We start from the raw sequence: 72,089 nt of genomic DNA on the forward strand, positions 1-72,089 counted from the left end.
ATCGACAACACGGAAGACAACCGTGACAGTCATTGATGAGGATGATGACCATGATAGTCGTTGAGGGGAATGATGACCACTGTCGACAGATATAATGATCTACATTGGCGCAATGATCACAGTCTACGAGGTGATGCCCATGATGACAGTAATCGACATGGATGACACACGCTCTCTCTCTATCTCTCTCCCTCCCTCCCTCAGTCTCTCTCTCTTGCTCTCTCTCGCTCTCTCAGTATCTCTTCCCCCTCTCTCTTGCTCTCTCTCGCTCTCTCCCTATCTCTTCCATCTCTCTCTTGCTCTCTCTCACTATCTCTTCCCTCTCTCTCGCTCTCTCACTATCTCTCCCTCTGTCTCTTGCTCTCTATCGCTCTCTCACAATCTCTCCCTCTCTCTTTGCTCTCTATCGCTCTCTCACTATCTCTACCATTTCTCTTGCTCTCTGTCTCTCGCTCTCTCACTATCTCTCCCCTCTCTCTCTCTTGCTCTCTCTCTCGCTCTCTCACTATCTCTCCTCTCTCTCTCTTGCTCTCTCTTGCTATATCTCTCACTCTCTCTCCCCCCTCTCTCTTGGTCTCTCTCACTATCTCTCCCCCCTCTCTCTTGCTATCTCTCACACTATCTCTCCCCTCTCTCTCTTGCTCTCTCTCACTATCTCTCCCCCCTCTCTCTTGCTTTCTCTCTCACTATCTCTCCCCTATCTCTCTTGCTCTCTCTCACTATCTCTCCCCCCTCTCTCTTGCTATCTCTCTCACTATCTCTCCCCGGCTCTCTCTTGCTATCTCTCACACTATCTCTCCCCTATCTCTCTTGCTCTCTCTCACTATCTCTCCCTCGGCTCTCTCTTGCTATCTCTCACACTATCTCTCTCCTCTCTCTCCCACCTCTCTCTCTTGCTCTCTCTCTCTCTCTCTCTCTCTCTCCCCCTCTCTCTCTTGCTCTCTCTCTCACTATCTCTCAGCTCTCTTCCCCCCCCCTCTCTTGCTCTCTCTCTCACTTTCTCTCCCCTTCTCTCTCTTGCTATCTCTCACACTATCTCTCTTTTCTCTCTCCCACCTCTCTCTTGCTCTCTCTCTAACTATCTCTCAGCTCTCTTCCCACCTCTCTCTTGCTCTCTCTCTCTCTCTCACTTTCTCTCCCCCTCTCTCTCTTGCTATCTCTCACACTATCTCTCTTTTCTCTCTCCCACCTCTCTCTCTTTCTCTCTCTCACTATCTCCCCCCTCTCTCTCTTGCTCTCTCTCTCACTCTCTCTCCCCCCTCTCTCTTGCTCTCTCTCTCACTATCTCTCCCCCCTCTCTCTTGCTCTCTCTCTCACTATCTCTCCCCCTCTCTCTCTTGCTCTCTCTCTCACTATCTCTCCCCCCTCTCTCTTGCTCTCACTCTCACTATCTCTCCCCCCTCTCCCCTGCCCTCTCCCTCCCACTCTCCCCCCCCCTCTCCCTCTCCCTATCTCTCCCCCCCCCCTCTCTCTTCCTCTCTCCCTCCCTATCTCTCCCCCCCTCTCTCTCATGTTCTCTCTCTCACTATCTCTCCCCGCTCTCTCTCTTGATCTCTCTCTCTCACTATCTCTCCCCTCTCTCCCCTCTCTCTCTCACTATCTCTCTCCCTCTGTCTCTTGCTCTCTCTCTCTCACTATCTCTTCCCTCTCTCTCCCCCGTCTCTCTCTTGCTGTCTCTCTTTCACTATCTCTCACCTCTCCCCCATCTCTTTCTTGCTCTCTCTCTCTCTCTCACTCTCTCTCCCCCTCTCTTGCTCTCTCTCTCTCACTATCTCTCCCCTCTCTCCCCCTCCTCTCTCTCACTATCTTTCCCCTCTCTCCCCCCTTCTCTCTTGCTCTCTTTCTCTCTCATTTTTTCTCTATCACTCTTGCTCTTTCTCTCTATGTCTCTCTTGCCTTCTCTCTCTTTGTGTGTGTGCATCTGCGTCTATTTCGCTTGCTTTCCCTATTTATCTCTATCTTTCTCTCTTTGGCTCTCTCTATCTCTTTCTCTCTTTCTTTGTCTATTTCATCCAATCCTTTCTTATTCTGTTATCTTTTTATTTTTTTCACGTATAAATGACAAATTGACAATGATGAAGATTTTGGATAGATGACGATTGGGATGAATGTCCAGCCCCATCCCCTCCGTCCAACAGTGGCATCCAGCATTTGTCCTACAAGCCTACCTATCTTCTGATGTGGTTATCACACATGGGTTTTCACCCTCAAGTAAAACCTTGATTTATAGCTCATTCATTTAATACCCTAGAAATTGCTCGGTGGCTTGTCACAAAAGCTCAATAAGTACTCACACCCAAGCTTGTGGGATTACTTAAATGGTGACCTCCTTCCACGTTATTGTGTGAACCCTATTCAGGGTCATTTTTCATTGGCTGGCAACTAATTTACTCAACAGCTATCATACTCTCCATTTACTCAACAGCTAGGATGCACTTATCTAGAAGGTTCTTGCTAAATGGTTATTTATGAAGCAATCTCTATAGTATGTGCTCAGTAGGAATCATCTTTGGTGTGTTTGCTTTGTGGAGCATTATATGGACTCAAGTAGAGTCTAGATACCTGGATTTCTAGTTTAACCATGATCTCACTGAATACAGCTTTATTTCTTGTATAGTTGATACCTGTGATGTGATAGATAACATATGGGGCATTGTCATATTTTTTGTACATGTTGGTGACATTATTCTAATTAGCAATAATGATGAGGCCGAGACTTTGTGCAACCTTGCTACATCCTTGGGATCAAGTTTTTTATCACAAGAAAAATAGATGTCCATCTAAAAAGAAGTATGATGTTGATCTTCTCAAGGAGAGAAGATTTATTTTTAACAGAAGGTGATAGTTATTCTCTCTTATATCTGGGCCAATGCCATTCTGTCTAGTAATTCTTTATCGACTACTTATGTAATTCTTTATCTGCTATTATCCAAGAGGATTTTGAGGTTTCCAAAATTAAGGAAAGCAATCGAACTACTCACTTCACTTCGTAAACTACAACTCACTTAGTTCACCTCTCCTTCTCAATTCCAATCATTCAATGACTACAAATATAAATGCAGCCATTAGGTGGGGTTAACTTTCTTTCGTACTACTCACGACATGAATTCAAACCATTTGACTTCGTAATCTTTTTACCGGACATAGATCATTTTCCAAACTAATAATAGATAGGGTGAGCCAGGGTCCCACCCCCCACTCCCTCTACAAACCAAAATATCTGTTGATAGAGGCTTGGCCTAGATTTTAGTATGATGCATCACCAAAGACACCAACAAATATAAGTAATTTTTTTTCAAATTACTTATAATTACTCCGGAAACATTATTGATGGGGACACAGATTTCTGCTATTATATCTAGGAGCCTTGTCAAGTCCATGGACTGGGGTCCTAAAAGTAATTCCATATACAAGTCAGTCCCTAGCAAGGGACTCATCTACGTGAGACATTGTCATATTTAGATAAAAGCATATTGGGAATTTAGGTATGTACCGGATGTTGGATTCAGAGTTTGTGATCGAGATTAAAACTTAAGGCTTCCAATATCAGAAGAGTGAAAATTGAATAGTAATGGATTTGAAAAAAAAATGATCAAATCACTTGGGTGTGAAGTTGATCTGTGCTTTATTAGTTACTGGAGTAATAAATGTTGAGATCTTCATGTCTCTGTCCTCTACACATATCCTTCCTATCTCAACATGTCCAATCTACTCCATCTTGATGAATCCATTATCATCCCACCATCATCATTACACCCCGCAGGTCGCATGGGAAGCGGGGACAAGCCAAGGGAGAGTGAGAAGAAGGGTAGGCATATGAAAAATTATATATTGGGTAAATTTTGTTAAGGTTTTTTTCCCTAATTGACACTTAACGGGATTTTTTCATAAAAAAAACATTGCAAAATTTATGTTGCAACATCCGAACTATCATTTCGTGTGATCTCCTAGGCCAATGTACTAATCTAGTAAGAAAACTTCACCGCCCTAATAACCTTTAATTTTCTTCCAAATTAATTCTCTGAAATCGATGAATATGCATCTGAATATTAAGAAGCCAATGAAGATGAGAAGAAACAATGAAACAAAGTCAAGTAAATTTATTTATCTTTTCTTTCAGTTATGATTTAATTCGTAATGCTCCTGCTCGTAAACTCGTGCTTTTTACGAATTTTTAACGATGAGGTGTGACTTTAGGAGCAGTCTAAGTGGTGGAAGGTCCACAGAGTCAAAGGTTCTGATTAAAATAAGAATTGAAAGAAACAATTCGGTATCTTCATCGACTGAAGGAGAGTGAAGAGCTCTCCCATCCCACATGAAAGCCTCTTCAAGCGGGTGCGTTGAATGTCCCACAATCAGAATCAAACATGTATTTATTTATCAGAAGCTAATCAAACAAAGTTGGATATACGACAAAGCGGTGCCTCCAGATGTACGGTGTAAATTAACTTGTCAGAAATAATTTAAAACCAATTAATAAGTTGAATTTCCAGCCTATGGGTTGTGAAGTTACACCTCATGCTCTAGAAAATATAAGGTAGTCTATTGACTCACTCGTGGAACCTTTCTGTCATTGTTCATTATGTATATATAGTCCCTCATCTGCTTGACTCTTAGGACAAGTTAGGGTTTGTTTAATTGTCCAATATTGATCTGTCATCAGAGTTAGTATTGATGTATTAGAAAATCATCCAAGAACTCTTTTTCAATCATATCCATTAACTTATTCCACTACGTTGTCCAAGGACTTCATCGCATCTCCTTCTTTAGATTTCTCCTCCTATACCGAGGTGGACGATCCTGTTTTGATCATTCAATCCTCTTCATGATCTTCTTTTAGCACCCAAGTTAAGAGGCTTCAGAATCCCATGAGTAGGAACTTGTAGATCATAGTCAAAGTATAACCTTCTATCCACAATGTCTTTGTGTCTCAAATTTAAGAGCCATTTACACAACCATGACATGAATTTACCTGATCAACAATTTGGTATAATATCATCATGGGATTCACATGGATCGATTGAGTAAGTTATTTTTGCTAAGTAGTACCTACTATTTGTCCTTAGTGTCTCGACAATAATGGCTACGTGGTCAACTGTACTCATCCTATGAGTGACGTTGATAGTGGTTTTCTATCTTGATACTTTGGTGGATTTCATCATAAGCATGGATTTAGTTATAAGGAATATATTATCTTTGTGAAAACTAAACGATATATGAAATGTGTGATTGGCTTCTTGATCGTGTATATTTGCATCAAGGGACAAAGGGGATTGGAAGTTGACCACGAGCTATTGAACTTATGCTTGTGGGATTGTTGACACTTAGTATTTGCAAAAGAAAAAAGGTGTTCTCGCTCTGGTGCTAAAGACAAATATAGATTAATGGTCGATATTACATGTTAGATGGTTTTATGTCAATGGTACCCATTCCTATACACTATGAAAATTAGGCTGTTACCTTTATTGCACTCAACTATACATTTCACAAGCTTGCGAAGACCATTGAGATTGATGGTCATGTTCATGACAATGAATAATAGTCCACAATATGGCTTCTTCATGTTAGTTGGCAAATTATTTTGCAAATGGCCTCTTTAAAGTATCATATGACATATTTTGTGGCAAGCTGAGCACGTTTGACTTATATTCTCTTGTTAGATGTGGAGTGTTTAACTGGCTTATTAGGCTAGTATCTATCTTTCTTGGGTTTATATAGGAACATGTAGTCCCTAATTTGTTTCTTAATCAAATATTGTCTCCTTAATTCACAAAATCCATTTATCTCTAATCCAGTTCTAAATTTATTATATAATTCTCCTTTTAAGCATTTATTCGAGAATCATACTTATAAAATAATATATAGTTTATTGGGAGAAATATTTAATACATTTTTGGAATAAACTATCGATTTGTAAGTCGGGATATCAACAACCTCTTTGAAATTCAGTCTCTTTTTTATATTCCAAAGTATCTAGTTACTCGATGATAATCATTGGAAATATAAATCAAATTAAAGTTATCCATTATTAAATATGATGTGGCAAGAATCTATTTGAAACATAGAGTTTAAAATTTATATCTATACACTTAATACAACATAGCATCATTACTTCTCTCTTAGACCATGTTTCTTATCCAGAGTTGATAATACACATTTTTATAGCTTATTATGACCAAATTTACATGTGTATTTGCATTAAATTGACTATATATGTGCGTGTTATCACGCCTAAACTGATTAAATTTGTTTGATGTAGGATGACTAGGACTGACACGGGTAGGATAGACTAACTTGATTGATGGATAAAACAGACCACAAATAAACATGATTGATTTCGAACATTTAAATCCGGTGAAAATGTTGATCGTGCAGCCCTTTCCTTGGTCGAGGGCAGGAGGACTGTCTTACAACCACTAAGGTGTAAACAAAGCTCCAAATCCAATATCTCGAATGGTCGATCACGAGAAGATTCAAACCTATTCAACTACGTCCGATAGTTGTGGAAAAACAGATGAGAAACATTGAACGAGAAACACTAACACCAAAGAGGGAAGAATGTACCTTTGGCACAAGAGTAGTGTGAAGAGGCAATGTAGGAAATTCTTGATGCATCGTTGACGGGGGCGAGTGACGTGCGCTTCGACAGGGTGTCGTAGATCCAACTGTGCATTCAGTTGGCAGGGGGTCAAGGGGAGAGTCGCCCCCTTGCGAGGTTCGGGGCAGCGCCCCGAAACCTATATGATAGGCGCGATGACGTGTGGCTGCACTGGCGACCTTGGGGTAGGCGGCTGCACGTGATGGCCAAGCGGCGGGCGATGGTGCTAGCGGTTGCAAGTGGCGGTAGAGCAAGCAGGAGGCGGCGCTCGATGCGTGGGCAAGCGGCTGTGTGCGCGGAGGGCACAGGTGGGCGGCCGTGCACGCTGATGGATATTATGTGGCCGTCAAGCCAATCACACTACCATGTTTATTTAAGTTCATTGAATAAAATACTTACGTTCATTATTATTCCGTGTGATGTTTATAATGAAGTCCATGAATATGTGCAATGACTTAGTGAATTATGATGAGATCATAATACAATGATCACTAGTTTTTAAACATGTATTCTAAATATTCCTATTCGATGGATGATCAAGGCAGACATCGAATTATCCAGATAGAATAGCCCTAGCTGATCGTACTGATACGATAATTAGACCTGATCCTGTAGCTATTAGTGTGGCGACACTAAGGACATATAGTGGGTGTTCTTTGGAGAAAGAGTTCACTGAATTGATCCGTACGAATCCCTGAATGGTATTATACCTAAACGTCAATTAGGTTGATTCAAGTCACGGTTGTATAAGTGATCCACTGACCTGAGACACCAAGGACATCTTGTGCGTGGACGACTACATTTTGACAATGACTTACGAGCCTCTAATCATGCGATTCAAATAAGTTATAGATCGGATAAAGTAAGAAGCTTACGGAGATGATTGAGTGGTCAAGATGGGGTCATCCGCCCTTGGTATAAGAGAAGATTGACTCGAGGAAGACGATGCAGAAAAATCCCTTGCCAGGGTAGTGAGGATATTGGAGAAGGCCTTCTCCAATGATCCCCATTACGCATCAGTACTAATTGAATGATGGATTAGGGTTTGACGATAAACCATACCCTAAGTCATTTGAGAGTCTCGCGCGGATGATGGATTATACAAATACAGTAACCGATGACGGTAAAGGTTCCATGAGAGAGTTCGAGACTACTCGGTATCTTCTAGAGCACGAGGTGTAGCTTGGCACCCCACGAGCTGGAAACTTAACCTATCGATTGGGTTAAATCGATCCTTAATTAATTAATCTATATGTTGATATAGTTAATTAATAAGGCTGGTCAATATATATTATTGGACCATTAAAGTTATTAACTAGAACGATACATGGGCCTAGAGGGTCACACGCACAAGGTCATAAGGGCATTGGTGGATATATTTTAATTTGGAGGGTTTTTGAGAAAAACCTTAAGTGAAATATAAAGAGGGAAAGGGGTCTCATTTTAAGCATCCATGCAAGCCTGATTTGAGAGCCCTTCCTTTCTCCACCCTCTTCTCCACTCATCCAAGGAATAATGTCTTCATGGCAAAGAGATCTTCAAGATTTTCAAGAAGAGTTGAAGAAGAAGCGTGGAGATCCAAGCGCCGAGTGATTGCGTGGATACTTCTAAAGGCCAAACGTGTGAACGGCTTCAGAATGATCTCGGAGCGGCAAAGTCAAGGGTGGAACGAGTTCCCCAAAAGGTATTTTCAATGGTTTGTTTTAAAGATCGATTGTGAATTGATTGGCATGCTTCTGCATCCATGGAACGTGTTTTACATGGCTGAACCAAGGCATCGAACCCATCACGTGCGGCGAGCGGCTGTGCGCACGGTGGGCGCGGGCGGGCGGCTGTGCGCGCGGCGACGCTGGCAGGGATAGGCAGGCGGCCCTGCGCACAGCGGTCGCGGGCGGACATGTGTGCTTTGGGGTGGGGCTGATAGCTATGGGCAGAAAAGTTGTCTCTCGACGGCGGCATCGGCGACAAGAGGCGGCGGCGGTAGCAGAAAGGGGACTAGGGCACCTTCTCTTAGAAGAAGAAAAAACTTCAATTCCAAAAAGAAAAATCACCAAGTAGTCCATTACAGCATTGGCCTATGTATAGACCTTGGAGGAAAGAGAAAACATAAGATAACTGTAAAATTCATATCTAATTTTAAATGACGCTCGGATCCTGGTTCTGAAGTTGACGTTGGTGACGTGTCATGACATGGGACGTCTAATGTAGTAGTGGTGTCACGTCCGGTGATAGTGCGTGGTCGTGTGTGCCATCATTGTTTATAGAATGATTTTTAATTTTCTAAAATTTTAAGTATTTTAATGATTTTTATGACATCATATTTTGAAAGAACATAACTTTCTGAGTCGGAATATAATTTTTTTTCTGAATTTGTTTTTGGCATTATATTTGAAGGGATATCATTGTTAAAATTCAAAAAATATATTTCTAACCTTTTATTAATCACTATTTATTTTGGAATTATATAATGGTTCTGACTTTTTGCGGACTTCCAAACTCATTGGAGAGAGAGAAAATGGAGGAGAGAGAAAAATTAGAAGATTGAGAATGATCCAAATTCAAATCACAATATCTGATGGTCTAGAATGATTTTTGGGCTGAATTGTTTTGCGGAGCTTCCTTTTTTTGCCTCTTTCTATCAATATGGTTGGATCTATAAGTATAGCCTTGAATTTTTGTAAAAATTATCTTTAAGCTCACTTCCTCTTGGAGAGGGAGATTGAAAGAAAGGGAACTTTTGAAGGTTCATCAAGAGCGTTCTTGGTGTATTGAGTGCTTGGGGAAGATCTGCAGAGAAGTGGTGAGGCCGATCTGCATCAGAAAAATGCCTTGATCTTGGCAAAACATGGGGATCTAATTTAGTCTCTTGCACTACATTGGTGTATCTCCTTCACATCCCTTTATTTAAATCTACATCCTTATTTTCATCATATCATCCTTATCACCATATTTCTTCATATGACTCTACCACAACCATCTCCAATTCTGATCTTGACCTTGTCACTTTGTCTCATATAAAAATCCTAAATTATCTGGTCCATCATCATATTATTCGTCTCAAAACCACCTATTGGTTCTTACATCACATCCATTTGTTAGAGCATAATCATTTATTCTTGCACCATTCTATTTCACCATCATCTATCCACATCCACTTAAAATCATTCACCCATTTCATCATCCTATCTTCTTATTCCTCTTTTACACCCATCATCACTTCGCGTCTTCATCTATCTCAACCTCTCATTTTCATTTGATCTATCCACACCCTCCTACTTATTCCTCATATTATTATTTGTATCATCCCTATTAAATAATTATTATCGTCCTCTTACCACCTCATATTCTTCGCATCACAATCACCTATTTTATATGAATCTCCTCTCATTCCTCTTGAAACATCATTTAAAGAGTATTTAAACCCTAATATCAGTTCCTTGTGGAGACGCCCATTCCTGATCACTAACTAGTAAAATTATTTTATGAGTAATGGTTTTCAAATACACAACAACATAAGTTTACCCAGATTTTGAGTTCATCGAGAGTGTCCATGAATTTTGGGTATTTTATAGTGATTATATTAATACTAGTATATTTTTTCATGTTTTTTGTTTAGTTCTAACATGCAAAAAAAATTGAGCCGTTATAAGAACATGACACAAACTCTTGATAAATTATATTCAAAGATGGCATGAGCTTAGTGCTTAGAATATGAGTGGTGCGGATAGAAAAAAGTATGTCATTACATAATAATAATGTGATATTTTTGCGTTCAACTTTATAATAAAATTTAAAATAATGATTAAGACTAAAATTTTTAATACATAGTCAGAATTTTAAGTTGAAAAATTATAGAACAAGTGTTCATAAAACCAACCCTAATAACTGTATCTAGGAACTTTTTGGGTTAGTTTATTTCCTCTTTTGCGTTGCAATCTTATTTTTCTCAATAAGCTTGGGCTTCTGTTGCTGACATAAATACATCCCTTTCCATGTCTTCCGATACAACCCATAAGGGGTTACCGGTTCTTTGTACATAAACCCATGTGAGGGCTTTGCGATGTTTCAGTAGTTCTTCTGCTTCCATGATGAATTCCCCTCGTTGTGCCTCATAAAAAGAACTAGCAGGTTGGTGAATCAGAACCCTGATTCTATAGTATCCATTATGAATGCATGGATTCTCTATCTTAAATGCTTGATTCAAGGTAAGTAAAAAGAACCTCTTCCGAATGGAATTGACTTTTCTTTTCCGTACGCGAAACAACAGTACAAAGAGACTAGTTAAAAATACAATTGATCCGATACAGATCAGATCGCTGAATTATCCATTTACCACCCTTCCTTTCGTAGAAGTAAAAATACTATAATGGTTATGTTGCTTTATATGTTTCTTATTTATCTCATCTTTAATTGAGCAATCCCAATGTTCAAAGGAATGTCATGTGAGGAGATGTAAGCATGCATTATCCCAAAAAATTACCCAGGTTACAGCCACTAGATGGATCAAATGCATGCCCTGATTCTGCTAGTATATTTTCCGTAAAACATATATGCTTATTATTTCACATAGTTGTCTATCTGGCCTTCTCAACCTGGCAAGTTTTCCCAGGGCCAGTTTTCCCCATTAGCCCTCGGAAGGGCACCCCACAACTTTTTTGCTTTTAATACCCATTACTAAAACACTCTGCTAAAAAATCTCAAAATTTTAATTTCCTTTTAGAAATGAAATAAAATCAACTCGGTCAAATCACAAACAGATAAACTCCGTTTTCTCAACCTGTTGTCAGCATCAGAATCACAAACTTCCCTCTCTTTCCCACCTTTCTCCATCCAGAAAAAAATGTTAAACATTTAACATTATAGAGAGACAAATACGACCCACAATAAGGCAAGAAATTGTATGCAATATAATAGGAATGCAATATCTGTACACATCAGCAGAAGCGACGTCAGCAAATTCTCCCTCCCTAGACCGAGATTCCTTCTCCGTTTGATGAACGACTTAGGTCGATATTCCTCCTGGACTTTGGTTTAATTGAATTGATTAAGCCGTCGTCAAGCAACGAGGAGCAGCCAAGAACGACGGCGCCGCCGGCTGGCACTTCCGCAACGGCGGCGGCGCCGCCGGTGGCGGCGGCGCCGCTTTCTTCTTCACCAGCTGCATGGACAGCCTCCCATTCTGGCGGGTGGCGCGGAGGAATTCTGTCCGTTCGATCTTCACCTCGGTGAGGATCAGACGGCCGTCCTTCTTCACCGCCCTCAGAAACGATGACGACAACGACGACGACGACGACGACGGCGGAGAGGAGAGCCACGTCAGCGGCGGCGGAAACGGTCGGCGCTCCGCCGCCTTTTTCCTCGGCGGCGCCGCCAAACTCCTCGCCACGATCTTCCTCTCGTCTTCCTCTCCCATATTCGCTTCGCAACCGCTCTCGAAGCCTAGATTCTCCGTACAAACCGCCAGGCTGGCGGCGGCGGCGGCGGCGGCGTCAAAGCCGTCATCCTCCGGCGGCGGTGGCGCCGCCTCTCCACCGCCACCCCCTGGGCTACGTGGCACATTCCCAGCCACATCTTCCTTCCCCCAACTCCGCCTTCCCCACAAGCTCTGTACCGTCCTCTTCAACCCCATCTTCTCTCTCTCTCTCTCTTTTTCTTTCTCTTTCTCTCTCTCTCTCTCTTTCTCTTTCTCTTTTTCTTTCTCTTTCTCTTTTTCTCTCTTCGTCGAGCTCGAGCTGGCAACTCTCTAAACCTCGCCATGGTATTTATAGTGAAAGGAGGAGGTCTTCTAAAAGGCGAGTTTGTACGTACTAGGCATGAGTTTCCGAGCCGGAGGAGAGAGAAAGGGAGTGACGACGTGGACAGATTTCCACCGTTGGATTCAAGGGCTAGGCTGCGGATGTCTGCCAGCTGGCAGATATTTGAAGTTTGGGGGCGTCATTGGTGACGTTAGTTTAAGTTGCGCCGCGGGTAAGCAGACCGTAGTGGACTTTTCCCGCCTTTGGGGATTGTTTAATTTCCCCGAGAAGGGGCGGCGGTGGCGGCCAGCGGGGGAAGAATTGGCGCGATCTGGAGAAAATCGGAAGAGAGGATCGAGGTAGAACGCGATCCAGGTAGTTTTTGATATTCGGATTTGATTCGGCTTTTGTTTGATGTATTTTTCTCGGTGTATGATCGATTATGGCGTCGTTGAAATTACTGGTGAAGAGGTGAGGGTATGGTTGAGTGGATGAGGTTTATCCTCCATTAACCGCCTAGCTGTTTGCAATGCGAGAGAAGATTTGAGTTCTGTCACTTGTGTCGCCTTCTGGAATGCCTCGGAAGAGGCAGAGATGCTTACGGATGATGATGCTTCGCGGAATGTGGATAAGGATAATCGGGAAAAATATTTCTGTGGATTCTTCGGGATCTTTATCCAGTCAGTTTTGTAAAGGAGCGAGCAGTAAATTTCCCGCGAATTATTCAGAAAAGTTGTCTTTCAGCGTCACCGGAAGCCTGGTTTATAAATTCATTAGACAGGTTAAGTGCAAAAGTTCTAATTTTTGGGTTTTCGGGGTACTCGCTCCTGCTTGTTTACGCCCAGATACTCGGCGTCTGAAACGGACTGGCTTGAGAATATTATAATTCATGGATATTTTGTGGTGGCGGAAATCTGCATATTACTGTCATGATCTCAATCATCATGGACTTCTTATTATTTAATTATTTTTCTCCCATTTTTCTGTACATAGATTCCTGATAGCCGGTACAGTGAACATAGCTCGGGGGGATTCATTAGAATGCTGAATAAAAAAATATTTTGTATTTTTGACATTTCCTGTCTAAGACTGTCGATTTTCACAGGATTAAATTAGAAAGGGGCCTCTACGATCCACCGGTCGGCCGTTCATCAGATAAACTCTGAGTTTTAAAGCTTTCTTGTAATTCTTATTATTTATGCCTCAGACCCTAGTCTACGACAAAGATCAGTGTTCAATCTTAGCTCCTACAAACAAAATAGCTAAACGTTTATTGTTCATATGCTGCATACAGATAAATTGTTCATATGAATTCTGGTCTGCGCCGTGCATGTACAGGAGCATCTTCTATCCTTAATACCGATGTTTAAACTGTCGATGGAAGCAGCTTTGCTCGCATTTTTAAGCCTGCTGAGAATAGGAAGAAGCTCAAAATGAGCAGCGGGCAGAGAAAAAAAAAAGGGTCTCCCTCGATTATTTAGTGAAAAATTAAGTTGGCCGAATGGACCATCTATTATTAGGCCCAGCTGTTGCAGATTCCGGGGCTGAATCTGCAATTCCCTCTAGAACAGTTTGATAATCCCTTGGGCCTTGGGTAGAAAATTAAACAGTCATAGGAGGAACCACAGCATAACTATGCAGATTCGATAAGGCCAGAAGAAATTTTAATCAGATCAGAGTTTTTGAGAATCCAAGGAAGGCGACGAGTTCAGTTGTTTTTAGCTAGGATGATGGTTTTCGTCCGATGATGATGGTCTTGCTGAACAAAAATCCAAGCGTGCCATTGTTGACAAGGACAACGAAAAAGAATCCGCTGCTTTGCAGCAAAGACTGTTCTACTGAAGCCAAGAACTTGGTTTTGAAGCCGGTGTTAAGAGTTGTTTCATTTTTTGTTCTTCATCGGAAATTTAAATGGTGGAGATTCCACCATCGATAACTCGATGCCACCGCACCCACGGCAGAGTCACGTAAGACTCATCCTTTCCCTCTATTCGTTTCCTTTTCCCCCCTCGATGGATCTATATCTGATTTTCCTGATAGAGTCTTAGACCTGCAACTAGAAGTATTCAGTCCGGCTTCATTTTGTAAGTCGATTTTTATTTATTTTCTTTTTCACCGTTAATTTTCTTTATTTTGCTATTTTTAGTTTTATTATTCAATCGATGTATCCATTTTAATCGAAGTTTTTGACTTGTAAGTGAGAAAAGGGGAAAGTTCTTAGTTTGTTTTTTCCACTCTCGTTCCCAACCTGCTTCAATTCTTCAGAAGTTCAAGCCTTAAAAGCTTGCCACGCAAGGAAGAGCAAGCGCGCATCATCTCCAACAAGCTCCTGATTTGGCAGCTATGCGGTTGCTCCACCAGTGCTTAATTTACAAGTAACAGACCCATCAGGTCGGTTCTTAGATTTATATCCATTTATTATTGGAAAGCTTTCATTTAGATTATTTTCAAAAGTTCTTAGCCTTCTCATTCTGGAAAAAATTCTAGTTTCTACAACTGGATGGCTTGACCGTTGGTAATAATGGGCCCAAGTGAGCCTACTGCTTTAAACTTCAGAACCACAACCCCTTCTGCTTGAAACCCACAACCCACAACCCTTTCTCTAGGCCCATGTATTATTCTAGTTAACAACTTTAGTAACTTAATAACAATTATTAGCTGACTTTCTTAATTAACTATATCAACATATAAATTAATTAAATAAAAATCAATTTGACCCAATTGATAGATTAAATTTCTAACCTGTGGGTGCCAAGCTACACTTTGTGTTCTAGAAGATACCGACTAATGTCCAAACTCTCTCATGAAACCTTTACCGTCTTCAATTACCAAATATGCATAATCCTTCATCCGCTCAAGACTTACAAATAACTTGGGGTAAGGTTGATCGTTTAACCCTAGTTCGTCTTTTGATTTGTACTAATGTGTAACATGGATCATTGAAGAATGCTTTCTCTAATATCTTCACTACCGTAGCTAGGGATTTAGTTGCATCATCTTCCTTAAGTCAATCTTCTATTATAACACCATTCAGAGATTCTTCAGATCAATTCAGTGAACACTTACTATTTGTCCTCAATGTCACTATACTAATAGCCACATGATCAACCATACTTATCGTATAAGTATGATCAAATTGTGATAATTTGCTTGGATAACTTGATATCCATCTCGACTATCTATCAAATAAGAATATTTAGAATATATGTCTAAAGACTAGTGATCAATTTATTTAGATTTCATCGCACATATTCATCGACTTTATTATAACATCACACTAGAATAATAATGAACTAATGTTTATTCAATGAACTTAAATAAAACTTGGTGGTGTGATTTGGTATGAAGGCCACATAATATCCATCAATTGGAATGCACAAATTGAAAGTGCTCTTGCAACACACCTTAGATAAAAAATAACTTCAAATTGATCATTTTTGAAAGTAACTTGATTTATAATTGGTTAAATACTTTTTAAGAGTTCATATAAATAAAGTCAATGAACTTTCACTTAAAGAGTCCAGATCATCCATCCTTTGTGTCTCTACTTTAATAACGATAAAATGAACCATATTTATCATAAAAGTATGATTAAATAATAATACTATTTTGGTATCTATCATGATATCCTTTGAGCATGAATATGTCAGATATATGTTTTAAGGACTCATGATCGTTCAACTATGATCTCACGATAATTTACTAAGTGATTGCATATATTAAAGGATTTTATGATAAATATCATAAAAGAATAATAACAAATAAATGCTTAATTAAATGAACTTAAACATAACACATAAATGTAATGCCCTAATGGTGACATAATATTTTGTCACGCATTTCAGTTCTCGCATGAGTGTTTTGCATTGTGCATGCACATGTAACCATGTGTACATGAGTATATGTGTTGTGAGGTGTACGGAAAATAATACATATATGGAGATTTAATTTGGGATATGATTCTGGGTCAATGGATAACTGCATTACTTTCTGTAGATGGCCATCATTCAGTATCATTTTGGAAGGTCATGTCATCCATCAAAATTCCCAAATCAAGTGGATCACTAAGACCATGGGATCTTGATGATGACAACTGTATTCCACTAACATTAATTAAATTTCATAATTATAACCCATCAATTTGCAAACCCACTTGTTATAGTGATCTTAAAAATATTAAAAGGCATGTATCATATAATGACACAACTTTTGGATGACCAACATAATGGACAAAAACTCCCTCCTGTAGGAAGACTTATTTTGACTTCTAGTGAACAAGGTCTAGAAAAAATAAGCTAGGGTAATCCCCGTGCATAATAATTTCTTTGGTTTCCAAATCTGACATATCTACTAGTTCAAGCACAAATTATTTATCAAAGTCTAGGAGAGCAAATACTGGGGTGGTGTGATAACACCCTGAATTCGGTCTTTATTTCATGCTATTAGCACAATTTTATGCATTTAAAGAGCTTAAAATGGGGTTGTTATCATATATTTACATAAATTTAATGTTCCCAAGTGATTTCTGATCTTTCCCTAATTTTCTGTTAATTTTATGAATTTTCTGGGATTTATTTGAGCTTGAAATAATTATTTTTAAATGAAAATGGAAGGTTTAAAATTTAATTTCGAGCTTAATTATTATGGGGATGAAGTACTGGATTTTCTGGAATTTTATGAAATTTTCTAGGATTTATTTAAGATTTAATTGGATTTTTTGAGATTTATTTAAGTGAGAATTGAATTTTTAAAGGGGAAAAAGATATATTTATAATGATAAAATGAGTTTTAAATTATTTTTTTGCAATTATGCCCTCAAAAACAGCTCTCGGTCGTGTATGCAGGCGTAAAGATATTATTTAAACAGTTAGAGGGTTTTATTGCAATTATTTAATATTTGTTTTAATGTTTTTAGGAGAAACCAGAGGAGAGAGAGTGCGCAAGGAGCATATATACAATTACCTGTGGACGGCGTCAGGCAGAAATTCCAGTTTTTAAGGACTTTATTACAAAAGTGCTAGGGAGGTTTTCGACCAATCGACGTGGCCTCATCGTGGCCGTCGGATGAGAATCCGACGGCGCTTGATGAGGATCAGTGCCGAGCGGTAAGTTCACCGCCTGCACGGCACATACAACGCGCACGCACGGGCGATGACGTGGCTTTTGCTGATTGGACACCTTGTTAGGAATGCATTACTAAATGTGTTTCTATTTGTACGATCTCTATTTATCTTAATAGTTTTTTTATTTCATTTTCGACAGGGGGGTATGTGGTTGTCGCAGAATCAAGCCGCCATTTGAAACTCAAACTTCGTCAGCCAATAAAAAGGTGACACGTCATTGCTTGTTATAAGATAAAATAATTAAAGAAATGAATTCAAATCCAATGGTTAACATTGGTTTAAATTCATTTATTAATAACTTTTGATCTTGAAGTCCGATTAAGATGATTTTTTTATGGATTAGCTTGTCCTGATCCCCTCTTTCTATCTGTATGGTTGGATTATTTAGATCTTGCCTACATTGATGGATAAAAATTAATTACTAATTAGGGATAAAATAGTATTTTTTACCATTTAACTTAAGTATAAAAGCCGAAGTTCGAGAGGAGGGGGTCATTCTTGATGGTGCTCTATTACAGCTGCAAGACAGAGAGGAGCTCCAGCTTGGATCAACCTATCTGGTACCTTTTTCTTCTTTATATTTGAACTTTTGGTGTATTTTGGATGTTGTTAGTTGCATTTCTTAATCGTTCTTCTTGATCCCTGTCTGAACTTCTAAATCGCTTGGTTTGAGCGGAATGTACAAGCCCTGACTAGGATTGAGAGGAGAAATTGAGAGATTTCCTAGCTATTCCAAGTGCATATAAAGGAAAACTATAAAAAAACTTATAAATAGGGTTAACATTCTAGGATATTAAAATTTCCATTTCATTATCCAATAGAGTAGTTATTACTGAATTGTCGAACCTAAAGAACCAACCAAAACACATCTAAATTTTCTTCTTAATCTCTCTAATTGAATTCTTTGATCCTTTCAATTGGATCAATTAATTCAACTTAGAGCCCCTTATTTCTTGTACTCCTCTCACCCCCCTCTCTAACCTCCTTGTCTAATTAAATTGATTTGATCTTCATTGAAGATCAAATTAACTCTAATTATGGTTGAATTATCAAGAAAATTATCAAATTGAATTCCTTACTAGCTTCCCTTGGACAATACCTTTACTTATCACTGTACATCTTAAGTTAGGGTTTTATAAAGTTTATTGTATAAGCTAAAATTGACAATGACAAGGGTTTAAAATTGCATAAAATTTACCCCTATTTTTTGTTTATCATGGTTCTAATTGGATTTTCTTTGTGCTGTTGGGACGATGGACACTAATGATCATCGAAAGGGTTGCATGAAAGAAATGGGTCACAAACTATGTAGAATTTAACTTGCTCGATTACCAGCACATAAAATCAGAAACTATTTCCATAAAAAATATCACAAGGATATTCACATCAGCAAAAAGACAAAAATAAATCGTGTATACTGTTAAATTTGTGGCATACATAGCTAACAAATAGAGAAGTGCTTTTAAAATGAACTCCACTAATGTTGTTTTTGCTAAGATGGGGGAAGAATGACGCTACACTAACCTAATCCAAGTTCAAAGCCCAAACATAAAGGTCCATTTACATAAATAATAAACAAAGAACTCATAGTACTCTTTGTTAAGGAGAAGTTGCAAGCCAACAACATGCCTGAGCAGCATGGCTTATTTGAGTCCAAGTTCATTGCTTGCTTTGATAAGGGTCCAAGACGTGGTCCATGTTCTTTCCAGAAATAGCACTTTCAAGGAACCATCCCAGCACTTTTGATACTGAGGGAGACTGCCTGATAACACGTAAATTATTAGGTTATTTCGATGAAATATGCACATATTTATGCATTAAAAATATTTATAAATGTGTGTTATCTACTTTAAATGATTAAATCATTTTTAGAATGATATTCTGATTTTTGCGGATTTAATGTTATTTGTAAGGATCTTTCTAACGTCATATTCTTAAAGAAATTAATTTTCTGATTTGAAATATTCTTTACGAAACTTTTGCCTTTAATTTACGGATATATGAAATTTCTAAGTATAAATATAGATTTATTATATTTTTATGACTTATTATTATATTATAATGAATTATTAAAGTGTTTTTTCCTAAAAATGCACTCGCCATGTGTCACCATTTAGTTCGTTGAATGGAAACTAATCAAGAGTGTTCACAATGATTAGCTGCACTAATTGATAAGAAGTAATTTGTACTATTACTTTCATAAATATTGGATTTTTATTTATACTAAAATGATTATAATTGCTTGTTAGCATAGTAAAAAAGAAATAAATGTCTTTAATATATTCTCTTGAATTTTCCTGATATTTACTGATATTTACTGATTTTTCTGAATTTTATTGAAATTATTGAGTGGAGAACATGAAGAAAAGGGCCCTTAAACTGCTCTCTGTAGTTTTTGCACACATAAATCTCCAATTTCATTGATTTTTTCGGTATATTAACTTTTTAGGGAAGAATATAAGGCTTTTTGCAATTTTTCAGGTGAAATAGGGGAGATAATAAAGGTGATTGAAAAGTTGAGGGGCATATATCCATATATTTCTTAGAACGGCGTCAAAATAAGATTGCGCAAAAGAGGAGGAATTTTCTGCAAATTTTGTGAAGAGAGAAAGCCAAAAGGATCGAATACCTTAGATTTGTCCAGATTCAAACCTTGATATCTGAAAATCCAACTGTCAAATTGAGCTCAAAATTTGAGTGATAGTTCTTCATTGTATGCTCTTTCCATCCATATTGATGGTTTTATGAGAATAGTTCCAAAACTAAAGACAATTAATGAATCCTTAGGGAAAAAGTGGAATTGTTTCACCCCTCTACCCTAGGTATACATTCCTAATTTTTGTGTGTTTTTCAATTCTTGGATGCTTGATCACAGATTACACTCAGAGGGGAGCTCTCCTTGGATCAACTTTTATCCTGGTAGTTTATCTGATTTTTAGTTTCTTTCTTTGTTGATCTTGATTTATGTTATCCTAAATTGCCTTGGCTAGGGAGAAATGTATTAGCCCTTGTCTTGATTTAAGAAGGAACTTAGCTAATGATCACATTATATGATCAAAGAGAAGAATAGCCTAAAACATTAGATGGAATATCTAATCCTTACTTTCCCCTAAATCCCCATATTCTTCACCAACCTATATTGAGTACTCTCCTTATATCATTCTGAATCTTCTTTTGAGGATCAGGGTGTATGAAGTGAGGACCTATACTCTCTTAATATTCTCTCATATCTCCTACCAACCTCTTCTCAATTTTCTTCCCTTATGGTCTCTAAGGATCTACTCGTTATTTAGAAGTGAAGTCAATAGAGATCATCACCATTTAATATTGGAAATATGATCTTCACTAAAGATCATATTTAATCAAGATTAAATCTACTAAAAATCCATTCTAAATAGCTTGAATTAAATCCCTGATATCTACCTCCCCGTAGATGACCCCTCTACTCGTGATGTACATCTTAAGATAAATGGTTCATTGTAAATAATGTTATATAAGTTGATTACAAACAACGATAGCAATTCACCTAGTTATTTATATTAAAATTCAGCTCATCACTAGTCATTGTGAAAAGGTGCAATTATGACATTGCGAATCACAATGCCATAATGCTCCAATCATCATTCAACATCTGCAAAACTTTATACGCAAGAGGCACCGTGGACTAATAGAAAAATGGAAAATTTTAAATTACGATAAATTTGATGAGTATACCGTGAAGAAAATAATAAAAAGGCAGAAAGAAAAGTCATAAGTGAGTCGGTGTCTGTGGCGCGCACGCGTACTGCCTCGATTGGTTAAAAAAGGAAATAGATTCTAATGTGGCACATGAAAATGTGTTCCACATCAGACAATCATTGGGGAATCTTAACCTCTTTTTGATGTGAATAACACATGTCAGCATTTCATTCATTAGGAAAGGAAGAAAGAAGAAAGAGAAAGTGACGTGGAGTGTGGTAATGCATTGCTACATCACGATATGATCTATGTCATAGATTGATTATGTATTGTCAATGAGGAGATTGATTATGTATTATCTAAAAGGATCTATGGTAAATATCATTGCATTACGTTGATCTTTCTCAACATCATTGTTGGCATAGATTGATTATGTATTATCACGTCACTTTTATACACTCTCTAACCATGTCTTACCGCATTTTCTTATGATTAACTTACTCGTCATTCACTGTGTACAACTCATTCTCTACCTCGCTCCCATCATTCTTCGCATTAATGTCAATTCATCCAAGCACTCACTTGATCTTCTCAAATCTTAATTATTAATAAATACTAACTACTATCCTCATTTTAATATCATTATGTCTCCTAGCATTTTCTCGTCACTCAAATTCATATATAATATGTATCTCATCTCACCACACTAATCATTATATTAAGAATATTATTTTTTTAATAATGGTTCCTTTTGGAGACAATCTGTAATCATCACTAGCTAAAATTACTAAGTGAGTACAGGTTTATATTTTTTCAAATAATCTCAAAAATACCAATGAAGAATTAAAATCCTATTTTTTTGAGGTTATCACTAAAATACATCCATTGCTAGTGATTCATAAAGTGTTGCACTACTTATAGGGGCATACTGTAGTGCCTTGTTAAGTGCATTCGCTCTTTGAGGCAGGTTATATCCCACCATGGCATGCAGATGACCTGTTTGAACTGATAGTTTATGTAAAACATTACAGATGGAACTTTAAACTTATGTTTTATTATTCCATAGGAAAATTGTGTTGCAAAACAATTTTATTGTAGTTACTCAGGAATGGATCTAACAAAAGGCCAAAAGACAAGAGAGTGATAACATGAGAATCAAATTTAAAATTGATTTTACGTGTCTATATACATTAAAGTGATCACAAATTTATTTTATCAAGCTTCAATGATAAAATTTATTTTTTGAAAGATAGTTTGATTTTTTGTATCTATGAGGATGGAGAAAAACATTAATGGCTGATAATGATGCAGCTTTAGAATAAAATATCTAATGATTCAGTATGAGTTTGGGTGAAATTTTGAGAGTAGCTTCATATATCTTCTCTACCCATCCATACCATTGGATCTATAACTAGACCCTTGTATCAATTTAAAAGGCATCTTTCAATTTCTCCCTACATTGGTAGGCTAGTATAAGAAATTATTTTTTATTCATTAATTTTTCTTCATGTAAATTGATGATAAGAGTTATAAATCAAAAGACAAGTGGAGGGACTCTCCGACATCAGCTAATTGCCTTGACCCTAGCAGAGCATAAGGATGTTTTTTAAGTTCCTTGGATTTACTTTTTCTATATCTTTCCATCCACATCTGTCCATCCGTATCGCCATTATCCCTCATCTATCAACTATCTTTGTGCTCACAATCTTTACACTTATATTCTATCATTATTTATCACCTTCTCATATCACCCTATTTCAGTCTATTTTTCATCTCATAAAACATCTCTTCTCACCTCAAAATCACCATTTTAAAATAAGTAATTCTCTAATAAAATTTTCCTCTAAGGACTGCCCTTTTGCATCATTTTCTAATAACATATTTAATATTTCAGGTGTATGAAGTAAATCAATTTTGAATGACAACTTGAACCCTTAAAATTAAGTTAATTAGAAAATGTGCAAATACTTCTGAATATTGAGCTCCTTCTAAAGGCCAATCAATAATAACAGGAGGTCTATGGCTGAGCGATATTGCACACCATCATTTAGCCATTGCTATTCTTTTCCTGATAGCTGGTCATATGTATAGGACCAACTGGGGTATTGGTCATGGCTTGAAAGACATTTTAGAGGCTCATAAAGGTCCATTTATCGGTCAGGGCCATAAAGGTCTTTATGAAATCCTAACAACGTCATGGCATGCTCAATTAGCTATTAACCTGGCTATGTTAGGCTCTTTAACCATTATTGTAGCTCACCACATGTACGCCATGCCCCCTTATCCATACCTAGCTACTGACTATGGTACACAACTTTCATTGTTCACACATCATATGTGGATTGGTGGATTTCTCATAGTTGGAGCTGCTGCACATGCAGCAATATTTATGGTAAGAGAAATTCCATACATGCACAGAGAAATCCACCAATCCACATATTTATAATAATTTCCATACATGCACAGAGAAATTCATGGTTGAACCATAGAGCGCAGCTAATAAATTAAAGATTTTTTATGAATATATATGTATTTTTCTAATGCTTTTATATTATTTTGGGATATTAGATATTTTTCTAGTAGCTAAAATTCAATAAAATAGAATAAAACCAGTAAAATGATTTTAAAATAACTTTAGTATCAATGGAAAGTGTTTACTTACATTTTATAGGTTTTATCTAGATTTTAGTGAATTATTCAGATTTTTCTAATATAAAAATAATTTAAAAATGAATAACAATATATATTTATTCAGTATGTTTATGCTCTTTTTATTAGTAATTACATATGTTTTATGAGATTATTTTATTTTTTATTATCAAAATGCACATTTTTAAGGCATAATATGATTTCTTACACTTTTAGAATGAATTTTAGAATGATTTTATGGTATTTTAAGATAACAATCTCACATTAATTTCATGAATAACAAATTCTATAAGAAAGAAAACCTTTATTAATACTTATTTAATTAATTTAGGTTTTTATCATATTTATATAATGGTATGATGATTTTTCCTATATTTTGTGGTATTTTTATTATATTTTTTGAAGTTAAAATTGTAAAGTTAATAACGCTATAGATTACATAATATAGTTATGAATTTATTTAAATATTTAATTTTAAAAAATTTTCTTACTCCTAGAATTGCATGCCATGAAGGCAATATGCCAAAAAATTGGAGATGACAGAATATCATAGGAGAGCAAAAATTGGATGGCACAAATTGCTCCAAATTCAAACAATGATATCTAACAATCCAATATGACTTGCTGACTCAAACTTTGAAGGTAGATCTATCTTTCCCTCCTATGTCCATTCACTATCTTTTCTAAAAAAACCCCACATCTTTCAGGAAAAGGCATCATTGGATTTTGTTCCTAATTACAATTAGCTAACTGATTTGCTCATTTAAAAGCTCATTTGGGTCTGTTCTTTCACTCCAAGAAAGAAGGATTGAAGGAGTGACGTTCATATGAAGACAGGTCAAGAAAAAACACCACTTGTTTGTTGGGCATGTGACATGGAGGTTAGTGTGATAGCTTAGGTATGCAACCATAAACACCACTTGTACTATCAGCCACACTGCCTCCAACTCAGTCATTCATCACTGCGTATCAACCTCCATCTCCATTGCATATGCAGCCATAAAATAGTCATAACTTTCCCCCTGTGATGCTGCTCATCGATGTGCATCTACCATCATCTTTTTTTCAACCAGCATGGCATCTCTTTCATCTGCTTCACACCACTCATTTCCATCTCCATCAAGTGTCACTTGGTGCTACCATCAACGGCAAAGTTATATAATTAGAATTAATTACTATTTTCAATTATAAGTTTTTATACATAATTCCCAAATTGTTCTATCAAATTTAATAAATTAAGTTAATTAATATAAATATTTTCTCACATTCACACCTTTCTTTCAGTTCAGATGCAAGACTTTTTGAGCCAAGAAGCACTAGGTAGGTGCTAGCTGATCATATAGCTTTTGCTATTAAGGAAGGATCCAACTCAGAAATGTTAATCCAAGGCACGGTTTTAGGAGTGGGTAACTGAAGGTTAGCAAACGTTCTTCAAGAAGGCACATAGTTCTAATCATTGAAAATAAATAATCATTGAGGCGCGAGTTTACGAGGGGGAGTGCAGGTAAGATCTATGATATTATGATGAAAAACTATATTTAGTTAAACAAAATTTATGAAATAAGAAGTGACTTCATCACTTCTGCCAAAGGCGCAAAAGCAGGAGTAAAAGACTTTAGGTTACTAAGTAAATTTAAAAAACTACAATTATTTTTAATAAAGTTTGCTTTATTTATTCTATTGAATTCTATTTAATTTTATAAATAAATATAAAATCTAAAATTTAGAAAGTAAAGCTTAAATTCACTTAACTCTTTCCCCATGTGGATTTGACCCTTTCTCTCCCTGTCCTTGTATAAAAATTATAAATATTTTTGTATAACCATAAGCCTTAAATGATGTATTTAACCCTAATTTTTTATTCATCAGTTGGCTTCATTTCCTGGGAGCAGATGTCATTGAGTCAGTGAATTTTATTTCAAATTATTCATTCACACATATTTTTTAGTGTAAAAAACATTTCAAAGAAGGACTCGTAAGGTATACTTACTCTCTTTAGTCTTTTACTGTTTTCTTATAATGTTATTAGTTAATATTTTTATGGCAGAAATTACGAATATCATGATATTAGATATAGAGGAAATTGTGGTCTGGATTAGTCATATGGACAATACCTCCTACCAAGAAAATTATTCATTCCTCAGTATATTGTTCTGGAAATCATTATGACTATTATTTTCATAATTTTTCATCACATTATTTATTTAATTCAAAATATAATTTTATTTTTGATGATTCTTCTGAAAATAATGAACTATTTATATGATCATTTCGGAGTAAGAATGAAATTTAAAGTATCATTATCTTTTTACAATGCAGTCAATTCAAATTTTAAGTAGAAATATCTTAAAATTAATAATTTTAATATGAAAAAAGAGTATTTTTTTGAAATCACATATTCAGTGAAGGATATTCATCGTTTACAACCAAATTCTTTGATGAATGTAATAACTCTGAGAGAATCTATTTTTCAAAGAAAAATCATGATTTTACCTATAGAAGTGCTAGAATCTTTTCATAATTAAAAAGAATTAAAAAGGATGAATTATAAAGTATCATAAAATGTTGTTATTTTTGTTGTATTTATGAACATGAAGATGGGAAATGTCAGGAAATGGGGGAGAAAATGATATGCATTTTGAACAAAGTCATGATCAATACAGCAGAAAGGGAACTCCTAAAAATTCAAATATATATTATTTATATTGCTCTATGGGTTTTCAGGATGATCATGCAATGAAGATTTTCTACTCTAGAAATATTATAATGGAGACCTCCAACCAGATTACCAACACGATCATGCAATGAGGGATTACAATAAAGATGTTGGAGGTCTCCATTATAATATTTCTTTGAAAGATATTTCTTCAACATCCTCAGAACAACACGAAATATGAAGAAAACAAGAAGGATTAAAATAAAGATGTTGAATTATAGGAGGCTGAAGAAGTGAAGGCCATGCATTTTTGCAGAGGCTAAAACCAATCCAATGCAAGAGAAAATCAAGGAAAAACCAAATTCAACCATGGAACCCAACCTCCGTTCCAGAAGCAATGACAATACTCAAACTTTAAATCTCAATCTAACTCTAAACCTAAATTTCAATATACACATGTGACTTACTAAAGCTTTAATAAATCAATGATGAATATGATGAAAGAAATAATGGATGGAAATGAAAAACGATTATAGAGCAGAGTAAACAAAGTAAAGAGGATCGAAGACCTATATAAGAGAAAAAATAATCATAACCAGCTTCAACATGATCTGACGACAGGTAACAGAGTTGAGATAAACTCAAAAAAATGTGAGTTTAAAACTCAACCTTTAATTAATCCTATAAATTTACTTTTTTAATCATTTTCCATGCCATTAAATGAGAATAAAAATGACGAATGCATTCATATCATGCCTATACTAAACATTTCAAAAAAGTTATATTTGTTTCATAAGAAAAATCTCCAGAATGAGGTTCAAGGAGATGAGAATGAGCATGATGAAGTTATGGTAGAAGAACCATGTAAAGACAATCCAAAACCTGATCATCTTCAAATTCATTATAAATTTATAAATAATCATTCTTTTGATGATAAAATTATCTCAAATATTCATTTGCTGTTTAGAAAAAACATAGTGACATTACTTTGGACATTGATTTGTTATTTATGAATAAGGGAAATAATGGACAAAAACAAGTGGATGAATAATTAGATAATTTTTATTTGCAAGATAAAATTGTTGCGAGTAATGATATTATCGAATCTAAAATCTTCAGAACAAAAGGAAATGGCTTTTCGACAAAGAACATTTTTATGATCAATGGTTTGAATCAATGGGATTTGGAATAAAATTATTTTACGGATTGGAATGTTCATATTTGACTCCAATATACATCAGAAGTTCATTATTTAAAAAATCTATCGCGTATTCCAAGTTTAATCTTAAAATTTAAAAGTTTCTTTACACTCTTTGGCCTGAACATTTGACAAAAACATGTGTGGATAGGGATAAATATAAATAACATTCTTAAATAAAAAAATATACATATTGTCGCATGATATGATTTTCATTTTAATAAATTCTCTTTGAAGTTGCTTTTGTACTTTAAAGTAAAAACTTTTTATTGCATAATGTCTTTTTCTACCAAATTTACACATTTCAAAATCTTGAATTAGTATAGTTTTATACCAAATTTAAAATATAAATTTGTTCATATGGTTGTTAATCATGTGTTACATTTACTTTTGAGGCCATGCGTTGCCCTTTTCTTTCAATAAAGGTGGTACTATAATTTCTAGTTTATTTTCCTCTTTGTTTTTTTTCCTTGCGTTGCTTCGTGTTCTTTTTATTTGAAGGAATTTATCTTTTTAACTAAGATAAAATCACTCGGAAGCAAAGCCAATACAACACAAGGGAGTGATTCATAGAGAAGAAGTAACTACTCATTCGGGGTAAATTTTTTATTTTTGAATTTACCTGATGTAATACAAAGTGTGCCGGGATTGGACTGCGCGTATTACGACACAGATGAATGATGATGGAATGAGAATAACAAATGATGTCACAAGTGTTTTAGAATATAATGAAAAATAGCCGGCAACTGATCTTAGTACGTTGTTCAATTAAAACTTCAGGAGCGATTCGTCACGGTCTGGCTCCCGATGGCCAGTTCGTCTTACTAGATGCTATAGGACGTGAGGGGCACAAATGCCCAATAGTGTCCACAACCCTCGTTGCTAATGAATTAACAACTTCCACAAGAGAACTCCTAACCCTTGACAATAGTGGCTATTCCTATGAGTTGTCAATGATTCCGGCTGTGGAGGAAAGTAGGGGAAGACAGAACTGAAAAAAGTAATGATATGGAAAATGTTAAAGGAGAAAACGGCACCTTATGGGTAAAGACCCAGAAAATTTCATGGCCAATCGTTAATTTGAATAGGTGCGATGGTTGACGGTGGCAATTCGTGACGGAGCTAGGTTGAGGCAGCTTGGACGCGGTGCTAGGAAGCTGAACGGAGCAGGCATGAGGGCGGCCACAAGTGTGGTGCAAAGGTGTGCAGCCGCGCAAGGTATGCGGGCTGGGTGCGCGAGCGCGGTGCGCAGTATTGGGTACGGGTGCGCGGTGTTAGGCGTTGGGGCGCATGCGTGCAGGTGTCGAGTGCATGGCGTGCGGCAGTGGACGCGGGCGGGAAGCGTCGGGTGCACGCTCAGGCGTGGGGTGGCGCGAGTGCGGGCGTCGGGCGCACGCACTCGTGCGTGTGAGCGCAACGAGCTGGCACTGTGGGCGCTGGCAATGTCAGTGCCAACAGCAGCGATGGCAGTGTGGGTGAAACCGGCGTTAGTAGCGGCGGCGGTGGTGACGGAGCAGAATATCAAGAACAGGGCCAAGAAGAAGTGGTGATGGGGGACCATCTAGCTTCGAAGACCCCGTTGAACCTGTTCATCGAGAAAGGGCTTATGCAAGATACCCAGCCTTCGGAGTACCCGGCCTTGTCAACGGGCCTCAAAGGTTTGATGTTATCTTTCCTTGCATTTTCCTTGTTTAGTACGCCATGTATGTCGGCCGCGTATGTATTTGTTTTTGTTTGTTCGCGCCTGTTTAGATCGTTGAATGGATAAACACGTTTGTGTGTGTGTGAGCCCATGTGTGGGCGTGTTAGTGGGTTTCTCTCTCCTACTAGGCGCCCTAATTACTCTTAATTGGGCCTTCTCCTATTAGGGGGGAGGCCCATAGTTTCCCCTATAAAAGGTGGGGCCCACCCATAGAAAGAGAAGAGAGAAAAAATGTGATTTTTTGGAGATTTTCCTGTCTTTTTAGTGATTTTTTAGTTTTTGACATATTTACAAAAATGCCACTGTGAAAATAAAGAGAGAGAAAAAACCATAGAGTTCGCCGAAAACTGCCGCCGTCTTTGCCAGAGCTGGAGTTTCAGCTGCTGCTCCTGAGGCTGCCCAGCACTGCCCGCGGCCGCCCAGGTTTGCTCGCGGCCGCCCAGGCCGCCGGGGCCACCCACGCCACCTGCTGTCACAGCAGTAGCGCCCGCGGCCGATGCAGGCACCCACGACCGTCGACTTGAGGCCGCCATGCCACGTGGCCGACTAGAAACTGCGGTGCCCCGCGGCCGACTAGAGGCCTTGCGGATGACCAGAAGTCACCATGCCGCGCGCTCGACCGAAAATTGTCACGCCCCGTGGCCGACCGAAGGCCACCGCACCCCGCGGCCGACCCGAAGCCACCCCGCCCTGTCATTTGGGTCTTGAATGACGCTTGAATTTCTATCGGCACGATCTTGGTTGGCGCTTGAATGGTGCACACACAAGCGGCAATAGTCATACTCCCAGCGTCTGCCCTTAACCCGTCATTTGGGTCATCGAGAGCCTAGTTGCATTCCCAGGTCGCACTTACCGTAGCCTAGTGGTCATTGGTGTCCGTCGACGTCGGATTTATACTTCTCAGTGATTTCACCGTTGCATCATCACTTGCGTTATGTCCACATTAGTCATTTCCACTACATGATATGACTGCCCTCACCCTCCCTGTGGTGTAACACGAGTTGTTCGATCCCAGCGCCCGTTGTATTACATCAGGAAGATCTTGATGATTACTACCCCAAGAACCGAGTCCTTGGCAATGAGATCTGGACGCCGATCGTCCGAGGCTGGATGTAGGCTTCTTACACGGTTAAGCGATCAAGAAGACGACTTCTACATGTTTTCTCCAATAAATTGATACAAGGCGGGCGCGACGACGATGAGTGGTTCCTCACGGAGTGATCTCAACATGGGAAGGTGCTTCACGTCGTGGGTGATTCCCACATTCTACTCTAGTAGCGATAAACGTCCTCTGAGAGGAGGGTGAAAAGAAAACCCTAAGGACAAGAACATTCAATTTCAATTTCAAATTTCCTCTAAGGCCTTCTTGCGAATGCGTCCCTTTATATAGGAGGGAGGATGCCTAAGTGAGCCGAGATAGGGGAAAACCGCTGCTTGACGTGGTTTCCCCTTAAACAACATATAAAGAAAATAACAACAAACGAGGCCCAAACATTGTGGCCCAATCCGAATCGTTCATAAAAATCAAAATACAAGAAAGAAAATTTCATGACTCATAGTCATTGTTTATGCTGAATACTTGAAGCCAGGGTTGTGAACGTTGGCTCGAGCTGCTCGGGGAGGTTGTTGGCGTCTTGAGTCCTGAGTGGCGCGCTGGTCCTCCATCATCGCGAAGATGAATCTACTCATTTGGGTTACATTTTTTTATTTTTGAATTTACCCCTTTTATATATTGAGGTCCACATGTAATATACTAGGGGTAGTTATTCTATAAATAGATTTTTTTTTCAAACATCATGCATCAATCCAAGTTGGGGGGTAAAACTTTTTATGAACATGAGTAATATTATAATCCTACCTAAGGAAGTTCATTTATCTTTGAACATATGAGTATGTGTAAAGAAGTTAGGCTCTTAGAGCTGATTCTCAACTTGTTTTCAATGATAAAAACTATGATATTAGGCAATGTGTGGATGATTCTTAAATGGCAAAGGTATTTGTTAGAGTGAGGAAAAAAACATAAAAATCAAAGGGTTGAAGTACTATAGCCCTAAATCAATGACGAGTGACTTCTGTGAACCCCCACTTCACCAGTAACTTTTAATAAGACAACTCTTGGATACCCACTAGCTTAATCTTATTTTGGGATAGGTAATGAAATTCTTCATATCCTAAAGCACATAATTACTATTCCTTGAAACCTATTTATCATCTTCACCCATTTCCGTTGATTACCTCATAACATTTCACCCATTTGTTCCTAATCCATGTAGGAACCCATTTCTCCCCATCAGCCCTGATTACTTGTGATATGCTTTACTCCCAAGTTCTTTATTTTCTTGCCATTAATGATATATGTTGATTATAACTAGTACCTTGTTTCTATTCCTTATTTATTTTTTGTGGTTTTTCTTTAGTATAATGTAAATGGGCCATGTCTTGTCAGTGGCCCATTCTTGTGTTCAGTGGGCCACATGACTTTACAAGTGGGCCCAACCAAATTTTCTAAGTGATTGGTATTAAATCCAGCATGGAAGAAAATAAGAATTAACCTTTTGTTGATTCAAAACCCTAACCACCAAGTGCTCCATTTAACTGACAGAGAGAGGAGAATCAACATATGAGGAAGAAGACATCACACCAGATCTAACATGGTATCAAAGCAGTTTCTTGTGTAGGAAGAAATTCTGAACTTTGCACCCCTGAACTCTTTGAGGTTTTGTCTTTCGTTTTCTCGTTCCTATTTCTACAGATTTGGTTGTCCTAGACACTCTTGAAGGAGAAGGAAGAAGTTCATCTAGCATAACCAAAACTAAGGGTTCTGGTGTTTCTAGATATTAAATTTAAGTTTGATGGGTTAAATATTTATGAAAGGAGCAAACTTATAGAATTTCCTATTTAGGGAATATTTTTATGGAGTCATCTTAGTGAGGAGCTAGTCATGGCGAGCAGAAGATGCATTTATTAAGCAAGGGATTCTTGGTACTATCATCCTAGAGAGGAGGAACATGTTTTTCAATATCAATATAGTAAAGTAATTGTGGGAGGAAATTCAGATTAACAATGCCAAACAAAACAACGATGGGTGGGTATATGATTTAAATGGAAAGGTGGCACTTGCAAAGCACTCTGAAGATTCAGTCATGGTATATGCTCATTGACTAAAGGCAGTTGAGAATCCTCACTCCGCACAGAGAGGATATACTTTGAAGCAAAGGATTTTTTTTCACATGGGATTCCATCCCGAGTATGAAAATTGGAGAAGTCAGATCCTCAACGGGTAGAGGATACCTGACTTAAACCATGGCATTGGCATGGTAGCTAAGAAACTTGCCTTTGGGTTGGTGTAAAGACGCAAAAGTAAACATAGAATGCATTTGATGTTAAAAGGATGGATACTCAGCCAGTGATCAAGACTAACCCCCCAACTCTATCATATAGCTAGGCACCAACTTGAAGAAAGCACAAGGCCAAGAGCAAGGGCCTGATCCAAGGGATGATTAGTTCTGCATTTATTGTAGGAAGAAGCGGCCTACCAAAGATATGTGCAAAAATTTGCTATCAAGAACAAACAGTCATCGACGAATGTGCATGTAGCTACCTCATTCGAAGATGAGAACAATTGCAGCCCAAAATACCAGCCTTCAACCTCCCTGACTTGCTCATGTGCTTTTTATATTTTTTAGGTGCCACGTCTTTAGTTGTTGCAGATGGCAAGTGGTGGATCTTGGACACAGGACCGACATATTACATGACATCTGACTGTGCTGACCTTGTTAAGTATAGAAGTGTTGAAATTTCTAAATGGGTTCTTAAGCTGGTGGATGGTATCTCTTAGTTGTCAGAATTGTTGATGTTGAATTTAGTAAGCTTGGAGTTTTAAAGGAAGTCTTGCATGTGCCAAGACTTAAAGCTCATTTACTCTCAATTATGAAACTTGTTAATGATAGTGGATGGAGATTTTTCCTTCATCGTGATTCCTGTTTTCTACATAACAAAGATTCAAGGAGGAGGTTTGGATCAATTAAATGGGAGAATGGATTGGTTGTGTTGGAGTATTTTGTTGCAAAGTGTTTCTCCTACGTGGAGAATTCTTCCAGCTTGAGGGAGAAGATTTATATGCTCCATAGGAGGATGGGGAACCCATGTTTTGATCAATTTTAATGGAATCAATTGTAGAAATCTTTCATGGAAAGCCTATCAAGTGGCTAAGCATAGACAGTCTTCATTTCAACCGGACAAGCTTTCTTACTATGTTGAGTGTGAGGTGTTTAAAACCTTTTGAAATTATTCATAACGATGGGTGGGGGACATGCCCAATATCCAACTTGTTGAGTTGCTGGTGGTTTATTCTATTTGTCCATCATTGTTGTAGAATTCACATGGCTTTATATTCTCAAGTCAAAGCCAGATATTTCCCGGATTATTCTACACTTCAGGGAAATGATTAAGATAATTCAAAGTTGGCGTCAAATGGCACAGGACAAACAATGGCAAGGAATTCTTTAATGCAAGGAATTGTCCATGAGTAATCTTATGTTTACACCCAACATCAAAATGGACTAGTAGAGAGGAAAGTTGGGCACATACTAGCCTTTGATAGATCGTTATTCTTTCAAGAAAATATGCAAAAGTACTATTGAGGAGAAGCCTTCTAGACTGCAGTCTATCTTATAAATCAAATCCAAGCAAAGACTATTGGCCTTCATAGTTTGAGGGAATTATTGATTCATTCATTTCCAAGTGCTTGAGTGGTCACAGATCTTCAGCTGAGAAAAATTAGATTACATCCTAGGCACACGTTCATGGTATGTCAACAAGCAAGCTTGATCTTAGTGCATGGAGTGTATGTTGTGGTGTATTCCAGTATTCACAAAGAGTATATATGCTATCATCTAGTGACTTCGATGTTTTATGTGTCCAATGACATCACATTTAGTGAAGAAGATATGTTCTACCTAAAAGAAGGTGAAATGGTTTTTAAATATTCCAGTAGGTCCAAATCTGATCTTCAATTTCTTATGATTCCCAAAGATAAACACATGGAGATAGGATCATCGCAGGAAGATTTTCAAGGTAAACATGGGACTATAGTGCACAATCGTACATGACAAGGACGAAGGATGAGAGGGGATAATAATCATCCCATCCCACGTCCCATTTTCAAGGGGCCCATGTGCATCGTCTCGTTCAGAGTTCCTCCTCTCTTGATTTTTTTTGTTTACGTCCCTACTTGTTTAGAAATCATCCCGTCTGAGAGATAATCATCCCATCTGATGTCTGGGACAAGAAAATTAGGTTATGTAATATCTTAAAAATAGCTCCCACCCATACAACCTTGACAGGATTTTGGCAACTGCACGGCTCCCTTGTCCGTTCCCGGCTCTTGCTCTTGCATCCAAGATCTTCGTTTCTCAGCTCTCAGGGATGAAGGATGCTTAGGACTCTCGCCTAGGATCCTCTGACCTCAGTTCTGGGCTATCGGCTCTCAATTTGCTCTAGTCAGGGATCCTCTTATCTTGTCTCTTATCTTTTGCTTTGCTTCGGTTAAGGATCCTCATTTCTCATCTCTCAGTTGGTGGAGTATCAATTACCTCTCATTTCCTATCGCTAAGTCTATCGATGAGTATATGTTATCTCTTATTGGCATTGAGTTTTAACTGCTATGTATCTAGATATTCATCGGGCTCATTGGTGAACTCTCTCTCTCTTTGTGTATCAATATGTACATTCGGTGGTCTTGCTGGTGATCTCTCTTCATCTCTACTTATGGATTCCATCGCACATTCTGTCTCTAGATTATCTCTCAGCCCATCAATCTGATTTCCTAGGAATGATTTCTCTTCTTATACAAACTCACACAGCCTCTCTCTCTCTCTCTCTCTCTCTCTCTCTCTCTTGTTTTATGAGTTCTCTCTTAAATTCTTTCTAGGAGCATGATTGCCATTAGAGCAGATATATGCATTAAGGACAGTGTATGGTGCAATGCATGCAAAGCTCATGTAGATGCAATGGTGCTTTGGTGCAATCAATCCTTTTTCAATGTTGCTATCTTGGGTCCATGTTCAAAACTGGATGTAGTGGAATTGTCATGCCACCAAAATATACTCTCATGTATTGGGAATCTCTTAGAGTATATACATCATATCCGTTTGCAAGCGAGGATGAGTAAGAGTAGGGATAATTGTCACAAGACTGACGACAACCACCATATGTCACCTCTACACATCAGCTTTCGTGGTTGGGCCATCATCATTGACCATGCTCAACACCTAGACATGAGCTTGAGAAGTACCTCAACATCCCCTGAAGGGGTAAGGAGAAAGATAGCCCTTGAGATGGTGGAAGGAGGTTGGAAGACGATATTTTCCCAAGTTCTCAAAAATTACTCTTGAGTATCTACAGTGAGCCCGACAAGTGCACTAGTGGAATGACAATTTTCCATCAGTCAAGGCATCACCACATATTGTAGATCATGCCTTGACGCAGAGAGCATTGAGATATTGATAAGTATGGTTTTGTCATTTTGACAAATGCTCCGTAGACTCTAATGACGATGATAATGATGAGGATATTTTACAACCTGGTAAGCCATGTACGAGCCATTTATTTCATTTAATCACTTATATAGTCTACAAAGACTAATTGTTACTCCATCTAACATAATAACCCAGGAGATCACTCAGAAGCATTGCGTGGGATGCGAAACTCATCTTCAAACTTATTTCAGGACGTGTCTTGCCTTTATATTTCTTTATGACTTGGTTATGTAGAATTACTGTTAGATATGTCAGAACTAAGCATGCCTTCACTTCTAATATCTCCATCTTAACATATCCTATTGCATTGCTTCTTTATTGTCCTCTCTATTCGTTCTTCACTTCTTATCTCTCCATATTATTTATGTGTTTTCAACATTCAATTTATAAGGGATATTCAAACCCATTGGTAATTGATGGCATTTAGGAGAGAATCGATGTATTTGTATGTGTTCTAGTTTCTCTCATTCATTTAATGTTTACAATATATTTTGCATGACTATACTGTTTTCATCTATCATTCATCTTGCATTTTATTTTTTTATGAGGATCATGTTACAATATAATAATTTTTCCCCAAAAAATGACTCAATTCTCAAGTTTTTGCCTCCTTTGTGTGTAAGATCATATCAAGCCCTTCAGTTTTATCTTTCCACTTTTCTAAAATATTGACAGTCTACTAAATTCCACTACGTTTTTCTCCCATTGTCAACTAGTAAATCCACGAAGTATCTGGTCAACAACCAGAGTTAAGATGCATTCAAGAAATGTTTTTCATCAAGGGGAAGTACTAAAAGAGATTGTCCCATTAGATTTCCTTCAACACTCATTGTTCATAACACCCATTAAGTTTTTTTTTATTACGAGGTAATAATATAACTTTCAATAGGTGTGTTACAATATGAATCCTACTCTAAGTAGCAACTCTAGAAGATGGAACCACTCCAAATGAAAATGGGTTTTAGACATGGAAAGCACTTGGCATGTGTCATCTCAAAGATATTACCTATTTTTTGGAGTCCATTCTACTCCAGCTACATAAATTAAATAACATTATCTTACCTAATACTTTGTTAAACTCCTTCAATATTGTGATAATTGTTCCCAAGCTGCATTCTAATCAATAACAATTTCACTAAGCTGATTTGCATCATTCTGTATCGTCCACCTTTCAATGCCCTGGACAGGATGGTTATTTCGTCCATGAATGAGAGAATTGTCCCTTCCATAGATCGGTCGATGATTCTATGTCCCGTTGTTTGTCCAAACTCCCAGATGGAACGAATTTTCATCCATAAAAAAAAAATCATTCCGTCGGCATCTGTGCACTATACCTGGGACTGAGGAGGAATCATCTGGTGTGGAGTCTCAGCATGTATAGGAGGAAAAGAGAATACAATGTCTCCATACATCAAGAAGGCATGCCAGTGGTTAGGGAGGATAAGTTGACAAATGTAAAAGGGATCAAGATATGGAAATGGGTGAAAATGATTTGCAATGAAAAATTGCTTTACCAAAGAAACGAGAATTTACAGGACTGGTGTCAGGTACCCAATAAAAAATTGCATTTTTATGAAGAATTGAGCCTGGGATACAACTTTTTGTGAATTCTTTAATGAGTACCAATGTGCCAAAGACTGTAGAAGAAGCCTTACAATGTGTTGAATGGAAAATGGCAATGGATGAAGAAATGGAAGTTTTGGATGCAATCAAACTTGGGAACTAGTGGAAATACCACTAGATAAGATACCAATGGGCTACACACTACGAAGTACAAAGCATACGGAACACTCGACAAATATAATGCTAGATTGGTAGGCAAAGGCTACACTCAATCCCTATGAATTGACTACTCTAAGAATTTTTCTCTAGTTTTAAAGTTCAACATTGCGCAAATACTAATTACTTTAGCAGATAAGTTGGGTGGGACTCATGCAATGCCTCTGTGCATGATGTGAGAAGTTCCTTGGGGCATGGAGAATTGGAAGAGGATCTAGATCTGTCCATTCGTTGAGTAATTGATAACCCAGATTTTAAGGTGTTTTAGTGATAAAATAATCACTAATTATAGTCTTTTAAGTTATCTGAATTAAAATAACAATATTTATAAACCTTGCTAGCCTAGGGAGAGTAAGGGTCAATCCTCATAGAGCGAAGTAAGAGTTAGTGAATTTTCAGTTTAAAATATTTTTTTTGGTAGATTTGTACTTATAATTTATTACCTATAAAGAAAAGTAACTAGATTTTCTAAAACTATAATTAAGAAATTTTATCTATATTAAAATCAATCCTAAAAGGAAACATTAGATCATGTATGATTTTTGGGAAATTTTTAAGATTTGTGGAATTATTTTAAATTTAAAATAGATTAAATCTAACCGTCAAGATGTTGGAGGTGTTGGAATCGTCTGGATGTTGGCTATCTGCTCCAAGACTAACCTGCAGACAAAGTGAACAGATAGGGATGAGGGGAAGAAACAGAGATCAAACCTCTTTGTCACACCAGCCAAGGCCCAAGGTGATCAAGATCAAGACTCTTCCACTTTTCCAGTAGCTCGTGCTCTAGAACAGCCCTGCTCTATCCAACTCTCATTAAAGGTAAGAGGACTCAAGAACAATGACACAGGCCACTAAATCTTGGATTCAGATTGAAACAAGAGTGAGTATTACATTTGATTGTGAGGGGTTTATATGGGGAAGAGAGGGAAATGATGACCCTTGGATCTCCTAATGTCTTGAATGGTCCACTCAATCCTGGTGAAGAGGTGTCCTCCGATCAGGTTTGAGTCCTCTGATTTCCCATCATTATGGTCGCTCACTTGGCTTGCTTTTTTTTTGAAGATTTGGCCTTAATGAGATTAAAGGCTCATTAAGGGCTTAATAAAGTCATGCAAGCTGCAATTCTGCGCCACTCTTGGAGCTCTGAACATGGTTGGGCTTTCTTCGACCTCTTTTCCTTAGCCAAAATAACCCTCAAATGAGACCTAAACTTGAAAATGTCAAAAACTCTAAAAGAGAAGTGACATCATTTCACATGGCTCTATGAGTCAAGTGAGGTTAGTCTTAAAAAATACTTATAAATACTCAATTTACACCAACTTCATAAATTAAGTGATAAATGATGTTTAAATGATAAATTTAAATATTAATAGTCATTAAACAGTTCACTCAAATATGTCTTTTAGCACCTACTATTTGATTCATCACTAATCAAGTGAATGTTTTCTGAAAGCTAAGTCATGTGTTTTATGGACTCAAGACTGGACTCAAGACTATGTTTTCTGAAACCAGGTTCTAAAAGACTGGACTCAAGCAGTCTTTTAGAACCTGGTTTGTGAAACTTTCTCGAGTAATGAAGACAATAAGTTACAAATATAGTAATGGAGACCATACTATGTTCTCTAATTTCAGTTATGATGCTCGACAAACAATTTTTATTCTCTATGTGGACGACATGATTTTTACTATAGGTGATGAAGAAAAAATCCATACCTTGAGTTAGATTTTGGCCACACAATTTAATATCAATAACTTGGGAAAATTAAGATATTTTTTTGGAATTGAAGTGGCATATTCACGAGAGGGGATATCCTTGTCACAACACAAGTATATCTTGGGTTATTCGAGGAAACAAATATGATTCCTCAAAACCAGCTGGGATACCTATTTACAGCTATGTAAAGATGAATCTTGGAGAGAATAGTTCTCTAGGCAATAAGGATTCATCTCAACCATTGGTTTGGTAGTAGGTTAGATGCACTGCATCGTGTATTGGCTTATCTAAAAGGCAATTTAGGCCAGGGTATACTGTTGTAAAGGACCGGAGGGGTGACACCTGAGGTGTACTGGATGCAGATTTTTCTAGCTTGGTTGTTGATATAAGATAACTCGAATTTAATGAAAGCTGCTTGGAAACTCATAACATGCATTTTTAGTAGCATAATTTGACTATAGTTACATCTTTATTTTCAATAGACTAATTATATGTCCATGTTATCAGGCTTAAAATGATTAAATTTATCTTTGGAATGATATTATGTATTAACTACATTTTATGTATTTTACTGACATCAAAGTCTGAAATAATATAATTTTATAAGTCAGAATATAATTTTTCCAGAATTTTTTAAGGCTTAATTCGTAAAGATATGATGTTTCTAAGTCAAAATACATATCTAACTATAATTTTTGGGCCTTTATTTACTTTTATTATGAATTTTAGAATATTTTTTAACTTGATTTTTGCGACGTCAGGTGTAGTCGTTTGATTCGTCGAACAACAACCAACAACAAGTAAGTTAATGATTGGAAACATCTCATCATTAACCTAAACCGTTATGGAATTTAATGACAACCATTTTTCTTTTTTGGCACAGGGTGACATGGCCCAATAAAAGAGGACACATTTTTTGCAATAAATGTGATGTGTGGACCAAGGCGAAGATGAATTAAAAAGTTATTAATTTTCCTCTCTCTCATCTGACTAGTCAAATATATCAACACCCGAATGGTGTCATGCGACATCTGGCACTATGTATTCACATGGCACACGTGTCCAAGAGGCACCTATTTGGTCCACTCTCATTGGACAACCCAAGAGAGGATACTGACAAGGCACACGCTGACGCACCGCCACGTCCGCTATGATCTAGTTATTTAAGTATTATAATTAAATATTCTTTTATTTTTTCTTTTCCCAAGGGTGACATGTGGCGTGACACGAGCCATCGATTGCAGATAACGAGGAAGAATCTCAGCCAATCATTATATTACATTCTAGAATGGTGTGACGGTGCTAACGAGGATGATATGGGAGAAATATTCTGATTAAATCAACGGCTAGGAATCATCTAACTTCTGGCATGATATCCGACAATTCAAAACTCGGATTGAGCTAAAATATTAAGGGTAGTTTTGTCTTTATGTCCTCTATCCATCCATATACATTTGGATCTATAAATTGAGCTCTCAGTCTTTGTAAAAAAACATTTTTAACTCACTTCCTCCTAAAGAGGAGAATTGAAAGAAAGTGAAGTTTTGAAGGTCCATCAAGGGTGTCTTGGTGGCTCTAGTGCTTGGAGAGGGTCAACAGAGAAGTGGGAAGGTTGATATGTACTACGAATACACATTGATCACATCATAACATATGGATCTAAGGTTAGCATCTTGCCTTACATTGATTGCTCTTCAACACATTTAGGTAGCTTATTTACCATCATCACTCATCACCATCACTCATCCACCTCCATTCTCATCCATAATCTTCCCTAACTATCCTCGTCCATCATTAATTTCACGTGTCCTCTATACTGTTATGATCTCGTCGTCTATCTCTCCCATTTTAATCATCATTCTACCTTATTTCCACTACCTCCATCAACACATCAACTACCTTCCACGTCACTACCACCATTTTCATCATGATCCTGTCTGGTATTCACATACTCCTATATTATAAACCCTTACTCATAAACCCTAAGTTGGATACCTCTTATCATTCATCCCATCTCATCTCACATCACCTGTTCACGCCACCACTCACATCTACCTTTATCCTCTCAACCTACTCAACGATCCACTACTAATACTAGCACAATACTCGTCTCTCTTAATCTACTACTCACCACATACGAGGAATAAGACATCTCACCACATATGAGGAAGAAGACAACTCACCACATCTAACAATATCAGTCTCTTATGATGTCATTTCCTTTTTATCCCTCTCTTTGATTTTTCTCCACATCTTCTCAATCTATTTCTTCTCTTTCTCATTAGCATGGAATGACCTGTACCAAGAGCTTTCCATTTGATCAACACTTTTTTATTTTTTAAAAGATTTAGTTCTTGTGTTTTTACTCCTTTACAAAAAAAATTATGAATGAAAGAATAAAATAATAATAATAAATTAAAATTGAAAATTAACTTTTATCATCGTTTGCTTAGGTGGACACATGCCTACTCCACCAAACTCATCTTTCTTTATACCCTTCTAGTCAATTCTGCTCATTTTTATATTCTTGTGAGTAAGCTATCTAAGTATCATTTACCTATCTCTTATCATTTATCTACCCTAACATTTATCAAAAAGGTATATTCTTCTATTCTTGGGAGTAAGCTATCTAAGAATCATTTCCCTATCTATTATCATTTATTGAAAGGTATAGATTGTGTTATCTTTCTGGAGAGCAACATGGATAAGAGAAAGAAAAGAAAAAGTTAAAAGAACACAGGAACCACTCCAGCCCACTAGTTTGGGCCCAATGTGATGATCTCATTCCTTTTGCTCTAGATCAACAAACTTGCCTTGCTTTCCACTCAATGTGACACAACCTAGTAGAATATGTCCACTAAAATATATTTCATTAGGCTTCCAACAAAGAGTTGACACAGAAGACAAGTTTAATTATAATAACCTTAATGTTCTTATCCCTTTGATTTAATTCCACAAAATGAGGGGATTGATGTGTATTGAATCCAACCTTTTTCAACATTTTCATTTATTCTACAACAGGAAAGCTGCTTCCAGATTAGAAATATGGATTTATTTCCACAAATCATGCTTCATTTTGACATGGCCCCTACTCAGATCCCGGTCTTTTCTTCACTTCTCCTTATCTCCCATTTTCATCCAGAAATTGAAATTTTAATTACCTAAATCATACATTTTAAAGAGAACTCCACAAAACTAGGAAGAATAATCCACTTTTTTCAGAGAATCAAGTGGTGTTAGTCTCATAAAATAATTAACTTCAATAAATCAGGACACAATAGGTAATCGATGTTATAATGCGTTTGCTCAACGACATGTCACGACTAAGAGCGTGCTTGTCCACCAGATAGTCTCACCTTAGTGGGCCAACATGTGGCTAAACGCAAGTCATGCACATACTAATCACGACCCAAAACTTCCAAGGCTTACCATCAAACATGCATTAACTTCGTGACTGCAGAACCCGCTCGTAAACTCGCACATTACCTGACAAAGCACACTGGAGCGGGAGTAGAGTGAAGAAGTGACAGAGCGACAAGTTTATGTTTTTTAAAACATAAAATGATGATTCCTTGATGAATCATTTCTGACTTTGGGAGATCTGCTGTTGCCAATCGAGACAGACCGGAAGGGACAGAGATAAGCTTGTGAAGAAGCCCCCATCCCCCAAAGAAACCTGATCCAAATTTGCGTTCTTTCTATTCACAGTTTCTGAGTTTATCCAATTCTTGAAGAAGGAAGTAAAGGCGCGCCTTTACGAGCGGGAGCAGGAGCGGACAGCAGATCCTTGTGTGTCCGAGATACAAGGTGAGTGCACCGGAAAAGAACGAGAACTGGGTCATCCATGGTGAAGCATCCAAATCATAACTGCATACTCACACGATCATTGCCAAGAGAAAAAGGTCCCCCTCGTAAACTCGTGCCTCGAGTTTAGTTGTTTTAGTGGGTATCATGGCGCCTTTCGCTTATAAAAATAAGGCAGTACATATAAGTACTAGTATTATCTTAGGATAAGTTGATTAGACAGCCCTACAGTACATTCTATGTGGCTGACCAATCCAATTTCATGCATGCAATAATACAACTTTTGAGGCTATTTTGGCACAATCATGTTTGTTTTATTCTCATTATAATTATTAAGTAAATTCCATTCATTAATTGATCCATTTATTTAATTTTTAAAAACTTTATTATGAATTTTATATGATTTGCATGCCCAATATTTGATATCATGGAATAATTTAATTTGATATTAGGATTATAATTTTGGGCCTAATTATTTTTACGAGCTTATTTTCAAAGATTTAGGGGTCGAATTGAGAAATATAATATGAGAGTTAGAGCAAAAAAAAAATTCCACGTCATAATGGGGGGAGGGTGGGGGGGAGGGGGGTTTAGCTTGCATAGCAACGCTCAAGCCAGCAGCCAACGAGCAAGCATTGGCACTCAAGCCAGCCATCATGCTAAGGGGGAAATAAAAGGGAGCAGTAAAACAAGGGATCAGAACATGAAGGGCCTAGTAGGTCCACAGAAAGTAAGACCCCTTAAAGGAAGCCACTTGAAGTGCATGCTGATTGGATACTTTAACTCAAAATCTGATTCAGCATGAAATATAAAAATAAATTTTTTTTTGCTTTCAATCTGGGATTGCCTTTTACCTTTTTAAATTCGCATGTGGGCCAATCAATGTAGAAAAAAAAATGGGATCCTGGCCCTAAAGACTATGACTATGAAGAATTGAGAGAAAAAAGATGGTCAAGATTCGAACTGACCTAATCTGAAGCCCACATATTGATAGACCTACTTTATATACAACAATATAATCTCTATCATCTGATTTTCTAGCAAGATTTAAAATAGTAATATCATTTTGAGCTTTTTTAACTACTGGTTGTTATTCATCCACGGCTGCTGATAAGGATGTCAATGTTTGAGTTGGTTGATTGAGGTTGTTGATTAGGGCATACACGTGTAGTTGATGAGGCAGGGGGGGTGCACCAGAAACTAAAGGATACATGGTTACAATTTAATCATTGCCCTTGGCCCCTCCGTTAGGGAGATTGGATGGGGAAGGTAAACCCATCCTTCTCCAACCCTGGTTGGCCAATAAAGTGTGGCTAGGCAAGACTCCTAGACAATCTAATGGTCCCCAAGAGACTATCCTGAGGTGGTCCATACCATCCATGGTCTCTCTCAACCCTTCAAATGTCCATTCTAATTCTATTTTGTCACAGGAATCAATGTAATAAGGGAGGACCTTTGCTGCAGCTCAGGAGATGGAAGAGGTTTACCAAATAGCCTCAGTGAGGCATTTTTTTAATAAATTTCCTTCATCTGAAAATTTTCAAATTGTTTACTTATATATATAATCTTAGTTCCCTTTTATTATTCCCTTTTATCCATTCTTCCCTCTCTAACTAATTTTTCTTATATCCTCTTAAAATTAAACTATATTTTACCATCATCTATCTCATTCTTAATCTCATTTAAAATACTCTTACCAGATCTACTATTACACCTATCACTTATGTACTACTTAAAATAAAATTTTAAAATATCTCCAAATGTATTGATTTTCTCTTATATATAATAAAAACTAGATATATCATTTCCACTATTTTTTATTTTATTTATTATTTCCACTAAATATAGATAATCATGTCCATCTATACTATGTGAATCAATTCTTCTCTCATTAATTATATTTCTCCCCTACATTAAAAGTCATAAAAATATTATCTGCCTTAAAAGGATAAGTTCTATTAATTATATTCAATCTTAACTCCCCTTATTACCATATCCTCTTGATTGTCCTCTACCCACTTTATATCAAAAAATATTAATGTCATAACACAATCACTCTTGCTACCCCTATCTAGATTATCCTAATTTATTACATAAAAAGTCTATTATTAGTCATATTGTCATATTATATTCTCTCTTTTTAACTCAATCATTAGATCCATCTCTAAGAACCAGTCCCTGCGGATACAACCTCACTCACCGTTCTGCATCTCTGAGTAAGTTTTAAAACTCAATATTTTATTTTATTGAAGAACATTAAAATTATAGTGACACAAAAGTATACACCTAATTTGGATTAGTTAGTGGCCTGAATTTTTCCCTAATTATTGCCGAATATACTTCTTGTTCCTTCATAGAGGTACTTTTTTCAACTTATTTTTTAAGAAAAATCTACAATGGCCTTGGGCTTTATTCATCCTTGCCGTATCCATCTCCTCTCAAGGTCTTCCTTGATTCTTTGATCAACCTCCATGGGCACTCAAGATGAGTCTATCTCAAAGCTTTGAGTGATGGATGTGTTCAGTCCAATGCTTTGTGTACAGCTTCCGTAGTGTACATCATGAACTTTAAGATCCTACAAGGATCATAGCTCAACCTTGAGATGCTGTACGGCAAACTATTTTCATGGTTTTAGCCAAGACTAAATGATGTCTAATAGAATCCACTTAGCTGCTTTTATAGATAAATCAAACAATTAAGGTATTATTCTGAAATTTTATCCCTTATTTTTTTGGGTTTTAAGTTTTTAGGTTACCGGTTGCAATAAGTTTTGTAAGATCCAATGCTACAGATATTTGAGTTGGCCTTCCAGAAAAAAATTATGAATTTTTAAAAAGATTTATCTCTTCAAGGATCTCTTGGAGTATCACAACAAATTGAATAAAACCTGAACACACTTTTTTTAATTCAAACCCCAATCCGCCCCCACAATTTAGGTAGATGCGCACAACTGGCTGTAGAAAAGCATTTCGTAAAACAAAAAAACACAAACTAACATAGGGGTGGCCAGAATAGAAGTTTCATCAAGGCTTGGAAGGTGGCTGGAGCATTGGAGAGCCTCAAGAGACATCATAGTGTACTTCTAGTGTCCTTGATGTGTGCAGAATAATATATTTTCAAGTTTGATCTTATATCTAATGAATAGAATGGGAATAGGTCAGGCAAAATGAGCTTGTAAACGGTTTGATAGCTAGTGCAGAATCACCATCCATTTTCATTCTTCTTGATGAGTAGGTTCAGGCCACAAGAGAATGGACACAGCTCAACCGAAGAGATATCCTCCCATGCAGAGGGATTTCTTTAATGAAACCCTAATTATCTCATTATTTGAGACCAATAGATGTGGAGGTTGATAAACGAGAAATTGAGGTTGAAAACTATTATTGAAGGCCATGGTTTATGCAGTATGTAATAATTTCTGTAGAGAGAAGTCATTAAAAAGTGAATTTTCAGTTTAAATGGTATTTTTTCATTTGTATATATTTTTATGAAAAGAAAATGTAAAAACTAGGAGAACATTAATTAAAATCATTGAAAATGATCATTCTTTTCTGGGAATGACAGACACTATTATACCTCAAATGATTTAAGACTTATTAAAATCACATTAACTCATGCCCTGGTAGTAGTGGCAATAGTTGGCAGTGATGGAAAGAAGTGGGCACACATGCATATGTGGATTGGATGGCAATCATGGGTTGAATTGAAAAGATCTATTGATTCTGTCTGAATTTCTGAGAGAACCCAGAATTGGTCAAGTCTCCTCCGAGTCAGCTAACTTAAAGCAGATTATGCACAGAGCAGGAAGTAGTTGGAAGCAATGTGCACCATGAGTTGGAAGTAGAGAATGATACCATACTAATTAATATCTTGAATTTTACATATTTGTTTGCGGATGAGTGCACATTCCCAAGATGGGTGTATCTTTTCAATTCTAAGTCTGATGTGGCTGAAGAGATGGAAAATCTACATATGCATGTGTGCCCACTGCCAGGGATAAAGGCTCAATGATATTTTCATTTAAAAGGTGTTGTCTGACAATGCCAGGGATTTCTTTAGTGAAAGGCATGCTTCTTACTTTTGAACTCAATGTGTCCTGTATGGATCTTATGATGTCTATACTAGTCAACTAAATGGTGAACAAAAGAAGATAATAGGCCAAGTAACCGATGCCTCACTATCCCTACTTATTTATGTTGGGTTCTAGGTGCCTTGACTTGGATGAACAAATCAAAATGATGCGCAGCGGAAGTCTTTTGCGAATCGAACCGCATCAACGAAAACATTAAAATGAAATACCTTTGCACGAATCTCATTCGTGATTTCTTCAATCCCGGAGCGAGACGAGTCGAGCTGCTCAAGTGTACAGCCTCTAGATGTATCCACGTGGTCCTCGGCGCGTCGAGTCTCCTCCTTCTTGTAGACGAGCCCCATTCTATCTCCGTCGGCGTCGTTACGTCGTCTCGATCACATCAGGGATGGAGAGGGGGCGTGGGGAGAGTGGAGAAGAAGGGGAAAGGCCCCTGAAAAATTCTGGCCTGGGTGAATTTCGTTCAGGGCCTTCCCCTATTTATACTAAGTGGGTATTTTTCATAAAAACTCCCAAAACTTAAGTATATCTTCCAACGTCCAAAAGACCATTTGCGTGTGACCCTCTAGGGCCATGTATCAGTCTAGTTAACGACTCCAGCGGCCCAATAACCTTTATTGGCCTTCCAAATTAACTAACTATATCATCATATAGATTAATTAATGTCGGATCGATTTAACCCAATCGATAGGTCGAGACTCCGACACGTGGGGTGCCAAGCTACACCTCGTGTCTTAGAAGATACAAAGGAGTGTGTATCGACTCACTCATGGAACCTGTTCGTCATCGGTTATCGTGTATGTATAATCCCTCATCCACTTGACGCTCCTTGGACGACTTAGGGTATGGTCAACTGTCAAACCCTAATCGGTCATCCGAGTTAGTACTGATGCATTTGGAAATCATCGGAGAACTCTTCTCCGATATTTCACTGCTTTGGCCAAGGACTTAGTTGCATCGTCTTCCTTGAGCTGTCACCTCTTATACCGAGGGTGGACGATCCCATCTTGACCACTCAATCGCCTTCGTGTACTTCTTGATGCACCCGAACTAAGACCGTTTAGAATCCCATGATTAGAGACTCGTTGGCCATCGCCAAAGTACGACCTTCCGTCCACAAGACGTCTTTGGTGTCTCAGGTCTAAGGACCACTTACACAACCATGACGTGAATCAACCTGATTGACAGTTCGGTATAATACCATTTAGGGATTCGTACAGATCAATTCAGTGAACTCTTTCCACTAAAGAGCACCCACTATCTATCCTTAGTGTCGCCACACTAATGGCTACAGGACCGGCCATACTTATCATATGAGTGAGGCTAGATAGTGCTATTCTATCTGGATACTTTGATGTCCTTCTCGTGTATCCTTCGAATAGGAATGTTTAGAACACATGCTTAAAGACTAGTGATCTCTGCATTATGATCTCATCATAATTCACTAAGTCCGATCATGTATTCATGGACTTCATTATACACATCACACATGCACTATAATGAATATGTTCTATTAATGAATATGGAACGGGATGTGGAATGTTTGATTGGCTTGTCGGCCACATATATTTCCATCAATTTATTCATCATAAGGTTCCAAAACATCTTTGCGGAGAAGCTTTGCTAACATCAGTACATCTTATCAACAGATTTGCATCCAAGTCTCTCAGTAGTAAAATCTCAGTGGATTATAATGGGGTTTTCTACTCACATTCAGTAGAAGACTAATCTCTGTCCCATGATCATTGGGTACATAATGTTTGTATATATTCAAAACCTGGAGACAAGATCAATTAAAGGGATATCAATACGTATTTCTTGGGTTACTCTCAAACCCAGAAAGGGTATAGGTGTTATCACTAGAGTCCAAGGGTTTCTTTATACAAGTCAACATTACCTTTCATGAGATGGGAGGTTTTCTTGACCATTGAGGACCATTCTAATACAATACATATAATTTCCCCCATTGACTATCAAGTTTCATGATAGAGAATTCCAAATAACTTAAGTAAAGATCTAGAAATGCCAATCCACAACAAATTGATGTCCCAATTGAGGAAGCTAAACATATTATTGATAAAGAACAACAAGGTATAGTTAACCTAGAGAACTTTTAAGTAGCTAGTAGGCTTGGGTGGCTAATTTCCGTGAGAAACGGCAAGATACAGAGCACTCAAGGTCTTAAAATCTATCTATGAGGAGACAACAGGAAATTATCTCAATATTATAAGAGCAATGACACCTCTTACCTGTTACCTTATTTTTCTTTCTTGAAGTATCTGATGATCAAGCTTAATAGTTGTTTAAATTCTGACGAAAGACTCTAGAAAAAAAAATGTTGGAGACGCAGGAATAAAAAGCCTCAAGAATTTCTGAACGCAGAAATCCTTACCTTACATAGTAGCGAGAAACATCTATCGATGCATTCTTTGTGTAATTATTTATACACATCCAATGTACAAGCAAGATGACTTTCCTGCTGATGAACATGCTCCTTGCTTACCCACCAGAAACTCACAGGATGAGCAGCAGGAGAGCAATAGGCCATGATCTACCAACCTTAATGCAGTCCCAATGGATTTCCCAGTGTTAATTAATACTGGCAAATAATGTTCAAGATTTTGTACAGGAGCTTATCGACATTCTTTCATTCCTGCAAACAGATTGCTCTCATAAATCCAAGGCAAGCTGCTTGTGGCGGCAGAGATCTCTCAAGTATTTGCCGGCACTGTAATCATCTGTCTCAAAAAGCTCTTCTGACAAAGTCCGGTGGGGTAGCAGTCTCTGCCTCAAACTCAGCCCCTCAGCACTCCCAACTCCTTCCGTGGAAAGCAGCTTTGCCACCTGCACTCCCCATCGCCATCATTATCATCATGTCCTCTAACGTCCCTCATTTTTTCCTTCGAAGAAATGAATCAAGTGAGAAAGAAGGAGAGTATGTACCTCGCTCATTCTTGGCCGTCGAATGGCAGAATACTGGATGCAGAGCGCAGCCACGTACGCCACTCGACGAAGCTCGACTGCATCGGCAGCATCTCCAATGGCTGGGTCGGTTAGCATCCTTAGATCATTCCTCTGCAGCAGCGGTCTTGCCCACATCACCAAACTCCTTTGCCTCCCATCCAAAGCCTTCCTCCCAGATATCAGCTCCAGCAACAGCACCCCAAATGCATACACGTCCGTCTTCTCATCCACTATACCATGCATGGAGTACTCTGGGGCCAGGTACCTGCCCAAAAGTCAACCCAAAGTCAACTCCAGTAAATCAAAATGCATATATGCAGACTTTGACTTTGACTTGTTTATTACCCGAAGGTGCCCTCAAAGGCAGAGACCGTGTGATGGGTCCACTTCTCCGGCAGCCACTTGGCCAGCCCAAAGTCACATATCTGCGAAGAAGAGCATAGATTTATAGTTGTGGTTGTCAGATTTATGCTGCTTAATTCTTGGAGAATTCAGGTCAATGCGGTTGGTGGGTTTGACCTGGGGCTCGAAGTCATCCGCCAGGAGGATGTTGGCGGCCTTTATGTCTCTGTGGATTATCCTCCTCTGGCATCTCTCATGGAGGTACTCCAGACCACGCGCAGTCCCCAGCGCCACGTTGTACCTTGCCTTCCACCCCAGCTTCTGGCCTCCACCCTCCATGGAATTTTCTTCTATGGACAAAAAGAAATGGGAACTAAAGAACTGAACAAGGAAATAAAGAGGTGAAAATTGAAAAGAGTAGCATTTATCTCAAGAGGAAGGAGGAAATAAAACTCCAGAGGGAGAGAGGGAGGGATGAAAGAAGAAAGAGAGTGAGAGACAGAGAGGGCTGACCAGAATTGGAGAAGAGGAAGGTGGCTAGGCTGCCATGGGGGGACAGCTGAAGCACAATGTGCATGGCGGCGCCGTCAACGCTGAAGCCGACGAGCTTGGCCACATTGGGATGATTGGTGTGGGTGATGATGCCGAGCTCGGCCAAGAAGCTGGCTGTCATCTCCTCCGACGTCCCCTTTATCAACTTCTTCACCGCCACCAGCCGCCCATCTCCCAACCTTCCCTTATACACCTCCGCATAACCCCCCTTCCCAATCAAGTTCTCTGCCAATCATCCAACTCCTCATCAAAGCTAAATTAAACTAAAAACACCCCCCCCCCCCAACCCAACATCATCCCCTCAATGAGGCCCCATGATCAAACCCATAAAAACAGTCTGAATTTCGACAATTCGAAAGAACTGAAGATCAAACTGAAGAATTTCCATCTACCAGGGTGTAGAGTTTAACCAGGATTGAAATTGCGGGTGGCAAGCTGGAGCTCGGAGAGGGAGAAGCTCTTCCAGGAGGGTTTAAAGAGGCAGAGTTCGAGGTCTGCGGCGGCGCCGCCATCGCCGTCTCTCGCGTCTTTGCTGGGCCGGCGCCGGGGAAGCCTGGGCACACCCACAGCCGGGAAGGTGGCCAGCCTCCTCATTGATTTCTGCCTCCACAACCGGAGAATTCCCTTCCATTGATGGGGCGGCTTCCCAGACCTTCCCTCCTCCTCCAAATCCCCCATCTCCACATCCCAATCCTTCATCTCTGCTCTTAATCCTATATCGTCAACGACCCATCAATCAAAATAGAGTTTTTTGAGAGCAGAACTTGCCTGGGGAAGATGGGCACGAAGGAGCCGGCGAGGAGATCACGTCACCATCGCTGGACCCGGAAGAAGATGGCATGAGAAATCTGAAAGCGGACATGGGTATTTCTAGAGAGAGAAAGAGGGACCTGGAGGGGGAGTCTGCGGAGGAAGAGGAGGAGCTGCAGGAGGCGAACAGGTCGAAGAAGAAGAAGAAGCTGCTGTTCTTTCTGTTTCTGTCTCTTCCTCGGGTGGCTGCTTCGATGGCTGCCAGTTTTCGTCTTCTTCCCCTCTCCTCTCCTTCCTATTCTTTTCTCTTCTCTTCTCTGTTGCTCTCCGTCTCCAGCGAAGGAGAAGGGAAGAGAGAGAAAGCGCAGGAGCTGGGGACGAGAGATGACCTCGGTCCAAAGATCCCTACTTTCTCTCTCGTCCTCTCTCTCTCTCTAGGGTCGTTAGAGAGAGGGAGGGAGCTGCAGAGGTCAACTCGTTGACGGTGTTGCAAGTTTTAGGGGAAAGGACTTGGTTTTTGGAGTATGCCGTTTGTATCCGTAAATAGAGAAGCAAAAAAAAATCGAAGCAAGTCCGTTATTTGCTCTTTTGTACTTCTTCCCTGGACGAGAGTTATGTGGAAATTGCTCTTCTTTGGGGGTGGTCGTGAGCGGAGGAGAGAGACCGGAGAAACAAGAGAGAGAAAGATAACAGAGATGAGCAACAAGGAAGAGAGAGAGAGAGAGAGATAAGCGAGAAATGAACAAGGGAGAGAGAAGAGAAATGAGGAACAAGGGAGGGAGATGAAAAGAAAGAGATAAGAGAGATATGAGCTACAAAGGACATAGATAGAGAGATAAGAGAGATGAGCAACAAGGGAGAGAGAGAGAAAGAGAAAGATAAGAGAGATGAGCAACAAGGAAGAGAGAGAGAGATAAGGGAGAAATGAACAAGGGAGAGAGAGAGAGAAAGATAAGAGAGGAGCAACAAGGAAGAGACAGAGATAAGGGAGAAATGAACAAGGGAGAGAGAGAGAGATAAGAGAAATGAGCAACAAGGAGGGAGATAAAAAAGAAAGAGATAAGAGAGAGATGAGCTACAAAGGAGATAGAGAGAGAGAGAGAGAGAAAGAGATAAGAGAGAGATGCTACAAAGGAAATAGATAGAGAAAGAGATAAGAGAGGGAGATGAGCTACAAAGGAGATAGATAAAGAGATAAGAGAGGGAGATGACCTACAAAGGAGAGATAAGAGAGGGAGATGAGCTACAAAGGAGATAGAGAAAGAGATAAGAGATAAGAGAGGGAGATGAGCTACACAGGTGATAGATAGATAAAGAGATAATAGAGATATAAGCTGCAAATGAAATAAAGTGAGAAAGAGATAAGAGAGAGAGAGAGATGAGCTAAAAAGAAGATAGAGAGAGAAAGAGATAACAGAGAGATGAGCTACAAAGGAGATAGAGAGAGAGAAAGAGATAAGAGATAAGAGAGAGAGAGAGAGATGAGCTAAAAAGAAGATAGAGAGAGAAAGAGATAACAGAGAGATGAGCTACAAAGGAGATAGAGAGAGAGAAAGAGATAAGAGAGATATAAGCTGCAAATGAAATAAAGTGAGAAAGAGATAAGAAAGAGAGAGAGAGAGAGAGAGAGAGAGAGAGAGAGAGATGAGCTAAAAAGAAGATAGAGAGAGAAAGAGATAACAGAGAGATGAGCTACAAAGGAGATAGAGAGAGAGAAAGAGATAAGAGAGATATAAGCTGCAAATGAAATAAAGTGAGAAAGAGATAAGAGAGAGAGAAAGATGAGCTAAAAAGAAGATAGAGAGAGAAAGAGATAACAGAGAGATGAGCTATAAAGAAGATAGAGAGAGAAAGAGATAAGAGAGATATAAACTGCAAATGAAATAAAGTGAGAAAGAGATAAGAGAGAGAGAGATGAGCTAAAAAGAAGATAGAGAGAGAAAGAGATAACAGAGAGATGAGCTATAAAGAAGATAGAGAGAGAAAGAGATAAGAGAGATATAAGCTGCAAATGAAATAAAAGGAGAAAGAGATAAGAGAGAGAGAGAGATGAGCTAAAAAGAAGATAGAGAGAGAGAAAGAGATAAGAGAGATATAAGCTGCAAATGAAATAGTGAGAAAGAGATAAGAGAGAGAGAGATGAGCTAAAAAGAAGATAGAGAGAGAGAGAGAGAGAGAAAGAGATAAGAGAGAGAGAGATGAGCTACAAAGGAGATAGAGAGAGAGAAAGAGATAAGAGAGATATAAGCTGCAAATGAAATAAAGTGAGAAAGAGATTGTCATAATACCTTGGGTTACTGATAAAAGAAAGAAGTAGAGCTGGAGGACGGAAACGAACGACGAAAATGAACGAACCGAACGTATTGGAATGGAATTCCATTCCGATATCCGTTTTTCAAAAACAAATTCGTCATCGTTCCGTCATCTGCCGGTTTCCGTCAGTCATCCGTTCCGTCATTTGTCTTTTGCCGTAAACGGAACGGAACAGACTCTTCGGTGACAGAAAATGAAACCCACCCCCCTTCTCATGAAAAACACCCCTCCCCCCCCCCCAGTTACTCACAAACTCTGAACCCTACAGCACTCTTCAGTCTCCCCACCCCCCTCCACTCTTCTTGGAACCCTTCGGCGCCTTGCTCTCTCTCCTTCTCCGTATCTCCCCCCTCTCCCTCTCTCCGTCTGTCCCTTCTCTTCCCTCCCGAAGCATCTATCCCCCTCTACCGCAGTCGTCGCATCTCTCCCTTTCTCTGTCTCTCAGCTCTCTTACTCTTCCTGGGCCTGCAGATCTTGCTGTGTTGAACGCCACATTCTCGTAATGTCGAATGAATCCATGAAGAATCCATGAATCCAGATGAATCAGGTTGCAGATTTTGTGTTGCATCTTCTTCTCAGATCATCCGTCCGCATTTTTTTATGTAAAAAATTAAGGTAAAAATTATACATTAATATTTTCGTCAACCAATATTGTCATCCGTTTTTTCCATCATTCGTCCGTAATTTTCATCATCCGTCATTCGTCAAGGATGACGGATGACTAATGATAAATGACGGACATAGGACCGTTCAGTCATCCGTCAATCGATGCGAACGAAAACAGATGACGAAAAGAGAGATATGGGCTACAAGAGAGAGAAAGATAAGAGAGAGGTAAGCAACACAAGGGAGAGAGAGACTCCAGAGAGAGGTAAGAGAGAGATGAGCAACAAGAGAGAGAGAGATTTATAGGAGATAGATGAGAAACAATATATATATATATGAAATAGATGAGGAACAAGGGAGAGAGATATAAAAGGCAGATGAGCAACAAGAGAGAGACAGAGATATAAGAGAGACATGAGAAACAAGATATATATATATATATAAGAAATAGATGAGGAACTAGGGAGAGAGATATAAAAGGCAGATGAGCAACAAGAGATAGACAGAGATATAAGAGAGACAGGAGCAACAAGATTTATATATATAAGAGATAAGAGCAACGCGAAAGAGATATATGTGGGAGATGAGCAACAATAGAGATATGTACATCAGAGAGTGATGAGCAACAAGATATATATATATATATATATATATATATATATATGAGATAAGAGCAACAAGAGAGAGATATAAGAGGGAGATGAGCAACAATAGAGATATGTACATCAGAGAGTGTTGAGCAAGAAGACATATATATATAAGATAAGAGCAACAAGAGAGAGATATAAGAGAGAGATGAGCAACAATAAAGATATGTACATCAGAAAGTGATGAGCAACAAGATATATATAGATAAGAGATAAGAGCAACAAGAGAGAGAGATATACGAGAGAGATGAGCAACAATAGAGATATGTACATCAGAGAGTGATGAGAAACAAGATAAATATAGAAGACCAAGATAAGCAACAAGAGAGATATAAGAGAGACATGAGCAACAAGATATATATATATGTAAGAGAGAGGAGCAACAAGAGAAAGATGAGCAACCACAGAGAGTGAGCAGAGATAAAAGATGGGCAACCAGATAGGGACAAATGAGCAACAAGAGGGAGAGGGAGAGGGAGAGAGAGGAAAGAGATTAGAGATGAGCATCCGGAGAGAGGGGGAGAGAGAGGAGATAGATTAGAGATGAATATCCGGAGAGAGAGAGAGAGAGAGAGAGAGAGAGATGAGCAACAAGATGGAGTGAGAAATAGAGATAGAGAGAGACAAGATAGATGGGCGACCAAAGTGAAATGAGAAACAAGAGGGAGAGGGAGAGAGAGAGATAAGATAGATGGGCAACCAGAGAGTGCAATGAGCAACAAGAGGGGGAGAGAGAGAGAAAGAGACAAAAGAGATAAGATAAACGAGCAGCCAGAGAGAGAGCAAATGAGTGACAAGAGGGAGAGGAAGAGGGAGAGACGAGAGAGTTCAGAAAGCTGAGCAGTGAGAGAGAGAGAGATGAGCAAAACAAGTGGGAAAGAGAGAGACGAGAGAGATAAGATAAGAGAGATGAACAACCAGAGAGAGCAAAATGAGCTACAAGAGAGAGAGAGACGAGACGAGAGAGATTAGAGAGATGAGCAATGAGAGAGAGAGAGATAAGAGAGATGAGCAATTAGAGAGAGAGAGAGATAAGAGAGATGAGCAATGAGAGAGAGAGAGATAATAGAGATGAGAAATGAGAGAGAGAGATAAGAGAGATGAGAAATGAGAGAGAGAGAGAGATAATAGAGATGAGAAATGAGAGAGAGAGATAAGAGAGATGAGCAATGAGAGAGAGAGAGATAATAGAGATGAGAAATGAGAGAGAGAGATAAGAGAGATGAGCAATGAGAGAGAGAGAGAGATAAGAGAGATGAGCAATGAGAGAGAGAGATAAGAGAGATGAGCAATGAGAGAGAGAGATAAGAGAGATGAGCAATGAGAGATAGAGAGATGAGAGAGATGAGCAATGAGAGAGATAGAGAGATAAGAGAGATGAGGAAGGGGAGAGAAGAAAAGAGATATGAGCAATGAGAGAGAGAGATAAGAGAGATGAGCAATGAGAGAGAGAGAGAGAGGAGAGAGGAGCAAGGAGAGAGAGAGAGAGATAAGAGAGATGAGCAATGAGAGAGAGAGATAAGAGAGATGAGCAATGAGAGATAGAGAGATGGGAGAGATGAGCAATGAGAGAGATAGAGAGATAAGAGAGATGAGCAATGAGAGAGAGAGATAAGAGAGATGAGCAATGAGAGAGAGAGATAAGAGAGATGAGCAATGAGAGAGAGAGAGATGAGAGAGATGAGCAATGAGAGAGATAGAGAGATAAGAGAGATGAGCAATGAGAGAGAAGATAAGAGATATGAGCAATGAGAGAGAGAGAGATAAGAGAGATGAGCAATGAGAGAGAGAGAGATAAGAGAGATGAGCAATGAGAGAGAGAGAGAGATAAGAGAGATGAGCAATGAGAGAGAGAGATAAGAGAGATGAGCAATGAGAGATAGAGAGATGAGAGAGATGAGCAATGAGAGAGATAGAGAGATAAGAGAGATGAGCAATGAGAGAGAAGATAAGAGATATGAGCAATGAGAGAGATAGAGAGATAAGAGAGATGAGCAATGAGAGAGAAGATAAGAGATATGAGCAATGAGAGAGAGAGAGATAAGAGAGATGAGCAATGAGAGAGAGAGAGATAAGAGAGATGAGCAATGAGAGAGAGAGAGAGATAAGAGAGATGATCAATGAGAGAGAAGATAAGAGATATGAGCAATGAGAGAGAGAGAGATAAGAGAGATGAGCAATGAGAGAGAGAGAGATAAGAGAGATGAGCAACGAGAGAGAGAGAGATAAGAGAGATGAGCAATGAGAGAGATAGAGAGATAAGAGAGATGAGCAATGAGAGAGAGAGAGATAAGAGATATGAGCAATGAGAGAAAGAGAGATAAGAGAGATGTGCAATGAGAGAGAGAGATAAGAGAGGAGCAATGAGAGAGAGAGTGAGAGAGATAATAGAGATGAGCAATGAGAGAGGAGAGGATGTGGGAGAAAGAGATGAGAGAGATGAGCAATAGGAAAGAGGCAGAGAAAGAGAGAATTTGAGAGAGAGAGAAAGAGAGACAAAATAAGAGAGAATGTGTGAGAGATAAACGAAAAAGAATTGGCCCCAATCACACAATCGCTCCATCCAAGGGTCTGCGCATACGGCAGATCAACTATTTGATCTCACTGCACCTTGGTCGCACAACTGCGTGCCACACATGATCGACCCAACCCTACTCATCTTCAACATAATTAACATTTAGATTTGTATCAAACATATTTAATGATGAAAAGCATGCTCAAATTTCTTTTAGGAATAAGATGAGCTTAAAGAAAATTAACTTGTGCCTGGGGGCAAAATTTAGTGTTATGGGGTGAGCAGGGATAACCTGGGCCCAACTTTCTCTAATTTCTCTCTCCCTTCTAGCTGAGGGAGAAGAACCGAAGCATCTCATCTTCGAGTTCGTGAGTTTGACCAACAATGATGAGGCAGTGAAGTGGGGGGCCAAAGTCAACGGCAAGGAGGTCCCGCATTGAACCGGCAATGATTACCTGGTCAATGCTTCCAAGGCGAGCAATCCCCACACATTTTGACTCTTCTGAGTATGCTGGAGAAGCCAATACGTGCCATGTGATTCATATATCATATATATATAAATATGTGCCACATTTACCTTGTTTTCCACGGACTTGTTCGACTTCGAGGAGCTGTGAGAGTGCAGTGTTGACAGTCATGAATCTTGGAGGAAGGTAGACCTTCTTTCCTCTGAAAAGGAGCCAAGAGTGGTGATTAGGTTCGAGCCGCTAAAGAGAGAGAGAGAGATGTAAATCACCACTAAGAATCAGCTCTAAGAGAGAAAGAGAGAGTGTGTGCTAGTGTGTTTGCTTGAAAGAGAGAGAGAGAGAGAGTATGAGGGCAAGCTAGAGAGAGAAATCAGTGAATGAGAAAGAAGACAGAGAACCACAGGGGGAGAGAGTGAGTGAAAAAGTAAGAGAGACTGAGAGTAAGCCAGAAGGAAAATCAGCGAAAGAAAAAGAGAGACTTAGAGTGAGCTGGAGAAAGAATCAGTAAAAGAGATGAGAGAGGATGAGAGAGAGTCAGCGAGAGAGAAAGAACGACAGGGACAGAAAGAGTCGGAGAAAGTTTAAGAGAAAGAGAGTCATTGGAAGTGTAAGAGAGAAGATGATGAGTGAGGTAGAGTGACGTAGAATGAGAGCCGGAGAGAGTGTGTGTGTGTGTGCAAGCTAATTAAGAGAGAAGAATGTGAGTGAACTAGAGAGAATCAGTGAAAGTGAGATCCAGAATGAGATAGAGAGTGCATGCAAGTGAAAGACCAAGAGAGACTGTAAGTGAGCTCTAAATTGATGAGAGAGAGAGAGAGGAAGAGAACAAGAGAGAATTAGCAAAGAGAGAAAAAGTGAGAGGGAGTGAAATCGAGAGATGCGAGAAGATAGAGAAAGGACCATTCGAAGGTAAAGTGGACAAGAATGAAAGCCAAAGATTTTGAGGTCGGTTAAGATAATAAATATTATCCCAATCAGTTTCACATTAGTAAGTTCACTTTTGCAGAGAAACAAGAAAAAAGAAAAAAATACACCATTCAGTCAGGAAAAAATTGCCTGCAAAGATGCTCCAGAGAAGGCTCTTTGACCTGAATATCTGCAATTTTTCATGCATTCGATCACATTAGACCAAATCTAGGTGTTCACCAAGTGCGTTTCATAAATAACTGGAATAAATTTCATATATAAATGCTGAATTTACCATAAATGAATCACAGAAATAAATTATTAATTCAAGGAAACGTGTTTTTACTAAGTTTAAGTAGATTATATGGAAGTTTTATGAAATTAATTTTTTAAAACAGATTATCAATGTATTTTTCCTATTATCCCCAAACTTTACAGAATTATCCATACATTATATTGTTTTTTTGATATTTTCGAAAATTTTGAATTAAAATCGAAATTAAATGAAATTTCAAATACTGAATTGTCAAGCTCTCAAGGTGCAGAGGCTTCAAAACCACTGCCAGCCACGTCTAGGGTTTAGAAGAAACAACCTTGATATTTCACACTGTTGAGAGTAGGCCCAACAACAGAACAAATATGAAGTCATAACTTAAACACCTCTACTCTGGGCCTATTCACTAATGAATCACACACCAGTAGCATAGAAAGTAAAACTAAGAAACACACAGGAATCGCCGATGTTTAACAATTTCTGAATGTATTTTTTTTCCTTTTTTTTATGATCTTCCATATTCTCAGAATCAAAAAAAATTGTCAAGAGAATTTCTAGTAGAAGGATAAATGTAAATCACCATTAACCATTCTTCATAAAAAAGTACTTAAGATTACCTAAGAGACAGAGGGTGTGTAACCCGAGCCTCTGATTTTCCATAATCTTCTCGTAGAAGCTGTCGGGTCTCCAAGAATCAGTGAAGAACGGGATAGAGACAGTTTCTCCAAAGCGGTAGAGCTGCAAGCCACAAGCTCCAACTGCATTCATCACAGAAGCGTTGTGGATCACCTCAACCTTGACGCCCAATTTCTTGGCTCGGATGACCAAATCGGTGTGTGTTGTTGCGCTGAAATCGGCAAAAATTACAATTTTTGGGACTAAATTTTTTGAGTTCAACATCAACGGCAACTGCAGGAATTTTTGTCTCTGATTTTCCCAACTGTAAAAAATGAATGCAATAGAATCAAACGGAAAATTAAAGAACAGATGAGAAATTCCAATCGAGTACCCAAAAGGATCGCCTACAACTAAGAATCCCACATCAGATTCCGAAGCTTCTGAGAGAAAAGTATCTGCCTTCTCTTCCACCATCTCTCGATCAGCAACTGCGATTGTCTTTCCGTATAGCTCTTCCTATCCGAACAGAAAGCCAGCCATCGCAACCAACTCAGTTTCTTCTTCGTCTTATTAGCAATCATCTAATCTAACTCAATCAAGCGAATCTAGGAAAGTGCGGTTCTGAGAAAGATTACCAGTTTTGAGAGGCCATCAGAGGATATTCCAAAGGAAAGAAGAGAGGTGTATGCTTCGACGTAGACCTTGCGGCACGATCTCACGGCTTCGAGGCCTCTTAAGGTAATGTCCTTCTCGTCACCGAGGCCGAGTCCAATAATGTACAGCATCTGATCTGATTTCGCGAACTCGGCGATGAACAAGAAAAATTAAAAGAAATATGTAGCGATTGTATGAACAAAACGACGATATCTTGCAATCAGGATAAAATCCGCACCGCGAAGAACTCAAATCATAGCGATTAGCAGCTTCTCGACGAAGAATTTCTTGCTAGCACGAGCGAAAATACTCTGCTAGGGCACTCGCGGATCGTCCGAGTTGGATCGGGATCGGCCGTTCCGATCCGAACTGAGTCCAACTCCGATCTCTCCGAAAATAAGCAATTATGATATTAAAATTTTCTAATTATAATAACGAATATTCAAGTCTCCGATATAGGAAAAAAGACATTCGAATATTTAGATTTACATTTCGACCCCGGTTCTTCGAAAAACTTTTTATGCACCCTTTCATGAAGTTTTCGTTGAACAATGGGGTTTTCCTTAATTCAAATATTTGAAATATTTCAGCCGCGAATCCTCTTCGAGGGTTGGAAAAAGAATTTCGGCGTGAATAAATTTGAAATTTTTTGCTTAAAATATTTTTTCTCCTAGTCATGCAATTTAATTCCCTCTCTGTTTCATGAATTCAGTTCTCTATCTAGATTGATATTTTCTTCTTGAATTATATTTTATTCTGTTTTTGTGGATCCGTTTAAATTTGAAATGTATTGCCTAAAAGATCCATTCTTCTAGTCCTGAAGTTTATTGTTCATGTATTTCCCTCTCTGTTTATGAACTCAATTCTATTTTTGTATCTAAAATAATATTTTTTGAATTGGATTCTATTCTATTCTTTTTTCCTGGATTCACGAAATAGAGATGGTGAGATATCTTCATTTTCTAATTAGAGGCTTAGATCTGGATTAGAGTTAATTGGTCCAACATCATTAGCAAATTGAATTTTTATGTAACTGATCTCTCATCTGGCAAAGCTGACCCCAGATATCCTAAGCGGCCATGTGAGGATGACGTCATCTTCACATGGTTTTAGAAGGATGATGTATCGCACATAGCAGATCTTGAAGATCAATCTATGATACTACTGTAGGAAAATCAAATTGCTATGGAATATGTTAATGAACTTCAACCATTATGGAAGGAAATTGATTTTTATCTCTCTCTTATATCCAATTTGGTAGATTGCGAGTATGTCATACCAGATAGGGATTACCGGTACATAGAGAAACTTTGAACTGAACTTTGACATCCTCGTGCACAATTTTTCAAGCATGAACATAAGCTCAACTTTGAAGTTATGTCTCATAAAATTATAATGGAAGAACATCTACTCGGTCTAGTATGTGATCACAACACTACTTAAACCTTGATTCAAAATTCAGCTTGCAATATGGAGGCTTCATATCCTAGTGGTGCATCTTATCATGTTTCACATTTTGCTTAATTGTTGGTCAACACCGTCCTAAGGAAACCAAAGACCATGTGGGGATGACAAAGACAATTTATGGTGCACTCATTGTCGATGACCTAGACACACTAAAGAGACTGGCTGGAAACTTCATGGGCAACGTGCATGGGCAGACAAGATCATTGGTAAGAATAATAGTGCAATACAAGCACTATCAAAAGGGATGGATGCTGAGCAACATAATGACTCTACTAATTACATTGAGCGGTTCAAAGATGAAATGTATTGAATTCAGAGAAAGCTCGAGTCAGCTAAAGTAGTTGGATCTACCTCACTGGTTCACTCAAGTAAATCACTATGCCTCTCATTTATAAGCGAAGTATCTCAAAACACATATTTTTTAAAATTTTTGACTCAAGTGCCACTGATCATATGACCCCCTGAAATTGTGTTTAAACAATATGAATGGAGCCATCACTCTAATAAATCACAAACTACTTATAAATTTAGCATTTATAGTATAGTCCTCGAATCAATTAGTACTCTGAACCATGCCGCATGTGTGCCCCAACTCATTGCTAAATTATTTAATATTCAAAGACTATCCCATATTTCATCTCAGAAGTTTATTTTTGATGGAGTTAATGCTTTCATATGTGATAAGGTCAAGGGTCTGAAGCATGGGCTATCTAGAATCAGGGATGACATGTACTACTTGTACCCTCAAATTAGGGTCACCCATTCTTGGCGCCATCGACACGGGAGACTCTAGTATCTAGAACTATATCATCAACCACTGAGGAAGACCAAGTATGGTTGTCTCATCAACATTTGAGTTTCCCTTCTTTCCGTCTCTTAAAAAAAAATTTCCCTGAAATTTGTCAAGGGCTATGTATGGGCCACTATATGTTTGACGTATGTCATCATGCTAAACAAAAAACAGCTACTTACCCTTCATCTGATTCCTCATCCACTACTGTCTTTGAGTTAATACACTATGGTCAGCAATGATTGTCTTTGAGTAATACTACTGTATTTGAGTAGTACATTATGTTTTTGAATAATACTACTGTATTTGAGTAGTACATTATGTTTTTGAGTAATACTGCTGTCTTTTAGCCAATAACTAAGTTTTCAATTTTACATTAAGAGCTTAGGACAACTCACATACTTCTTGGGGATTGAAGTAACTCATGGATATTGTAGTATTACTCTCTCAATCCAATTCTTGAAATTGGATATGTAAGTCCTGCTAGATGAAATTGGGTATTTCCAATTCGATCTGTTTTGACTCCCATTGAATCAATTATGAATCTCCAACCTGATAAACTCTTACAGAACCACTTGCCTATCAGTGTTTAGTTGGGTAAACTCTTACACAGCCCATATGAAGTCAGACATCTCTCATTTTGTAGATGTCATTAGTCAATTTATGCATTACCCTGTAGCCTCTCACATGTAGGTGATAACATGTTCATCACAAGGTTAATATGACCATATTTACATATTTATTTGCATTAAAATGATTATATGTGTGTTATCAATCCTAAATGATTAAATTTATTTTTAGGATGATGTTTTTAATTTTTTAGATTTTTAGATATTTTAGGGATTCTTCTGACATCAGATTCTGAAAGAAAATAGTTTTTAGTAGAAATTCTCCTTTAATTTTTAAAGATTTTTATTTTTTGGAGTATATATGATTTTATTTGAACTTATTAAAAAATTTTCATTCTTAATTACTTCTATGCCGAGTGTTGCCATTAAATCAAATTAAATGCTTATCGATCTCCCACTGTTGCAATGATTGGCACCATGAATAAAAAATTATATGTTTTTAATTAGTGGCATTGCAAATAATGAAGTTGTAATGTCTAATCATTGACTGATGTGATTTTATATATGTTGAGTTATGGGAGTGTCGTGATCTAATATAAATAATTAATGGATTAAATTTACATTAAATGTGACAATGAAAACCTAGACAAAAGGCACATCATTATTTTAAAATAAGTTGATTTATTTGAAATGGCTCCTTTGAAAATTCAAAAATTGTGGTACACTAACATGTCTTGATTCCATTTACTGGGAATAAAATATCATGTCTATGAGGTGCCACAAAATGCATCACCTCATCAATCTTTTGACTTTTAATCATTACTCATTTATATTCTTATAAGAAAAAATGAAATATGGTAGCATGTCAGGGGGACAATTCAAAAGATCCATTGATGTGGCCCCCTGTGATGCATCCCAATGGCGCACATTTATTATTTAATGCCTTTCTGTTATCTTGTTCTTTTTTACGCTGGGAAACGTGTCACCCTCCTTGTTTTCAATAAGAATAGCGTGCAAAATTGCAGACAATTATTTGAGAAAAATTATAATGATAATGATAAAAAACCCTAGGTGTGATGCAGTGACAACAACAATAAGGAGAGAGAAATATTTATTTTAAATCAACAACCATGATTCATCTAATTTCAGGGCTGGACATCCAATGATCTAAAAGGTTGATTGGGCCAAAACTTTTAAGGGCTGGTTTATTTGTCTATCCTCCATTCATCCATATGGTTGGATCTATAGGATAAGCCTCTGGTATTTATTAAAAAAAAATGTAAAATCATTTGCTTCCTTGGTAGGCTGATTCAAAGAGAGTAAAGTTTTTAAAATCCATAAAGTGTTCCTTGGCGTATTGAGTACATGGAGGGGCAACAAAGAAGACAAGAGGCTTGTCTATGTTAGGAAAATGTCATGGCCCTGTAGGAATGTAGGGACCTGGGGTAAGTCCTCTCACGTTGCATTTTCTTGTTTACATCACATTTATTAGGTTAGTCTAACATTCTTCTTTATCAGGTTGCATTTTTCCATCATTGTCACCTCTTACCCCATTATATCCCTTTGTCTCGTTGCCTCGTCTTCACTCATTTGAAACCTTAATTGAAGGATTTTGTATTTCCGTCCCTTTACTCACCTTCTCTTCCATCATCACTTATTTATGTCCCCCCCCATCTTAATCTCCTATTCTCACTCACTCATTCACGTCATACTAAAAACTATTACCATTGATCTTAATATTCTTTTATTCAATTATGACTATCATCTTTGCACCTCACTGTTTTCATTGTCTCCCTGTCTATTATTTTATACGTATCACATATTCTCTTTCTTTGATCACCATTTAAAAAGCATTCAATCCTTAATCATCATTCCTTGAGGAGACAGTCCTTACTCATTACTGGCTAGAATTCATTACTTGGGTGGCGGCTTTATACATTTTGATGGCGAGGACGCCAATGCATCAGCCCGGGACACGTCACCGCAGGCAGTCGGGGTCAACACAGATGTTACGGATCCAAAGATGAAGTCAACAGAAGTCAACCCACCTCGGTCAACAGGAGTCAACGAAGAAGTCAACACGCCACAACCGTCGTCCGCCACGTCACCACCCGCGCACGTCTCCACGCGCGTCATGACACGACGCCAAAGGCAGATCCACAACTGCCCTTTGGCGTGACGTGATGCACGTTTTCCCTTGCGTGTCTTATTTTCTAGTTATTTTCTCTTTCCTCCAAGGCCTATATAAGGTCATTTGTTTCAAGAACTCATTAGGCAATCATAATTCAAGAATTGAGTTTTCTTTCTAACTCTTCTTGGAGGATTGCCCTACCCCTTATCTTGCCCTAACCTTCCCGTCGCCGCCGCCGTCATCGCCATCACCGCCGCCGCCGCCGCCGCCACCGCCGCCGCCGCGCCGCGTCGTCATCACCGCGCGCGTCACACGCCGCGCGACCGCCGCCACGCGTACCATCCCGCGCCGCCCGCGTGCGCCTCCGCGCGCGGGCGACGCTGCGCGGCGCTGCGCGCCGCCGGCGCGGCGCCTCAAGCGCGCCAGCTCGCGCGCTCGGGTGCGCTCCGCCGCACTCCGCGCGCGCTGCTCCGTGCTGCTCCGTGCGCTCCGCGCACCCTTCGCGCGCTTCGCGCGCGCGGGAGTTCGTCGCGCCCGACCCGGCGTCCCCGCTTCATAACGTCAACCAGGGCCGGACAACGCCCGGAGCGCCCGTTCCAGTATCACGCCGCCTTCGTCGCCACGAGCAGAATTACCTGCAGCCTCTACACGCACTACGGTGCTGAGGTATACCTGAACCCTGTGGTGTCGACGTGTTCTCCGCTCAGTATTTTCTCGGGAAGTTTCCACCGCCGTCAGAATTAGACCTGGATTTCCTCTTCTTCTCTCCTTTTCTCGAGTGTTTCTTCGCGACGTGAATTTGAGGTATTGATTTCGGTGCTTAGGCATCGTCGCGGTGGGGGAAGACAGTACTCCCGCCCTCGATAAGGGTCGGAGCTGCACCACCAGATTTCATCGGTTTTAAGTCCGAGAATCAACCGTGATTTCTGTGGATTGTTTTATCCCTTACCCATTCCTACCCATAGCCTCGTCATCCGCCCTAAATCGTCCATCCCATAGTCGTCCTACGTCACATTTATTCGTTAAACTCAAAAGCAATAATGAAAAAACAATACACTACTTTTGAGTTTATCGACAAGCCACCTACCACGTACTTAATATACTTTATAGGCCTATTATTCTTAGCCTCACATTTTCTCAAGGTCAGTCATTATCTATTGAGATTTATGCTGAGTATGACTATGCTGGCGTACATGTTGATCATAGGTCTATCACTAGGCACTATTCTTTCCTAGGTGGGAACCTGATCAACTGGTGCAATAAGAAGCAATCATTGGTTTCCCTCTCCAGCACAAAAGAAAACTTTCGTGCCCTCACTAAGGGCATAAGTGAAGCTTTGCGGATTCATCGCATCCCTGACGATTTGGGATTTCATCTTACCACACTGACTACATTGCTATGCGACAATAAATCTGCCTTATTTTGGTGCATGATCCCGTCCAATATGATCAGTCCAAATATATGAAGATCAATCACCATGTTATTATAGCCAAGTTGGAATCCAATATTATTGAGATTGAACACATCCCTACCAAGCAACAACTAGCTGACCTTCTGGCCAAGGGTCTCTCTAGATATCAAAATGAATTTAGTGTCACCAAGTTGGGAATGCAGGACTAACAACGACTATCCTAATGGCTAGTGCATCAAGATAAGTGCTCTGAAGAATTATCCTCCATTCACACTTGAATTATGCATTAATTGTCTCTTTCTCTTGGACTTCCTCTTCACCATCTTTGATCCTCTTTGGAAGGCTAATCAGCAATACCATGCTTTTGCATATTGTTAATTCAGTCCATTCTTTGGTGTTAGCTTTTGCTGACATATCATAGTTGCATATATTCAATCAACATAGATGAAAATTCTTCTATATTCGTACTCTCTTAGACTGCCATGACACACTCATCTATAGTCAATGTTTTTGACTTGGGATACAAAATATGGGAAAAAAATTACGTTACTTTTTCCCCCTTCATTGCCAACCTGGTTCTATTCTTCAGAAATTCAAGATTTAAATGTATTCCACCATGTGAGGTATTTCAAACGCACATCAATGCCATTCAATTGCTCTGACGGTCCTTAATTCTGGAACTAACATATAGATAAGGCCTGTGCTTCGATTCCTCAATGCATTTTGACATGTGAAATATTCAAGTCATTCTTTCAAATGTTCGTGTATGTCTTGGCCTTATAATTTTATAACCGTTGACGTTGATACCAATTTTTTTAATATTCTTGCGATTAATCATCATCATCGTGATGAATTGCAAAAAAAATAAAAAATAAAACTGGCATTCAAACTACCAAAATAAAATCGGGGCACAAAGAAAAAGTATTTAGCTCGAGGGAATTTATTGAAAATCCAAAGCTTGTATCAGTCTATGTCTCTTATAGTGCACTGATGCGGACGGGACTACTTTCTTGTCCATGGGATGAAAAGCATTCTGTACATAGCTTGGGACATGGGATGCGACATAAATTTATCTGTCTAAGAACCGATGGAATGGTTTTTTCGTCTCGGGGTTAAAAAATTGTCCTGTCCTCGAGCGTTGGTCAGGAGAGGGGAGGAATGTCCTACAGTTTTATTTCATAATTTTTTTTATTAATATACAAAACTTCTATGAATTGGAACATCTATCGTTTTCCATTCCTGATGTCACACTCATTCGAGACGCCAGGGGTGCACCCATTCTCACCTGGATTTTTTCAGAATACGGGCCAGTTCTGAATATAGGGAATGACACGTCCGGGACGTGACAGGATAAATGACGTGTGATGACGGATGGTGATGTGACGAGAAGTTCATCACGTCTCCCATCTCGTCACATGTCCTAGGATTTTAGAAACAATCCATCACAATTGCGTCACGCGTCACTGACTCCATCGTCCCGTCACTGGATGGCGTCATGTCACACGTGACGTAAATATATGATCTGAAATTACATAATTCAATATAATGTATTTCTAAATATTTTAAATTTCCACTTTCTTCACGCTCTAAAATTTTTGTCACAAACGTCATCCGTGACGTCCGTCCCATCACATCACGCGTTCAAGACCCTCCGTCACCATCACCATCATGGTACAAGGAAAGTCATCGGTCACAGTCATGTCATCTGCCACGGATCTGTCACCGAATGGCGTGACGGATGACCTTTGCCTTTCCCTGTCGATTAGGCTCACTTTCTCTCTCTAGATTTTGCTTCCCTAATCTGAAGATTCTTAATGCCCCATTTAAATTTCTAATCAAAGTCAAGACCATTTCAAAACTAAAGTCTCAGTAACCCATTGAGACTGGAATGAATGGGACGTGGGACTGGAAGTGCTCTATAAGGGTGTCTCTCTCTCTCTCTCTCTCTCTCTCTCTCTCTCTTTTATCTGCAGCATAGATGTGTAATATAGGAGTTGAATTTGAGATTAAGAGTCATGGCGGTGGAGAGCTTGGTGGTGGTGCACAACGTGGCGAAGAGGCACAACGTGGGGATGATGGCGCGGAGCGCGGCGGCCTTCGGAGTGTCTGAGATGGTGCTCGTCGGCCGACGCGACTTCAACGCCTTCGGTAGCCACGGCTCCACCTCTCACCTCCGTTTCCGCCATTTCCACTCCCTCTCCCGAGCTCGCCTCTACCTCAAGGCACTCCCTTTCTCTATCTCTCTTCCCCTCTCTCTTTCTCTCTCGGTCTCTCTTCCCCTTTCTCTCTCTCTCTCTCTCTATCGCTCCCTCTCTCTTTCCCTACTTCTTCTCCCTCCCCTTTTTCCCCCTTTCTCTCTCTCGCTCTTCCTCTATCTATCTCTCTCATTCTCTGGACGTTTCTCTCTTCGCCTCTTTTTCTTCCTCTTTCCCTCTCTATCTCTCTATCTCTCTCTTCCCCCCTTTCTCTCTCTCTCATTCTCTCTACCTCTCTCTCTTCCCATCTGTCTCTCTCTCTAATCCCCTCTCTAGCTCTCTCGTTCTCTCTCTTCCCTCTTTCTCTCTCTGTCTCTCTAATCCCCTCTCTATCTCTCTCATTCTCTCTCCTCCCCTCTTTCTTTCATTCTCTCTCTTCCCTCTTTCTCTCTCTGTCTGTCTAATCCCCTCTCTATCTCTCTCTCATTCTATCTACCTCTCTCTTTCCCTCTTTCTCTCTATCTCTCTCTTTTTCTCTCTGTCTCTCTACCCCTCTCTTCCCTTCTTTCTCTCTCTGTCTCTCTTCCCTCTTTCTCTCTCTGTCTCTCTACCCCTCTTTCTCTCTCTGTCTCTCTTCCCTCTTTCTCTCTCTGTCTCTCTACCCCTCTTTCTCTCTCTGTCTCTCTTCCCTCTTTCTCTCTCTGTCTCTCTACCCCTCTTTCTTCCACTCTTTCTCTACCCGTCTCTCTTCCCCTCCCTCTCTCTCATCCCCTCTTCTCCTCTCTCTCTCATTCTCCTTTCCCCTCTTCTCCTCTCTCTCTCTCTTTTCATCTTCCTCTCTCTTTCTCTCTCTTTCCGTTGAGTATTTTGTTCTGTGTTTCACAGGAGGAGAGGAACTGCGACATCTGCGGCGTGGAGATCACCGATGACGCCGTCTCCGTCAACCGTCATCCCTTCAAAAGGAGCACCGCCTTCCTGCTCGGCAACGAGGTTTCACATTTTCCCCCTACTTGATGACGAATACATCCGTCATCGTCATCACACTTCGCAGCGTTGACGATTTATCCTCGTCATCCTCGTCCCGACGATGACGTATTATCAGGGAACGGGCCTGTCTGCGAAGGAGATCGAGATCTGCGACTTCTTCGTCTACATTCCGCAGTACGGCGGCGGAACTGCGTCTCTCAACGTTACTGTGGCGGCCTCCATCGTTCTTCACCACTTCGGAGGTCAGATTTTGGATAAAATTCTTGTCTTCTCTTCAAATCGAACTCTAGACTTCCAAAATTTTGAATTTCTTCGTTAATCGCCTTAACGGGTATGCAGTCTTCGGTTTAGTTCTTGAGTAAGCGATTGAATTCTTGGGTAATTACCTCGATGGGTATGGAGTCTTTTATTTAGTTCTTGGGTAAGCGATTGAATTCTTGGGTAATTACCTCGATGGGTATGCATTCTTTGGTTTAGTTCTTGGGTAAGCGATTGTATTCTTGGGTAATTACGTCGCGGGGCTTACAGTATTTGGTTTAGTTCTTGGGTAAGCGATTGAATTATTGGGTAATTACCTCCATGGGTATGCAGTCTTTGGTTTAGTTCTTGGGTAAGCGATTGAATTATTGGGTAATTACCTCCATGGGTATGCAGTCTTTGGTTTAGTTCTTGGGTAAGCGATTGAATTATTGGGTAATTACCTCCATGGGTATGCAGTCTTTGGTTTAGTTCTTGGGTAAGCGATTGAATTCTTGGGTAATTATCTCGATGGGTATGCAGTCTTTGATTTAGTTCTTGGGTGATCGATTAGATTCATCGTTCTTCACCATTTCGGAGGTCAGATTTTGGGTATTCATTCCTTCTCTTCAAATCGAACTCGAGACTTCCCAAAATTTGAATTTCTTGGGTAATTATCTCGATGGGTTTGCAGTCTTTGATTTATTTCTTGGATGATCGATTACATTCATCGTTCTTCACCATTTCGGAGGTTGGATTTTGGACACTATTTTTTCCTTCTTTTTAAATCGAACTCGAGACTTCCCCAGTTTTGAATTTCTTGGGTAATTAACTCGATGGGTTTGCAGTCTTCGATTTATTTCTTGGATGACCGATTGGATTCATTGTTCTTCACCATTTCGGAGGTCGGATTTTGGATGGTATTCATTCCTTCTCTTCAAATCAAACTCGAGACTTCCCAAAATTTGAATTTCTTGGGTAATTAACTCGATGGGTTTGCAGTCTTTGATTTAGTTCTTGGATGATCGATTGGATTTCAGTTTGGGCGGGATTTGCGGAGAGGAAGAGGGAGGGGAACAAATTCTCACTCGCTGAGAAGCCGCTGAAGCTAACGAAGAGGAATTTGTGCTCTGAATCTGCCGATTCAGTGAAGGAAGACAGACGAATGCGTCGTGAGAACGCCGCTCAAGATTTCTTCGAGGCGGATGGTTCACAGACGACTGCAAATGGACTGTCCGAGCTCTTCATTGACCCGGGTAGCTAATTTTCCTCTATTTTTTTCTGGCTTGCTCTCTCTAGATAGAGATCTTAATTCACAAAAAGGAATTCCATGGCAAGAAGATCAGATTTAGGGATCTAATTATGCGTTTGGCATTGAATTATCAAGTGCAGTTCCACAGTCAAAATATCAATGAAAGTATCTCTATGT

At 38.9% G+C, this 72,089-nt stretch overlaps 4 protein-coding genes and 1 long non-coding RNA gene across 7 annotated transcripts in view; 2 read left to right on the forward strand and 3 right to left on the reverse strand.

The window, feature by feature from the left end:
• Positions 1–11,427: 11,427 nt before the first annotated feature.
• LOC144706547 (uncharacterized) lies at positions 11,428–12,332 on the reverse strand. Its single transcript, XM_078579548.1, has one exon. The coding sequence runs from the start codon at positions 12,225–12,227 to the stop codon at positions 11,643–11,645; it is 585 nt and encodes a 194-aa protein (XP_078435674.1). The 5' UTR covers positions 12,228–12,332; the 3' UTR covers positions 11,428–11,642.
• Positions 12,333–12,457: 125 nt separating this feature from the next.
• Positions 12,458–14,891, forward strand: LOC144707201 (uncharacterized). The gene is made up of 2 exons (XR_013582412.1): positions 12,458–12,708; positions 14,599–14,891. It is a non-coding gene; the product is annotated as an uncharacterized LOC144707201 (long non-coding RNA).
• Positions 14,892–49,825: 34,934 nt separating this feature from the next.
• On the reverse strand, positions 49,826–52,317 carry LOC144706829 (Protein kinase superfamily protein). Of its 2 annotated transcripts, none has more exons than XM_078579895.1 (8): positions 52,014–52,317; positions 51,892–51,941; positions 51,534–51,829; positions 51,085–51,348; positions 50,749–50,921; positions 50,575–50,654; positions 50,209–50,494; positions 49,826–50,109 (listed from the first exon to the last, which is right to left on the reverse strand). In XM_078579895.1, exons 3-8 carry the CDS (start codon positions 51,820–51,822, stop codon positions 49,936–49,938), a joined length of 1,266 nt encoding a protein of 421 aa, XP_078436021.1. In that variant the 5' UTR covers positions 51,823–51,829; positions 51,892–51,941; positions 52,014–52,317; the 3' UTR covers positions 49,826–49,935. The 2 variants fall into 2 exon arrangements, with proteins under 2 accessions (XP_078436021.1, XP_078436020.1); XM_078579894.1 differs by having other exon boundaries at positions 51,534–51,824; positions 52,014–52,315.
• Positions 52,318–58,081: 5,764 nt separating this feature from the next.
• Positions 58,082–61,258, reverse strand: LOC144706969 (Tetrapyrrole (Corrin/Porphyrin) Methylase). Of its 2 annotated transcripts, none has more exons than XM_078580071.1 (7): positions 61,112–61,258; positions 60,855–61,009; positions 60,611–60,735; positions 60,219–60,448; positions 59,478–59,517; positions 58,532–58,623; positions 58,082–58,465 (listed from the first exon to the last, which is right to left on the reverse strand). In XM_078580071.1, exons 2-7 carry the CDS (start codon positions 61,002–61,004, stop codon positions 58,281–58,283), a joined length of 822 nt encoding a protein of 273 aa, XP_078436197.1. In that variant the 5' UTR covers positions 61,005–61,009; positions 61,112–61,258; the 3' UTR covers positions 58,082–58,280. The 2 variants fall into 2 exon arrangements, with proteins under 2 accessions (XP_078436197.1, XP_078436196.1); XM_078580070.1 differs by having other exon boundaries at positions 60,219–60,541.
• Positions 61,259–69,192: 7,934 nt separating this feature from the next.
• The window catches only part of LOC144707063 (tRNA/rRNA methyltransferase (SpoU) family protein), a 2,950-nt gene continuing 53 nt past the window's right edge, over positions 69,193–72,089 (forward strand). Inside the window, exons 1-4 of the mRNA XM_078580184.1 lie at positions 69,193–69,463; positions 70,322–70,426; positions 70,539–70,665; positions 71,701–72,089. The exon at positions 71,701–72,089 is cut by the window's right edge and continues 53 nt beyond it. Of these exons, the coding sequence (XP_078436310.1) occupies positions 69,257–69,463; positions 70,322–70,426; positions 70,539–70,665; positions 71,701–71,924 (663 nt within the window). The 5' untranslated portion in view covers positions 69,193–69,256 and the 3' untranslated portion in view covers positions 71,925–72,089. The remainder of the gene's footprint in view (positions 69,464–70,321; positions 70,427–70,538; positions 70,666–71,700) is intronic.

The sequence above is a fragment of the Wolffia australiana genome, chromosome 8, assembly GCF_029677425.1.
Source record: "Wolffia australiana isolate 7733 chromosome 8, ASM2967742v1".
Classification (NCBI taxonomy): domain Eukaryota; kingdom Viridiplantae; phylum Streptophyta; class Magnoliopsida; order Alismatales; family Araceae; genus Wolffia; species Wolffia australiana.

What these genes read in the sequence shown, in the direction of transcription:
- LOC144706547 (XM_078579548.1), bottom strand. Translation starts at nt 12,227, where the DNA reads ATGGGGTTGAAGAGGACGGTACAGAGCTTGTGGGGAAGGCGGAGTTGG.
- LOC144706829 (XM_078579895.1), bottom strand. Translation starts at nt 51,822, where the DNA reads ATGAAGGATTGGGATGTGGAGATGGGGGATTTGGAGGAGGAGGGAAGG. An exon ending in CTTCCTCTTCTCCAATTCTG is followed by an intron (nt 50,922 to 51,084) that starts GTCAGCCCTCTC and finishes TTTTGTCCATAG; the next exon opens with AAGAAAATTCCATGGAGGGT. An exon ending in GACGGCCAAGAATGAGCGAG is followed by an intron (nt 50,110 to 50,208) that starts GTACATACTCTC and finishes TGGGGAGTGCAG; the next exon opens with GTGGCAAAGCTGCTTTCCAC.
- LOC144706969 (XM_078580070.1), bottom strand. Translation starts at nt 61,004, where the DNA reads ATGCTGTACATTATTGGACTCGGCCTCGGTGACGAGAAGGACATTACC. An exon ending in ACACACCCTCTGTCTCTTAG is followed by an intron (nt 59,518 to 60,218) that starts GTAATCTTAAGT and finishes GAAAAATTGCAG; the next exon opens with ATATTCAGGTCAAAGAGCCT. An exon ending in TCTCTGGAGCATCTTTGCAG is followed by an intron (nt 58,624 to 59,477) that starts GCAATTTTTTCC and finishes GCTCCTTTTCAG; the next exon opens with AGGAAAGAAGGTCTACCTTC.